General features: G+C 47.1%; 1 protein-coding gene across 3 annotated transcripts; it reads left to right on the top strand.

Annotated features, from left to right (window-relative positions):
• Nucleotides 1–6,592: 6,592 nt before the first annotated feature.
• ZNF592 (zinc finger protein 592) lies at nucleotides 6,593–54,650 on the top strand. Of its 3 annotated transcripts, XM_043489638.1 has the most exons (12): nucleotides 6,593–6,726; nucleotides 21,005–21,113; nucleotides 25,781–25,864; nucleotides 26,259–26,385; nucleotides 32,772–35,034; nucleotides 43,433–43,611; nucleotides 50,008–50,184; nucleotides 50,470–50,629; nucleotides 50,740–51,027; nucleotides 51,240–51,352; nucleotides 51,980–52,115; nucleotides 53,323–54,650. In XM_043489638.1, the coding sequence occupies exons 5-12, from the start codon at nucleotides 32,791–32,793 to the stop codon at nucleotides 53,821–53,823; spliced, it is 3,798 nt and encodes a 1,265-aa protein (XP_043345573.1). In that variant the 5' UTR covers nucleotides 6,593–6,726; nucleotides 21,005–21,113; nucleotides 25,781–25,864; nucleotides 26,259–26,385; nucleotides 32,772–32,790; the 3' UTR covers nucleotides 53,824–54,650. The 3 variants fall into 3 exon arrangements, with proteins under 3 accessions (XP_043345573.1, XP_043345572.1, XP_043345574.1); XM_043489637.1 differs by lacking the exon at nucleotides 26,259–26,385; XM_043489639.1 differs by lacking the exons at nucleotides 25,781–25,864; nucleotides 26,259–26,385.
• The last annotated feature ends 214 nt before the right edge of the window (nucleotides 54,651–54,864 follow it).

Genomic DNA, 54,864 nt, shown 5'->3' with positions numbered 1-54,864 from the left:
TTTTTTTTTTTTTTTGTGGTCATGGATGCCTTTCAACACTGCTTTCTTGGTCTTGGCTTTGGCTTTGGGAGGGGCAAGGATTTCCTTCTTTGCCTTCAGTGCAAAAGTGAAAAAGTGAAAAAGAGGGGGGACTTTTTATGAAGGAAAAGTTTCTAGGAGTGGTACTGATGAGTCAAAAGAGTCACATACTCTATTAAGGCTCTTCAGAAGTATTGTCAAAAAAAAAAGAAAGAAAAAGGAAAAAAAAGAAGTACTGTCAAATTGTTTTTTAAGAGGATTATACAAATTCCCATTGCTACAGCTTTCTCTGAATGGGCCAATTGCATCATCTTATTAGCAATGGAAAATACATAAGGTAGGTATGTGTGTGTGTGTATACATGCGTGCATGCTAAGTCACTTCAGTCGTGTCCAACTCTTTGGGACCCCCTGGACTGTAACTTGCCAGGCTCCTCTGTCCATGGGATGCTCCAGGCAAGAACACTAGAGTGGGTTGCCATGCCCTTCTCCAGGGGATCTTCCCGACCAAGGGATCGAAACTATCTCCTGCATTTCAGGAAGATTCTTTACATCTGAGCCAGCAGGGAAGCCCTATATACATACTAGTGTAGTAGGTGTATTGCTATGTGGATTTCTATAATAGCCATACCAATCCTAAGATAGTTAAAGCTATTTTTTAGCTAAATGGGAATGGAGGGACAGTGATTTTGAGGGGACTGAGAGAGAAGGTAAAGGGATTTGCTCCTTAATATTCTTCCGTCTCTACCCTGCCTCTTCATCCTGTTTACATACCAGTTTCTTCTTCAGTGAGCTGTGCTTCTTCAGGGCCTAGTATAGTGCCTCAGACTGTCCTGAATATCAATAAACATTTATAAAATGTATACATGATGGGAGGAGAAGGTTAAGATATACACACCCAGAGTTGGTTATACTAGTAAAATGAGCATTCAGTAGTTTTAATGAACTCGCTGGAATCAACACTTTCCATTCCCTCCAAGTAAATATACTGACTACTTTCCATGCCTGCTGAATGCTTTGGACAAGTGAGTCTACATCTGGAATATATATATATGTGTGTGTATACACACATATATATATATATACATCTTCCTACCAGTTTTGTTAGATACCTAACAAGAGTCTGTTGTGGTTGGTCCCAAAACTGCTTATGACAGCTGTTTGCCAGAGTTTAACTGATTTAATTAAAATTACATAAACTGATAAGACATAAGCCTGAAAGAGAAGGAGCTATTTCTATGAAATGTCAGTTGAATGCTTTGGAAATATTAGCTAAAGACCACATGAAAATTACTGGCAAACCATACTTGGGAGGCAGAAATATAAAGGAATTTTTTTTTTTTTAAAGAAGGAGTCTCTATTTATATTGCTTTGGAGGAAATTTTAAGTCCTCAGTCAATTTTATTTTTTAAATTATTCTGTTTTATTTCATCTGTGCCGAACAGCATTCTGGATCTTAGTTCCCCAACCAAGGAATGAACCCATGCTCCCTGCAGTGGTAGCATGGAGTCCTTACCACTGGACTGCCAGGGAAGTCCCTCTCAGTCAACTTAAAAAAAAACCAAATTGGAAAGCATAGAAAATACATCATGGATATTAATTACGTAAGAAAGACAACTTAAGAATTCTAATTGCCACTTGCTCAAATAAAAGGTTTGCCCTCACACCAAAAGATTGACAAGTGGGTGTTCCTTACAGGTTTGAAGTGAAAATGAAATGTTAAGGTTTGTATTTGCCACATTAATATACTTTTCCTATTAACTGACCAACTGTTGGGCCAGATTGATTTGTTTGGGCAGGGACAAATACGTATACCCTATTCCTTTTAATATTTTTTTCCCCATAGGAGGTCAGATAGGGGAGAATTTGTGCTGGTTATTCCAGGAGTGATCTATCTAACTGGTGAATTTGGATCTACCTGCCCTTAGAGATGGGTTGGAAAAGATGCCCTGGAGTAGGAAATGGCAACCTGCTCCAGTATTCTTGCCTGGAAATCCCATGGAGAGCACCTGGTGGGCTACAGTTCATGCAGTTGCAAAGAGATGAACAGGACTGAGCGCAGGCACACCTGTGAACACACAAGGACTTAGAGGGCAATCTTTCCTAATCACATGTGGCTAAAGCTGATAGACCTCTGCAAAGTGGATGTTGGCATTTGGGAGAGACTATTTTAATTCAAAGAATAGTGAAAAACTTTTGGTCATTAACCGGCTCATTCACCAGCACATTTTTCAGCTCAGCTTTATTGGTAATAAAGCTGATATTTTCATCTTTTCTTGGGTTCCAGTCTTCTCAGGGCTGATACTTCCTGTCCCTGTAGCATTCCAACAGTGTTGGGTAAGATGGCTTCTACATTTTGTCACAACCAAGATATATCATTTTCCCTTTTATTTTAGTTTGTGATTGTGTTCATTCAAATAAACAGCTGTCTCCAGTAGTCTGCTGTCAGTAGCCTAGTCTTGTTTAAAGTTTAGTCTGTATCTGAAGCTAGACAATGAGAAAGCATTTATGATTTCTGAGAAATACTGGTATCAGGAAATATTTACTGAGAAGGGAAAAGAAACCCAAACATGGCTCCTGCCAATCCTTCTAGCCCCTCCTCCACCACATCCTGCGAGAGTGTTGCCTGTCCTGCTGATTTCTGGACTGGTAAACTTAGCAAATTTAAGGTCATAGCCTGTATGGATATTTAAGTGAAAACTGCAAACATAGTGGGGAATATTAGTCTAGCCTTTTCTTAATATCCTTTAAGGCATTTTGGAGCCCTATAATGGGTCTGAAGATCAATAATTAGTATTTAAAAAGAAATAAAAATATAAAATTGAAAATATCAGAAAGAATTGCATACAATAATGGTAATATTTCATGAAATGTTTTGTTTCAGAGGTGTGTGTGTGTCTGTGTGTCTGTGTGTCTGTGTGCATGGACATATATATTCTGGGTTGCGATGTAGAATATATTTCTTATGGAGGGCCACAGTCAAAAAAGAGTGCAAAGGATATTATTCAGCCATAATGAAGAAGAAAATCACACCATTTTTGAAAACATGGATGGATCTTGAGGACATTACGCTAAGTGAAATAAATCAGAGAAACGCACTGTGTGATTTCACTTTTATATGGAATCTAAAAAAAAGAGCCAATCATAGAAAGCTGTAAAAAAAAAATAAAGTTTTTGCTAAGCATTGGTTTTAAAGTGCACATTTCTTCTTTCTTTCATTTTTACTCTCTGCTAATTTGTTCTCTGAAACTGTTGCATTCTGAATAAATTGCAGTAATGAATAACCAGAGAAGCAAGGGCCTCACTCAGAGAAGCAAGTTCTCACTCTGTGAACAGCTGGAATGCAAAAACTGTTGTCCCTACCTCTTCATTCTGAGTCAGTCATATACCCAAACAGCATTAGGGTAGTAGGGCTTTTCAGTGGAAAAGACTCTGATGCTGGGAAAGATTTAAAGCAAAAGGAGAAGGGGGTGGGACAGGATGAGAAGTTTCAGATAGCACCATTGACTCAATGAACATGAATTTGAGCAAACTCTGGGAGACAGTAGAGGACACAGGAGCCTGGCATGCAGCAGGCAATGGGGCAAAGAGTCAGACATGACTTAGCAACTGAACTAGAAGAAGGGCTAAGATCTAGAATCTCATTAAGGAAGAGGATACAGGAACATTTACTTTAAAATTTATCACCTGCACAGTTCAAGCCTCAGGAATTTTCTTCCAGCCATCAAATCACAGTGGGTTCAGCTTGGTATGCAGGATCAAAGCCCTACCTTTCCAAACTGAGTCACCTATATTTCTCCCACGTGAATCTGTGCTCCAAGCAAACTGACCTTTTGGTGTTTGCTGAACTTCTTATTTTGTATCACTGATTGTACTGTTCCTTCTGCATAGGTCAGTCTCCTCAACTAGCCCCTCTTTGTTGCCAAAATCCCAGTTACCCTTCAAAGATCATTTCCAACTTCCTTTCCTGATTTCTAATACATTTCTTTTTAATTTCATAAATATCTGTAAGAAATACCTTTTTATAAAAATGCACTTGAAAATATAATTTTTCCTGATTTCAACTAAATATTAATGTACTAGTGTAAAAAGAAAATACAGAAGTCACACAAGAAAATAAAATTCCAATTAAAAAATCTACACATGATACACATTTATGTACATTTATCTATTACAAGCTGGTATCATATCATTTTATGACATGCTTTTTAATTATATGTATATGCCATGACATTAATCTTTTTCTTCAACACGCTTTTTTTCTGGCTGTACCACAAGGCATGTGGGATCAGGGATGGAACCCCATTGGAAGGTAGAGTTTTAACCACTGGACAGCAGGGAAAGTCTGTTCAACCTGATTTAAAAGATTTGTTTTTGTATTGGAGTATAGTTGATTTACAATATTATATTCAACATGATTTTAATGGCGACAGATGAACTATAATTTAACAATCATGTAACACTGGTCATTTTATTTGTTTTCATGGTGCTGTATTTTGGGGGAATATAAGTGGAATGGTATCCAGGGTATAGAGGATTCCTTGTTTGCTCAGCTGTCAAGAATCCACCTGACAATGCAGGAGGCCTGGGTTTGATCCCTGGTCCCAGAAGATGTCCTGGAGAAGGAAACGGCAACCCACTCTAGTATTCTTGCCTGGAAAATCCCATGGACAGAGGAGCATGGTGGGTTACAGTCCACGGGGTTGCAAAAGAGTCAGACAGGATTTAGCAACTGAACAACAACAATAATGCAGGATACAGAGACAAATTTCCTAAAAAAGCACAGTGGATTATGTTTTGGGAAACAGGAAGCTGGGGCCAGTGATAATTTGGAGAAATTGAAGTCCCCCCATGAATCTTCGGAAATATTGACACATAAGTTGTGTTTCCCACTCTAAGTGTAATAGGGGTTTGAGCCAATTGCACTTAAACTTTAAAGGGCAGTGACCCCTGAAGTATTATGGTTGACTCAGGGGGTCATCCAGGCAGCTGACCCATGGAAACATGCAGGGGTGAGCATGTATGCCACCTCACCTCATAATATTTCTGTCTCTGTGTAGGGTCTAAATCTAGTAGGAAGAGATGTGCCTCTTCTCAGATTTCTTCCTCCCTCCCTCTTCCCCAGCCCTATTTCTTTTCTGAGATAACCCACCATTAATTATCCTATCTTTTATCTTTTAGTCTCCCCTCTCAGCTCCTTTGAGAGCTCTTCCTCAAATTGAAAAGAAATCACCTCTCCTTTACCTTTAAATTTTTTTTCTCCAGCTTTATTGAGGTATAATTAACAAATAAATACACATATTTAAAGTATGCAATGTGATGATTTATATACGTATGTGTACACGGAAATGATTACCACAATCAAGTTATTTAACCTGTCGATCATCTCAGGTATTTACCTTTCATACACTTGCGTGTGGGGAGAACACAAGATGATTAGGAAATTTCCAGTGTTAACCACAGTTACTACCCCTGGAGCCATAGGCCCAGTACCTACCCCCAGCCCTCCCCCTTCCTCCCCTCCCTCCCCCTGCCAAATTTCTGGATTCATCACCCTTTACTGCCTTCATTGCTCCACCACCGCTCTGCCTACCCAGTGCTCAACTCAGCTAAGAGCCTGGCCCAGAGCAGGCCTTGGCTGAGCTAGTTCCACCCCTCGAGCAAATCGGCGTCTCTTTTCCTCATTCTTCTGAGGACATTTCTCCATTGGCAGTGGGTGCTCAGTGCCAGGTACAGACTCCGTGCTCTCCCCTCCCCACCTGGCTGCCACCTTTAGCGCCGCCCGTTCCCGGGTCCTCCGAGTTCTTGGAAGGTCCTTCCTGGCCCTCTGCCCGCCTGTTCCAAGTTCTCACCTCGCACAGTCAGAGCTTCCCCAGTAACTCGGAGGATCTCAGTCTACCCCTGGGAGGCAGCCGTCGCCAGGCCTCCAACTCGGTTCGCCGCGGGTCTCACGGTCATGTCACAGCGCCCCTGCACCTCCAGGCCCGCGTGCAAGCCCCCAGATGCAGCGATGACCGAGCATTTAGGGCGCACCTACTAAGCGCAGGCCCACGCCGCCTCTGCTTCCTTTCAGCTAACAGCCTCCTAGGCCCCACTACGAGCCGGATTTTGAAGGAAGAGGACGCCGTCCCGGCTCCAGAGGCGCTCTGTCCGCAGGGGCGAGGCACCGCGTAGGCAGTTCGTGGCCCTCTAGTGGGGGACCTCGGCCCAGACCCCAGGCCCCCGCCCGGGAGGCGCGTCAGAGGAGCAAGAGGCCCAGGTCGCAAGGGGCGGCCGCCGGACCGGAACCGCACCGGGTGATCGGCTGGGGCAGGCGAGGCCGAGGGTCCGGCCCTGCCCGACGCCGTCCCCGCCCCTCCCCGCCCGCCGCCACCGCCGTCGCCGCCGTCGGGTCGGTGCCGAGCAGTCCGCCTGGGGCGGGAGGCGAGAGGCAAGAGGCGAGAGGCCAGGCCCCAGGCCCGGGCTGCCCCTCAGCCGCATCGCCCTGGGCGGGTGCCCAGGTCCAAGTCGCCTTCCGCCCGGCCGGCCACCCTCCCCCTCCCCGCCCGCGGCCCCAGCCAGGTCCCGCCGCCAGGCAGGCTCCCGCCCCCGCTCCGCCCCCGGAGCCGCAGCCCCGCCCGCCACCGCCGTCGCCATGTTGTGGCTCCCACAGCCGGCGCTGGGGACGCGCGCGGCCGAGCCCGGGGCTTGCAGCCGCCGCCGCCGCCAGGTAAGCGCCCCCCGCGGGCCGGGCCGGGCGGGGCTTGTGGGCCGGGGCCGCCGCCGAGGCCGCCCCAGCCCGAGCCGGGGGCAGAGCGGAGCCGGGACCGAGCCCGCGCCCGCGCCGCGGCCCGGCCCTGCAGCCGGGCGGACCCTGCTCGCCGCCTGAGGCGGCAGCTACTTCCCCCGACCGCCGCCTGGCGGGCCCCGGCCGCCACCCCACCCCGCCCCCGGCGGACGGGCCGCCTGCCCCTTCCGCCGTCCCGACCCGCCGCTACCTCGCCGGGCGGGCACGCTTGCTGTCTGTCCTCCCCGCGCGAGACGGGCGGCCGCCCTTGGCGTCGGCCCGCGGCCCCCCGCCCGGGCACGGATAACGGTGCCACTTTGCCCGGCTGGGGCGCCCTGTCAGCCGGACCATCCCGGCCGCCCGAAGAGCTGGCGCCGTCACGGGGCAGACACTTGGGGGATCGTCCTTTTTTGGCGCCCCTCAGTCCCTGCCCCCACCTCCGCCCAAGTTCTTGTCCCTGGGGGAGGTTTCTTTGGGAGCAGACGGGTATGCCTGCTCCAGAGTTGGGGGGCCCAGGGAGGGTGACCAGGCCTGTTGATCAGGGTGGAGATCGTCTCTCTGCAGGGACTCTTCCTGCCAACCTGGGGGGGAAGACGCTCAATGTGACCCGAGGGCGGACGGGGAGCGTCTGCTGGACAGATGGCCTCCTGGCCTTGGATCAGCGCTTGTGAGGGGGAGGGGTCCGGACGATCTTAGGTATGCCTGCTTCCGAGAACCCTAGAATTATTGGAGCTGCTCAGGGATTTTGAACTTTTCTTTTTTGAGCAGGCCAGAGGTGGCATTAAAAATCCTGGACTGGAGTAAATCCGAGGGCCCACCCAGACCAGCATGGCTGGCACCCAGGACTAGCCTAGGTTAGGACTGGCAGTCAGAGAATGGGACATGGGGGGGGGGGGGTGGGGGAAGATTGTGTTTGGCTCGGGGCTGGCCCACTTGCCTTCAGCTCTGTGTTCTGCAGGGTCTGTTGGGTGCATCTGTTGGTGTGTACAGTGTGGCTGAGGTTACAGAACCTGGACAGATGGATGCCTGACCTGGAAGGTGTGTGGTGGGTTTTCAGGGGTCTGTTGCCTCATCCCAAGTACATTATGCAGTGAAAGAGAAGAGGAAGCAAGGTGCTAGCACACAGATTTTGACCGTTTTCCAGTTGTTCCACTGGTTATGGCTTTGATTCATTCAGTAAAATTTTACTGAGCACTTATTATGTGCCAGCCACTGCACTAGGTGCTGGGAATATAGGGGTAAACCAGAAAGACATGTTTTACCTTGAGTTCATAGACTCAATAATAAACAAATCTTGAAACATCACTCAACAACAGGTATTTTTGTCAACAAATATGTGCTAGGCATTGTTTTAGATGCTGTGAAGAAAACAAAGCAAAAATAACTGTCCTTGTCGAGCTTTAATGTGGGGGGTTGTACAGACAATAAAATAAAATATAAAATAAAAATATATGCTGTTAATAAGTGCTAATGAGAAAAAGAAAACAGGTTATTGGGTTATTGGGTAGAGACTGAATTTATATTTGGGTGGTCTGGAAAGGGCTCCTGAGAAGTTGTCTTTTGAATAAAATGTTGAAGGAAGTGGTGAACTGATCATTTCAAACTGATGAGTACAAGGAGAGAAAGGTGAAGAGCTTAGTGAGAAATAATGGGCCTTGATTTGGGTTGGGGGCTCAGGGACGGTGTCCCTTGAGGAAGTGACATTTAGGCTGAGACCTGAAGGAGGGGTGAGAGTTAACCATGTGTGGAGCAGCACGGAGCTTGGTAAGTTGGAGGAAGTGAAAGAGGCCTGTGTGACTGGAGAGGAGATAAGTGTCTAGAGAGGTGTGTCAGTTCACTGGGGGCCTCTGGGACAGAATGCCTTTCCCTCCAGAGTTTGGATTTACCCCCAGTGTAATTAGGAGCCTTTGAAGGGTTTTAACTGAGTGACATAATGATATTTATATTTACATTTTAAAAGGACTCTGGTCTGGACACAGATAAGCAGGTAAGGGTTGAGTGGCCTCACTACTTGATCTGCTTGGAAAAGCCTCAAGCAGTCCGGGGGGGAGGAGGATCTTTTCTCTTAGAGAGATGATTTTGCCCAGCTTTTAGGAAGGGAAAGAAAAATGAATTAACATTTATGGAGTGCCTGTTAGGTGGGAGAATCAATTTTAGAGACTTTTACAAACATTATCATATTTAACTTAATCTTCTCTGCACTCTAAGAGGAGTTGTCCTGCCCCCTTTACATACAAGCTCAGAGGAGTTAGATGACTTATCCAAAGCTACATTTGTAACACAATCTGTATTCAAACCCAGATCTTCCTGATTCCGGAGCCCTCTGGCTCTGGAGCCAGACTACTGAGTTTGTGTCTTGCTTCTGCCACTTACTAACTGAATGATTTTGACTTATTTAACCCTTCTGGCGCCTCAGTTTCCTGTCTGGAAAAGCCTCAAGCTTTTCTCAGCTTCAATGCAGATAAAAGTACCTACCTCCTAGGGTTGTTCTGATTAAATTAACTTTTAGTACAACATGTTAGTTGCTTTTACTAAAAATTTTTAAACAACCACATTGCCTCCCAGCCCTGTTGTCATTGTGGGTGAGATTAACTATAGGGAGAATTCAGTTCTTGAATATTGTGAGACTCTGTTTTCCTTTAAATAACTTAATGCCAATGTTCCATGTGCTCAGTCCTTCAACACTGAGCTCTTGTGTCAGTCTTGACCCTGCACTGGGGCTTATGGATACAATGTGCGTTCCTTCCCTCAAGCTCAGTGTATCTAGGGGAGGTCAGATAATTAAAATGAGCTACAATGTACTTAACAAATTCTCAAAAATCCCTGTATTTAGAGAGCTACAGTTAAGACGGGTAAGAACTAAATGCCCAAGGAGAAGTAGGGAAGGCTTTAGGGCCAGGGTGACTTCTGAACTGGGCTTTGGAGGAAGAACAGTGTTACCATGTTAAGACTGGGTAAAGGACATTCTATGTAGAGGGAGTTATACGTGAAAGCACGGAGCCGTGAGAGGCTTGGTTTGTCCAGGGATGAGGCTGGTAAGCCGAGCTGGGCTTGTGAAAGGCAGGTCAGGTTTGAATTTAATTCCGTAAGGCACAGGGACCTATCAGAGACTATTGGATACATCAGATCCGTACCATGATGGGTGCTGCTGATAGAGAGTGGATACAGTTGTCATCCTGGGAGGTGACTTTATTTTGGTGCTATCTTAGGGCTTCAGTATGTGAAGTTTCAGAAACCTGAAACTCAGGTGGTTGTTTTTTTTCTTTTAATATGATTTTTATTTTGTTACTGGCTGTGTTTCATTTTTGTTGCTGCTCAGGCTTTTCTCTCATTGTGGCGAGTGGTGGCTAACTCTCTAGTTGTGGTGTGCGGGCTTCTCATGGCAGTGGCTTCTCTTGTTGCTGAGCTTGGGCTCTAGGGCGTGCGGGCTTCAGTAATTGCAGCACATGGGCTCAGTAGTTGTGGCTCCTGGCCTCTAGAGCACAGGTTCAATAGCTGTGGTGCACAGACTTCAGTTGCACCACATCCACAGCATGTGGGCTCTTCCGGGACCAGGGATCAAACCTGTTGTCTCCTGCATTGACTGGTGGATTCTTCACCACTGAGCCACCAGGGAAGCCCTGAAATTCAGTTTTGTAGGCCACGTAGAGCTGATTGAGATCCAGGGAGACTGACTAACCAAACTTGGAAGAGACTGATGCAAAAAATCAGGGTATTAACTAGCCTTGAAAAATGAAACTGCAGAATGACAGATGTTTCTGTCCTCTGGTCATGGCCCTCCCCACCCCCACCCCCTAACTTCTGGGCAGGGCTCGGACATACTAACAAATTCTTGCTCCTCAATTCCCATTTGTTTATCTCAGGTTCCATGAATACTAACCTTTTTTTGTTAACGTAACCTTGCCCTAAAGCTCTATACAGTGTAGTTAACAATGTTTATTAGTTGATGGAATGAATAATTCTGTATCATTTGAATGGGATCCTGTGTTTGTGAAACTTAAGGAAAAGGAGGAATAACTTTTTTAGAAGTAAAGTATTGCAAAAGGGGCTCCTTAGGATTGGGTTACTGGGGAAGGTATGCAGATACCAAGTGGTATGGGTAATTTTGTGGCCAAGGGATGGTTGTGGACGGGTACCTTGGAAGTTGCTCCGAGAGCAGAGGTCTGTGAACTCTTGAAAGAGGTTGGGTGGGGGTGGGTTGGAGTTGCACCTGAAGGAGAGTTTGGTTTAGGATTTTCATCTTGCCTACACATGGGGGACAGAAAAGAAGGTACTAATTCTTGCCTTCTACTCAGCCTGGTCATGGTGAGCCTTCCTATTGCATGGGAATCTTCATGTGGTTTGAGCTTCATCTTAACACTTCTGCTTCTGCAAAACTGGAAAGAGTGGTGGACCCCCTAGAGTTCTGAATCTGTATTTTTCTACAGTGGAAAACAAAATCCAAATAGACCAACCTAGATTATGGATTAATTATTTTTCTTTTAAAACTCTAAAGGACATTCATGTAGAAAATTTAGGCAATACAGATAGGTATTAAATTTGTATTTAATACAAATTAAATAAAAATGATAAACCCTATAACCTAGATCTACTGTTAGCATTTTAATATTTAGTGTTTTTATTAGATCTTTTTCTCCAGCTCTATCTTTCTGTGTAAGTGGTTTTAACTTTTTTCTTTTCCTACAAAAATAGGAGCATCCCAAATAGGAGAGCGTTCCAAGTGTCGATGTCTGTGAGGTGGAGTAGTGGCGTATGCCCGCTGTCTGTGTGTGTCTCCGTCTGTGGGCATCTGGTCGTGTGCCTGTAGTATGTGTGTGTCTCCGTCTGTGGGCATCTGGTCCAGTGTGCCCACAGGCTGTGTGTGTCTCTGTCTGTGGGCATCTGGTCGTGTGCCCGCAGGCTGTGTGTGTCTCCGTCTGTGGGCATCTGGTCGTGTGCGCGTAGTCTGTGTGTGTCTCCGTCTGTGGGCATCTGGTCGTGTGCCCTCAGGCTGTGTGTGTCTCCGTCTGTGGGCATCTGGTCGTGTGCCCCCAGGCTGTGTGTGTCTCCGTCTGTGGGCATCTGGTCCAGTGTGCCCACAGGCTGTGTGTGTCTCTGTCTGTGGGCATCTGGTCGTGTGCCCGCAGGCTGTGTGTGTCTCCGTCTGTGGGCATCTGGTCGTGTGCCCGCAGGCTGTGTGTGTCTCCGTCTGTGGGCATCTGGTCGTGTGCCCGCAGGCTGTGTGTGTCTCCGTCTGTGGGCATCTGGTCGTGTGCGCGTAGTCTGTGTGTGTCTCCGTCTGTGGGCATCTGGTCGTGTGCGCGTAGTCTGTGTGTGTCTCCGTCTGTGGGCATCTGGTCGTGTGCGCGTAGTCTGTGTGTGTCTCCGTCTGTGGGCATCTGGTCGTGTGCCCTCAGGCTGTGTGTGTCTCCGTCTGTGGGCATCTGGTCGTGTGCCCCCAGGCTGTGTGTGTCTCCGTCTGTGGGCATCTGGTCCAGTGTGCCCACAGGCTGTGTGTGTCTCTGTCTGTGGGCATCTGGTCGTGTGCCCGCAGGCTGTGTGTGTCTCCGTCTGTGGGCATCTGGTCGTGTGCCCGCAGGCTGTGTGTGTCTCCGTCTGTGGGCATCTGGTCATGTGCCCGCAGGCTGTGTGTGTCTCCGTCTGTGGGCATCTGGTCGTGTGCCCGCAGGCTGTGTGTGTCTCTGTCTGTGGGCATCTGGTCCAGTATTCTCCCGCTTCATGCTTTAGGAGTGGAAGAGGGGATGTCCATTAGTTTTTTTTTTTTAATTCTGAGAAATGTTTTTAGGGATAAAAGTGTTACTTCAGCCAACCATTCATTTTTTTTTTTTTCCCAACCATTCATTTTTATTTGACAGTGGGAAGTGTTTATGTGTGTGTTGAAATGACACATCTGATCCTTTTTATGACTGAAAGAAAATCACCTTCTGAGTTCGGTGTCACCTCAGAGTCATTCCTCAAATGCATCAGCGCTTGGAGAACAGCTGTCCTCTATTGGTTGGGTGACTCTGGGTAAAGTCACATTTACCCAGATTCTCCATTTCAGATTCTGAAGGTGCTGTATCAAGAGGCATGGTGTCTGTCCCCCTTCCTGTCATTGACATGCTCCAGGGGATGTGCTGGAGCTCTGCATACATGCTCTGTTTACATGATCGATTGTAGAAAGACTGCTGCCATGTTGAGTGAAAAAAGGGGTATGTCTGCTGAACAGATGAGCTCCTGGCCTCGAGTCAGTATGCATGTGGGATGAGGGGTCTGTATGACTTTGTTATGTCCATTTGTGAGCTCCAGGAATATTGGAGACCCATGAGATTTTTTCCAGTATTTCAGTGGTAGCATTAATAGTCTTCTGCAAAAAACGAAATCCACAGGCTTATCCAGGAAGGCAAGAGCAACACCCTAGGTTTAATTCAGAATGGGTTCACTTCTCTGCAGAACAGAGCTTACTCTAAGATTTTACCACTGAGTGGTGGAATTGGAGTGGTTTTTACTCTTTTCTTTATATTTTTGCCTATCATTTGAATTTTCTATGAGCTTGTATGTCATCTTTACAAAAAGAAAACAACCAGTAAACCTGTTTTTAATTTTAGAGACATTGAATGCCCTAAAGCAAAAACTCTTAACTGCTCAGAACTGCGTTCCTCTAGAAGAGGTATGGTGTTGAACCAGGCCACCCCTCTTTGGCTGCTGCCTTTGTTAGACGTGCAGTAAAGACATGTTCTCCCCAGCAGTGAATTAGGCTAGGACCTCTGATGGGAATGGTTCCTTGATTCAGGGAGCCAGGGCTGCACCCATCTGGGAGGAGCTGACAAGTAGAATGAATTTTTTGGAGGAGAAGGGAGTCCAGAATGGGTAATGAGCAGCTGTTCAGATTCTTCTGGGGCTTGGCCCAGCTGAGGCTCGGGTCTGTGTGGACAGGGGCTGCTCTCTGCCTTGCCTTGTTAGACAGACTCTCCGGACCTGAACTGAACTGGCTGGGGTTGTAAAAACTGCTTCACTGCCTGAGACTTCATTAAAGCTATATATCTTCAGGCCCTTAAAAATATTAGGTGTATGATTAATACTACTGTTGGTTAGAATGTCCTTGGTTAGAGTGCTTGCTTGTATTTAAAATCCTCTGGAGCCTTTTTGCCACTGTGCCATCATTGATCAGTTATCTACAGTTGCTTTTGTAAGGCCCACCCTGGGCCCAGCCCAGACAGAGCTGGATGCTCCATGGAGCATAAAAGTATCATGTGAGATGAACTTTGCCCTCAAGGAGTTTCCCCACTGAAAGCAATTAGAGAACAATTTGCTTCCAGGCCAGACGTGTCTTAAGAGGGATTTTGTTTCTGAGGGTGGTGGTTACTTTCACACCAGTCACCCCTCTGAGATGGCTGGAGTTACCTCTGGGGAACATTCCCTGGTACCCAAAATGGATTCAGTGGCTATTTGGGAGGAAGGAGGTGGTGGCAATGATGTAATCTCATTCTTCGTGACCCCATTTGTCTCCCTTTGACATTGCTTTTCTAAGCGCCTATACCCTTAGAAGGCAGCCACCTACCCATATTCCCAGTAAGCCCCAGTGCCTATCATTCCACCATTCCCCTGAGTCTGAAGATGTCTGCATTTCCCCTTAGAGTCCCCTTTTAAAATATTTACACCCTGTGGGAGAGGTCAGTCTCTCAACAGTTCATCACTAAACAGTAGCTTTAATTACCAGGAGTTAATTAAGTCAATGGGGAGAGAGACTGGGACCCAGGCAGGCACTTGGGGGCAAGAGTGTCCAAAGGGACATGTTCCGTGTGACAGGAGAGGAGTATGGGCAGCACAAGAAACTTCCGTGAACGTTAGTTGCTGTGGGCATGTGCTGCTAATGCTGGGGCCACCCTAGTGGTCCTGCTGCCTGGGCGTAGGGTGTAGAACGGCCTCACACTGGTACAGGGGACTTTAGGTGGAGGTGGAATTTGGGCTCAGTCGTAAAGGACTTCGCTGATGGATGGCTCAGCAGGTAGAGGATCCGCCTGCAGTGCAGGAAATGCAGGAGACACAGGAGACACCGGTTCCATCCCTGGGTTGAGAAGATCCCCTGGAGAAGGAAATGGCAACCCACTCCAGTATTCTTGCCTGGGAAATCCCATGGACAGAGAAGCCTGGCAGGCTACAGTCCTGGGGTTGGAAAGAGTTGGATATGACTGAGCACACACACAACAAGGACCTACTGTATAGCAGAGGAAACTATGCAATACTCTGTAATGGCCTATATGGGAAAAGAATCTAAAAAAGAGTGGATATGTGTGTGTGTTCAGACGGTAAAAACATCTGCCTACAATGCGGGAGACCCGGGTTCAATCCCTGGGTTGGGAAGATCCCCTGGAGAAGGAAATGGCAACCCACTCCAGTATTCTTGCCTGGAAAATCCCATGGATGGAGGAGCCTGGCAGGCTACAGTCCATGGGGTAGCAAAAAAGTCAGACACAACTGAGCGACTTCACTTCGCTATGTGTGTGTGTGGTGTTTGTTGTTCAGTCGCCTAGTCATGTCTGACTCTTTGCAACCCCATGGACTGTAGCAAGTCAGGCCTCCCTGTCCCTCACCATCTCCCGGAGTTTGCCCAAGTTCATGTTCATTGCATTGGTGATGCCGTCCATCCATCTCATCCTCTGATGCCCTCTTTTCCTTTCCATTCTAGTATTCTTGTCTAGAGAATCCCATGGACAGGGGAGCCTGGCAGGCTACTGTCCGAAGGGTTGCAAAGAGTCAACCATGACTGAGCGACTTAGCATGCATGCATACTCAGTTTAGAAGATTTTGAAACATTCAGGAAAACAAGTCCCTCATAATTTTACTTCCTGATAGATGGCAGAGGGGCGTGATCTTTTTACAGTGAAAGTCAGGGCAGGTCGCTCCCCTACCCCATGTCCTCTCCCAGCCTTCCATCTGAAAGTGAACATCAGTCCTCACAGTGGCCCTTCATTATCTGCTTCCCATCTCCATCTCCTGTCACAGCCCCTGCTCTGGTTCAGGTTCTTTGCATGCACCAAACACTTTCCTGCTTCAGGGCTTTCTACTTGCTCTTTCTTCTGCCCAAAACCTCTTCGCTGTATTCACGTGGCTTGCTCTCTCAGTTGCTTCAGAATTGAGAATGTAGTCATTCCAATTTCTGACTTCAGTTGAATTCCTGTTGAGAAAGGCTGTATGACTACCTGACATATGAATTTGCTTTTTTCTAGTGGAATGTCATCATTGTGTTAGGAGGGACTTTGTTCTGTGGTGTCCTCAGTGGCTAGAATAAGGCCTGGTATGTAGTAGGTGCTCAACTAATGTTATTGATTGAATGAATGAGCATTGATGCATGTGTGTGTGTGTGTGTGTGTGTGTGTGTGTGTGGTGGAAATCAAGAGGGAAAGGGCGGTGGGACTAGAGGCCGGGAGGAGGGGGGAAATTCCCCGGTGGGCCTATGGTTAGGACTCTGCTTTCACTGCTGAGGGCCAAGGCTCAATATCTGGTTGGGGAATTAAGATCCCACAAGCTGTGTAGCAAGGCCAAAAGTATCCAAATAACAAACAAACAGCATAATAGAAGCTGGGGGTGGGGGGGAATGGGTGTGGGTGGTGTGGACAGTGAGGACGCTTTTGGCAGGAATGGAAATTGGAGACGTGGTCTGTTCCAGTCTCTACAATCTGGTTTCTTACCGGTGCTGTTGAAGGTGAAGGCAGTGATTTGGTTCTTTGAGGCAGGTGAAGAAGCAGCTGTTGAAATGCAAAGTCGGGAGACTTGGTCAATGCTTAGGTTAGGTTACGGAGGTTCTCAAAAGCCTGGCATTGGGGTTGCAGCTGATGTGATGGGCCACAGGAAACTATTGTAGATTTTTGAACAGAGTGGATGACTGATAAAAATGGTGTTTGGGGGAAGACTGGTCTTAAAGAGACACATAGGATGACTGTGGGGAGAGACCAGAGCTGGCGAGGAGAGAGGTTGGCAAGGACTAGGATGGAGGCAGGAAGCAGCACCGAGGACCTCAGTGAGACCTGGGAATGGCGGGATCCTCCCCAGCTGCTTGCTGTGAGGCCTTGACTAAAGCTTCTGTGCTCCCAGCCTGGTAGAGCTTATTGTCCGTGATTTCGGATGAGTTTTGGAAGCAGGTAGGGATAAGTGGGTGCAGGGAAAGAGATGGGTCCCCCTCAGGTGTGTTCATTTGACGGCTCATTCTGTGCAGAGCAGGCAGTCGTATCCTGCGCTGGGCCTGCATGTTGCCAACTCACCCCGGATGGGAGCCTGCCTGTCCTCTCTGGTCTGCTGGAGACTTCCCTGTGGGAAAAGGGCTGTGAGTGTGCTCAGGTTTTCTTCTGAACCTGCACGGATACCAGGGCAGTATCTGAAATCCATCCGTCTGGCTAACTTCTTTCCACTGTATTTTCTGTCTCCATAGTTTTGTCTGTTCCTCAGAACAAGTTGTCCCTGACTCACAGGCCCATCTGGACTGGGTTAATTGACTGGAAATCCTTATTTCTAAATGGTCTCTGTTTCATTAGGGTTTTAGCCTGTTTTTAAAAAGGCTTCGGCTAAGATGAGATGAGTGGAGAAGTGATTTCTGCACAATCAGCTCCTTGATGATCTTTTGGTACAAATCATGTTTTGAGATTGGTGTTTCTAAGGTATTAATTCCTAGAATCAATATTTGGGTGTCTGCTTTGTGCCAGGCATGATAGGTACTGGGACGGTAACACAGAAGAAAATAAACAAAAGTCTTAACTTTGATGGAGCTCGTGATCTAGTGTGTGAAGGCTTACAGGTAATAAGGAAAACAAAGTTTGAGAGGTGGTGAAAAGTATTATGGAGAAAAACAAAGCAGGGATGGAGGACAGAGAGGTTTGGTGGGAAGGCAGGTTTTCTGCTTGAAGTAGGGACATCTCCGTGATAAAGGACATATGAGTAGAGCTCTGAAGGAGTGAGAGAAAGAGCCGTGAGGGAGGAGCAATTAGTGGAGAGGAAAAACTGGAGAGAGGACGGGGAAGGTACTGGAGAGGGGGCTGGGGTGGTCCCACTGGGCTTGTAGATTCTTGTGGGGGCCTGCACCTTAGCTCTGGGTGAGATGGGAGGCCCGGGTTGGCTGTGCAGAACCATGATAGACTTTGCCGTCCTTTCTGAAAGGTTCGCTGCAGCTGCTGGGGATTGATGCCGTGGGGCCTCTGCAGGGGCTCTCAGCTTAGAGAGGGACAGTTCAGTTCAGTTGCTCAGTCGTGTTCGACTCTTTGCGACCCCATGAGCTGCAGCATGCCAGGCCTCCCTGTCCATCACCGACTCCCGGAGTCCACCCAAACTCACGTCCATTGAGTCGGTGGTGCCATCCAACCACCTCATCCTCTGTCGTCCCCTTCTCCTGCTGCCTTCAATCTTGCCCAGCATCAGGGTCTTTTCAAATGAGTCAGCTCTTCACATCAGGTGGCCAAAGTATTGGAGTTTCAGCTTTTAACATCAGACCTTCCAATGAATACCCAGGACTGATCTCCTTTAGGATGGACTGGTTGGATCTCCTTGCAGTCCAAGCAAACCAAAGTCTAAATCATCTGGGAGACTTTGCCAGGCAAGCTGCTGGGGCCATCCCAGACCACAGGGTCGGCTGGAACATGGGTGTGATTTCCAGGACTCACTCAGTGCCAGCTCTGTGGCTCTCCAGCCAGCCTCAGGTTCCTGGGATGCTCTTTTCTCCCGTGGAGTCAGTCTCCAGGTGGACCCAGAAGTCTGCATTATTAACAAGATTTCAGGGTGATTTTTGAGGCCAGAGGTCCCCAGAGTATACTTTGGTCTAAAGACCGTGGTTCACAACCCCAGACACTATCAGTCCTTTGCATTGTTTTCTAAAAAATGCTTGGCCCCACTCTTAAAGAGTCTGATTTAGTTGGTCTGAGGTGGGGTTAGGTATTAACAGTGCTCCCTGGGTGTTTCTCATGTGCTTCTAGGACCAGAATCACTGGTCTAAGGGTTAATAAGCTTAATGCTGGGTGTTGGATGGGAAGATTTGGATGGTAACTGTGAGTTGGAGACTTCAGGTGCTCTGGGAAGCTTAGGCAGGGCTAGTGGCCTTGCTAGGGATAATAGGAATCTTCTACAGTAATAAAATTCTTTTCAGTTTATGTCCTTTATCTCATTTGATTATCTCACCTCTCTGGGCCTTCATTTCCTTGCTTGTAGAGTTAGCAGCTTAAATTTAATGGCTTTCTAGAATCTCCTGGGCTCTGACAGTTTTAATCTTTCTGGTGTTGGAAGAACTTCTAATCTAGAACAGTGTTTGAGTATATTGTTTTCTAACCTCAGTCTTACAACACCCTGAGGTGTGTCATAATTATGGCAATGGCTGTAGTGAGTGTCTCAATACCAGTTGAAAGAAAATGTGTGCCATATACAATAGCACCTTGGGAAGATGAGGCGGTTGGGTACCTGCAGTGTGAAGTCAGACCTCTTGGTTCAGAGTCCCTGGGTGGAAGGGCCCTCTGGTCCTTGGAGGCACCTGGGAGCCTGAGCTTGAGTCTTGATTTCTGCCACTCAACTGAGAGTTCCCTGTGAAGTGGCAGTAGTGTTTTATAAATGGTGAAGCTCCTATAAATCTACGTGTGTGTCGGATGTAGGTGACCCGAGAGAACCAGCCAGCCTGGGTCATTGGAACCTAATGCTCAGGTTTGCCACCTCTGTGTGCAGCCAGGCTGTTACTGGGCAGCAGAGATGGTCTGAATAACTCGGAAAACTCCAGTGTTGGCAGGAACTGAGGGTACCCTGGGATAAAGAATCAGTCACTGTCATTGGAGTACCTTGGAACTAACTCATTTTGGGCATCAGATCTAAGACATCACCTACCCCATCCCCTGGCCTCGGACTTTATCCTCATGTGGAAGCATGGTTTCTACTTGTTTATATTTTGAAAACATAAGATCCAAATAAGAAAAGAAAAATCAAGTTTTCTGTGTTTCCCTTCTGTTGAATTGGGATAATGAGTTTCCTTCCATTCCCTTATAAATTTTTCTACTAATAGTGTCTGTATCTCTATTTAGAATCCAATCAAATGCTAATCTATCAAAGTTAAGACAAAAATGAAGCCAAGCGAGGGAATGCAGAATTAGAGTGAGAGTGAGCAGAATTAGAAATGAGACTTTTTGTTCTGTCACTTGTGTGTGCATGCACCTGAGGGTTTCTCTACATGGGCCTGTTACATTGGAATCTTGGGGGGCTGTGGCCATTTCCAAGGTTCCCGAGTCAGTTCCATTGTTCAGGTATAGTTGAGGACCACTTAGCTAAAACAAAGAAGGGTCTGCCAGCTTTTCCCACATCTTCCCTCTTGTCCTCACCCCCTGCTTGGTGCTTGTCCCTTCCCTGTCTCTCCCGTACCTGAGACTCTTCCCAGCCTGCCTGCCCCCAGATGCCTTGCACATTTCTTGGCCCTCTGCTTCTGTGGCCCTCCTGAGCACTGGAGGGTGAGCTGTGATGAGGGGTAACCAGCCTTCACATGTCCTGTCTCTGTCCCCTGCACGTGTCTCCAGGAAGCCTGATGTTTAGGGATTCAGTTGTCTGCAGGGGCACTCTGAAAAATTATGAGGTGAACCTTACTGGCCACTGAGATTGGTGGCAAAATACCTAACAAACACATGTATTTGATATGTTTAAGGCAGTGTAAGAGTTTTATGAATATTACCTCATTTAACTCCTGTAATTCCCATTTTACATATGGGAAAACTGAGACACAGAGGTGAAGAAACCTGCCCGAGGTCACATGGCCAGTAAGTAGCAGAACTGGGATTTGAATCCAGGCAGTCTAGACTCTGGGCCACCGCACTGTGATGAGCCAAGAGGAGAGGATCTGGGGCTGTTGTTCCTGTTGTTGTTCAGTTGCCCAGTCATGTCTGGTTCTGGGAGTCCTGTGGACTGTGGCCCTCCAGGCTCCTCTGTCCATGGGATTTCCCAGACAAGAATACTGGAGTGGGTTGCCTTCTCCAGTGGAATCATCCCACCCCAGGGGTCGAAGCTGCATCTCCGTTGTCTCCTGCATTAGCAGGTGGATTCTTTATCACTGGGCTACCTGGGAAGTCTTTCTGGGACTGGGGGAGGTTTTATCTTGGGTTACATTTGAGCATGCTTTGAACTACATTTGGAGATTTTTCTCAGGGTCTGACCTACACTTTATTATTATTATTAACTTTAATGTTTGCCCTTCAGGCCTATTAAAAGACATTTTATTTTTCTTCTTTCCTAGGTGGTGTTTGGAAACTAGACCATGTGCCTAGGTAGAAGCTGTTCTTTTCTCCACAGCTCTGCACCCCCAGCAACACCTACCACGCCCTTGTTTTGAGAGCCTCACTGAGGTATGATGTCTAGGTCCACCTGAGCTGACCTTGAAGAGCTGAAAGTCTGGACACAGTGATTTTTTTTTTTTTTTTTTTCATGTTCCTTGGTAGCTGCTATTATTTTAAAAAATTGTGGTAAAATATACATAAGAAAATTGACCATTTAAACCACTTTTAACAGGGATCCTAGAATTTTTTGAGTGTTTTCATTATTATTTTTATTGAAGTATAGTTGACTTAAACCATTTTAACCATTTAAAAATGTACATTCAGTGGCATTAAGGACATCTACATAACCATCACCACCATCCATCTCTAGAACCTATCCATCATCCCAAACTGAAGCTCTGTACCATTAGATAATGATCCCTGATACTTTCCTCCCCTTATCCCCTGATAACCACTGTTCTACTTTTTGTTTCTATGAATCTGACTACTCTAGGTACTTCTTATTAAGTGGAATCATGCCATGTTTGTCTTTTTGTATCTGGCTCATTTCATTTAGCATATTGTCTTTAAGGTTCACCCATGTTTTAGCCTGTATCATAATTTCAGTCCTTTTTATGACTGAGTAATGCTCCCTTTTATATTTATATCACATTTGTTGACCCATTCATCCATTGATGGGTCCTTGGGTTTTTGTTTTGTTTTTTTTTTTAGTTCTACCAGTTTATTGCTACCAACCCACCTCCCTCCACCCTCATGCACACGTGCTCAGTCATGTAACTCCATGGACTGCAACCCACCAGGCTCCTCTGTCCATGGACTTTTCCAGGCAAGAATACTGGAGTGGGGTCCTTGGGTTATTTTGTCTTTTGTTTTTTCCCACCTTTTGGACATAGTGAATCATGTTGCTATGGACATAGATTTACAAATACTTCTTTGAGGCCCCTTTCAGTTCTTTTGGCTGTATGCCTAGAAGTAGAAGTCTTAGATCCACTTGTTTGTGTACTTGTAGCCACTGTGGAGAACAGCACATTCCCACCACCAATTCATAAGGACCCTAATTTCTTCACCACTTTCTCATCAACACTTGCTGTTTTCTGTTTTTGTTTTGCTTGTTTTTTGATAATAGCCATCCTAATGGGTATGACCTTGGAGGTTGGCTAGTTGCACCTGTAGAGTCCACTCTCCAAGAGTCTGGTCCCTAGTATGTTGAAATGTGCATACACCGAGAAAGTAACATAATAAACCCCCATGTATTCCTCACAGCAGGTCTAGCGGTTATCAGTTCGTGGCCAGTCTTGTCTCATTATCTGCGCCCCTCCCTCTTCCTCCTGCCCTGTGTTTGTTTTGAGGCAAATCCCAAATGTCACATCATTTTATTTGTGAACATTTTACAGATAATATCTTTAAAAGATAAGCACTTTTAATATTCCATTTTGTCTCACGGTGGAAGGGCACACAGAGATGTCCTCTTGAGCACATTATTCCCTGTCATTCCCGTGGCTCACCAGAGACATATGTAGTGGTCACACCTGTGGACACCTGGATGTCAAGTCCATTGCCATGCCAGGCTGTTGCTGAAAAGCTGCCTCGGCTGGGGCCCTGTGTCCCTGCAGGAGGCTAGCTGCCTGGGATCTGAGCAGCCATGTGGAAGAGCCCACCCAGATCTCTTTTAGGAGAAGGAGAGAAGAGAGCGGAGGAAGAGGGTGAGGGAGAGAGGGGGAAGAGAGAAGGGGACAGAGGGATGGGGAGGGAGAGAGGAGGGGAAGAGAGAAGAGGATGGAGGGATGGAGGAGGGAGAGAGGAGGGGAAGAGAGAAGGGGACAGAGGGGGGCGTGAAGGAAGGAGAGGGGGAAGACAGAAGGGGGCAGAGGGTTGGAGAGGGGTGTGGAGGAGGGAGAGAAGAGGGGAGGAGAGGAGGGGACGGAGGGATGGAGGGAGCGTGGAGGAGGAAGAGAGGAGGGGATGGAGGGATGGGGGGCGTGGAGGAGGGAGTCGGGGATGGGAGAGGGAGAGGAAGGAGAAGAGTATATGTTTGTGTGTGAAGCTGTGAGGACAAGAAATGGGGAGTGAGAGCAGAGCAGTTGGGAGAGGCAGCCTTGATCAGGCCTTTGACTCTCCGACTCCCGAACTCTGTAGTGAGCTAGGGAGCTGCAGAGACACCCCAAGACTAACAGCACATTTGCCCCTCACCCCAACCCTTAAATCTGGGAACTCTGTTTGCCCATGGTGGATGAGATTGGTGACACACGCAGAGCTGCCGTGGGTACCAGAGGAGACCTTTTGTTCCGGGAGTGAGTGCTCGATTCCCAGTAGGTCTGAGGCTTCTTGTCCAAGTTTGGGGGTCTGTGCTATCAAGAGATGATGCTTTTACAAAGTTCAGTGGGTGGGGACTCCTCAGGATGGCGTGTGGACAGCAGGAGCCCTGTCTTCCTTTTTACTCAGTCCCTGGGTCCTGTTCCCTTATAATAAAGTGGCTTCTCATAGTACTTGCTCCTGCTGGGATCTGTTTCAAGTAATGAAAGGAAAGGGGGCACTGGTTACAATGTATCTATTTTTATCTTGGTTCTTACTTCTGCTTCAACTTTGTTGCCTACACCTAGTTTCCACTTGTATCATTGCTGGTGGTTGTACAGTCCTTTATAACCTTGCTTCCTTTCAGTTCTATCCTCCTTTCTTTCTATCTTTTCTAAGAATCTGACAGCTTTATGGAGATGTAATTCACATCACATACAATTCCCCCATGTAAAGTGCATGAATTCAATGATTTTTGGTGTAATCACAGAGTTGTATCCTGTTTTCTTAACATTCCAGACCACCCCATGGCCTCATCGTCTCAGAGCTAGTCTTCCCCCTCTGCGGGCATCACACTGATCCCATCCTCAAGACAGATGACCTTATTGTGGGGACAGTGGCCAGTAGGCACTTTCCACCAATAAAATATTTAACTTAAACAGTCCCACAGAGGCCTCCAATTCATAGACAAGTGCTGCTTCAGACAGACCCTTCCCACTGGCAAGGCTCCATCACCACTCAGTTTCTCTCTACTTATAATAGATTTTTAAAAGCTAAACACAAACAACATAGCAAATTTGCCAGCTGTTTGACTGGTAATAAATCTGCTTAGGAATCTGTACTGTCCTTGAACAATCTTAGTTCTGGACAGATAAGCCTGTTGCATCATTACCCCTTTCTAACCGGGGTTACCGTCTAGCAAACGGAGTAGAGCCTGTAAATGCACAACAGAGAGGTGAGCAATTATGTAATGTCAGATGGTCTAAGGGCCATGATGAAAAACAAACCAGACTGAAGGGACAGAAATTGATGGTGAGGGTGGGGATTGGTAGCTTATGCATAGTGGTCACTGAAGGCTCCTCACAAAGTGATGTTTGAATAAAGACCTGAAGGGAGAGAAGAGTGAGTTCACAGAAATCTGAGGGGAGGAACATCCCAAGCAGAGGAATAGTAAATGCAGAGACTCAGAGCAGGAGTTTGCCTTGCATGGTTGAGGAACTGTTAGATTATCCTGGGCATGTAGGCTAGGATGAAGACTGGACTTTACTCTGCATGAAATGGGACGATGTGGAAGGGTTTTGAGGAGAGGAGGAACATGATCTGGTGGGTGTTTTAAAAGCAGCACTCTGGCTACTGTGTTGAAAATGAGTAGTAGAGGCAAGGGGGCTTCCCTGGTGGCTCTGGTAAAGAATCCACCTGCCAATGCAGAAGACATGGGTTCGATCCCTGGGCTGGGAAGATCCCCTGGAGAAGGGCACGGCAATCCACTCCAGTACTCTTGCCTGGAGAATCCCATGGACAGAGGAGCCTGGCGGGCTGCAGTCCGTGGGGTCGCAAAGGGTTGGACACGACTTATGGCTGAACAACAACAACAGTAGAGTCAAGGAGACCAGGCAGGCAGGCTTTTGTGGGAATCCAGGAAAGAGGAGAAGATGATTGGAGGTGCTGAGAAATGGTTGGATTTTTGAAGGTAGAGTTGATGGAATTTGCTTATGGATTTAGATGAAGGTTATGAGGGGAAAGAGAGGATTTGAGGATGCAGAGGTTTGGCCGAAGCATCTGGAAGGCTTGAGTTGGCATTTACTGAGTGAGAAAGAAGGTAGGAGGAAATCAAGAGTTAGATTTTGGCCACGTTAGGTTGGAGGTGCCTCTCCAGGTAGAAAGCTGAGTCTAGAATTGAGAGATACCAATTAACTAATGATGTGAGTGCCTCCTGAGGGGCTTATGAAGAAGCAGAAGGTTCTGAAGTAGCTGAAATAAAGGTAGGCGGTGATGCCATAAGTGAAACAGACAGGAGCACAAGGGAGTGTGGGGTGACTTCTGACAGGGACAGTCAGAGAAAGTCCGCCTCCCTCCCTGGTCTAGGAGGCCCGTGTCTCCTTGATGAGCATTTGGGGGCGCCCACAGGTATGTGGCTGCGGGGTGTTTTCAGTGGGTTGTAGCGGGGAAGGCACTCAACAACAGGGTCTGGGCCTTCCCTTTGTGTCCTCGGTACCTGCAGAAGTTTTGGCCTTGCATCATTATGAGATGGGTGAACCTGTTCTTTCTGAGCCTCAGTTCTTCGAGAATAAAACGAACAGGTTATACTAGCTCAGAGCCCTGGAATCAACTGGGAAGCTTTAAAAACCAATGCAGGGATCTGTCCCAGGCCCAATGAATCAGAGTTGCCACAGTGGAACCTGGGATTCTCTTGTGAAGTCACTCCCTGTGTTATTCTTTTGCAGCGGGTCCATCAGCGGTCTGCAGACAGGTATTCCGAAGTCCCTGGACCAGGTCATTCCTGAGGTCCACTTCAGCTCTAACATCCTGTGAGTCTTGTCAGAATGCTTGCACTGCAGTTCTCTTCCTGGGAAATGTAATTTTTGGTTGGGGGTGGAAGGGCCTAGAGAGGGAGAAAGGTAGGGACACCTTGGGCAGGGCAGGCAGGGACAGGTGTGTCGGCCAGGGTCTGAAGGGCCTCGGGAAAAGGTTCTGGGAGGGGTGGGGCCAGTGACAGCGCGCATGCCACCGGGGCCAGGTGGAGGCAGAGGACATGGTCCCAGCCCCCGGGCAGCGCTGCCGCAGAGTGAGGGAAGGGCGGGCTCTTGGGAAAAGGCGTCCAGGAGGAGGAGCCCTGCAGCATGAGCTCTGGGGTGAGGGCGGTTTTGGATCAGGTTTATGCTGGGGTCCAGTGAGGGGGACAGCTTGAGCTCTGACCCACAGGCCCAAGAAAGTTGGAAAGAAGCACTAGTGACTGAAAGGTACCCTGGGCAGTGGCTGGAGAGGTGGACACAGAGAAGATGGGAATGGATTCTGCCTGCTGGGGAAGATTTTGAGCTCTGTTCTGAAGGTGATGGGATTTTGAGATGGGATCAGATAAGTATTTTATAGCAGTCATCCTGGCAAAGACCGGTCAGAGACAAATGGAACACTTTCTCATTTTTGCGTGGGTCCACTGGGGCACTGTTTTCTTGTATGCAGCTGAGACTCTCTCTGGCTGTTGAAATGAAATGCCTCATGAAATGAAGCACTGGCCAGTGACCAACTCAGAACGTCCATGACTTGGGGTCACTTAGATCTGTAAGGAGGCCTCAGGTGTGTATTGAGGAGGGCAATAGTGTATGTGTGGTAGAGAGTCTGCCTGTCTTCTTTAGGATTCAAGTTTTACATAGAAATCTGATAGTTTTAATTTGTAGCCTAGCCTGTTCAGTTTCTCAGAGGTCCTTCAAGTTAGTTTAATTTTACATATTAAGCCAAGACTTTCCCAAGATCCTCACACAGTTAACTGGTGAAGGGTAGTAGTTCTTCCTGTTTGCTTTGATCCAGCTAAAGTTTCACTGAGCTCCCATCTCTAGCCCCATAGCAGCAATGTCTTTTTCTGATGTTTCTGAACGTCCAGACTGATGTTGCTGCAGGTCATGGGAGCAGCAGCTTGCTCGATCACTCTCATTCTCTCTTTTGTCCAGCTTCCATCTTGGTTCAGAAGTTCTCCCACCTGGGAACCAACTCAAGTGCTTTCCTAGTATCTGCTAAGTAATCTTTTTCTTCCTCTGTGCTTTTATACAGATTGAGTTATTTTTTGCTCTTTTATCCCCTGGGATGCTCCTTCTAAATTAAAAAGGTGAGGGTAACTTCTATTTATTCACTTTTAAACCTTTAACTGTTAATAACAATAATTGAACATAGATGATGTCAATATTTACACCACATTTGATCATGTGGTGGAGCAGTGTAAAGAGGTCACCTGCAGGTTGTGAAACCACATATCTTCATCCTTCCTTGTAGTCTTCATCCAGCAGGCAGTGGCAGATGCAAAGAAACTTGTCTTTGTGGTCTCACGGCCAAGTGTTCCCTAAATCATGTGGTCTTTCACTTTCATTGTTCTATAAATCTGTGATATTATTTGTTGCCTTGTCTCATTAGACAGATTGTACTGAATAAAGATCAGACTTTTCTTAGATTTGGAGGGCCTCTCCCCCACTTGATGTCCTATTATTGAACTCTCATTAATCTGTTGTTTCTGAACTTAACACTGTTAAGAAAGACAGGCCACCAAGTTTTCAGTTTCTTAGAGCCATTAAAAATTTTTTTCCTAGATTTGAGTCAATGTGGATGTTACCACATTTATGTATTTTTCCTTTAGCAATTTCAGTATATTTTCTGACTAAGGGATTATGTTGTTGTGGACCTATATCTTTATTTACTTCAGACTTCAAAAATGCAGCCTTCTACTCTCCAGTGTTTGAGGTTTGGTGAATAAACCTATATTTCAGTTATGCTCCCCCTTACCCCTAAACCGTCATCTCTAGAATAAAATAGAGCTCTGATTTTTAGGTTCTCATTAGAAAGCTCTTCCGTCTACTCAATCTCATTTCTCGGGACATTTTGCAATTCTGGTACATCTTTCTTAAGATGTGGGGAGCCAAAACTGCACAGCACATCTTGCTGTGGACACGGAGTGGTTCTGAATAAGGGTGGGATCACAAGTTTTATTTTGTTTCCACTGTCCTTTCTGATACAGTCCAGTATTTTCTGGGCTTTCAGTGAAGAGACATGCAACACGGTATCTTAAGAGAACAGTCTAAACTGATGCTTCTTTATTGAACAGTTTAGCTCAGAACCCATTATTCTAAAAGTGTAATTGGAATTGCTTTTCCTTAAGTGTTCCTTCACGTTTGCCTTCACTGAGGCTTCTTTGCCATAATTTTGCCTATTCATACAGCCCCCTGAGAACTTGTCTTTTAATTTTGCATTTTGATTTCTGGAACAGCTTTTAGGCATTTGCAATCTTGAAGGTTTCATTTGATTGCTTCAACAAATATTTATTGAGTGCCTAATGGAAAATGCAGTGGTGAACAAGAGAGATAAACCTCTTCCCTTGTGAATCTAACAGCCTAATGTATTTTCTGCTAGATTATTGGTTCCCAAAGCATTTTAAATATGATACCTCCTTTTCAAATTAATTTTTTCAGGGACTCTTATTCAGTAGTGGGTTTGTTTTTTGTTTTTTAATTTTTTTCCTAGCTAATTTTTGGCTGTGCTGGGTCTTTGTTGCTGTGCAGGTTTTCTCTTGTTGTGGTGAGTGGGGGCTGCTCTCTAGTTGCAGTGGCTCTTCTTGTTCCAGAGCACAGGCTCTAGGCACATGGCCTTCTGTAGTTGCCGCACATGGGCTCAGTGGTTGTGGCTCCTGGACCCTGGAGCTCAGGCTCAGCAGTGGTGGTGTACTGGAGGCTTAGTTGCCCTACAGCTTGTGGACTCTTCTGGACCAGGGATCAAACCTGATTCTTATCTACTGCACCACCAGGGAAGTCCCAGTAGTGGTGTTTTTAATGGCTCGTCACTGGAAGCACATTTGTGGATATGAAGTTGGGTGCCCTATGGGTTGGAAACTACCATTCTAGGCAGTTTATGAAAGCATCAAGTTCTAGTCCAGAACTAGTCAGTGGTTTAAAAAAAAATGCCGTTGTTCATGATTTCCTATAAGCAACAATCAGATAAAGACAGACATACACATAGTTTTTTGGGTTTTCTGGTAGAATTTGGGCATTAGAAATTCTGCCTACTAGTTTTGCCATAATTATATTGTTTTTATCCTTTCAAAGAATTCTACTAGGTTAATCAGGCCTGGTGAGGGCCCTTTCAAAATCAAGGTGTTCCCTCCCTCTCATCTAGTTGATGTTTACCTAACAGTTTGGCAGAATGTCCTAGGCAGCAGGTAGACCCTGTAAGAAAACCGGGAATTTATATTCACTTTATTTATTTATTTTTTTAGTTTCCAGATCTTCCCTGAATAAAAAGTTATCCTGAGAGGATACAATGTCAGTCTGCCAGTTCTGAAGTTGTTCTTCACTCTCAAGGGGACTTGTATGCATCATGGCATATTTCTACCATCTCACCTCGCAGGGAGATTGGCTCTCAGCCTAGGCCCCGGAGCCCCGGGGAACCTGCCTTGCCTGCTGATTGGCCGCTCTAGATCACTGGGCTAGCTCACCAGGCCTGCATCTGGCTTGTTCAGACGCTTTAGGGTGAGCCCTACTGAATGCTCTGTGGGGTGGGCCGTGGGTCCTAGGCTGGTATTTGTGGCCCTGGGGCAGGGGCCATCACCCTGGGTCCTGCCCCCAGGTAAGGCAGGCAGGCAGGCAGGCAGGCAAGGCAGGCAGGCAGGCAGGCAGGCAGGCAGGCAGGCAGGCAGGCAGGCAGGCAGGCAGGCAGGCAGGCAAGGCAGGCAGGCAGGCAAGGCAGGCAGGCAAGGCAGGGAGGCGGGAGGGCAGCCTTTTGTGGTCTGCTCTTTCCAACTTCGACTGCTTGCAAGTTTGCAGACATTGGTGTGTGCTGACACTTACTGTTTTGACTACAACTTTAATCTTAATTGGGCTTCCCTGGTGGCTCAGAGGTTAAAGCGCCTGCCTGCAATGCAGGAGACCTGGGTTCGATCCCTGGGTCGGGAAGATTCCCTGGAGAAGGAAATGGCAACCCACTCCAGTATTCTTGCCTGGAGAATCCCATGGACAGAGGAGCCTGGTGGGCTACAGTCCATGGGGTCGCAAAGAGTCAGACATGACTGATCGACTTCACTTTCACTTTTTTCACTTTTTTTAATCTTAGTTAAGTTACTTAACCAATTTTCTAGCTGGCAGTCCCTTGCTGAGTCATGCTAGATATACTTTAAGAGTTTTATAGTAATGATTTTTGGAGCCCTCTGTAAGAAATTCCTCAAATTTTTTGGCCTGCCTAATTTCTTCTTCTTTTCATATGTTAAAAATATAATGTAATACAATTACTTAAGTAATAAAATTTGAAATAAATAGTTTGAATAAATAATTTTAAAGTGTAGATAAAAACGAAAGAAAATTTCATTTGTTGAGATATTTTTAACATTTTAGACTATTGCTCTCCCCTTTTTCATAAAAGCTATATTAAAATTTTTGGTTTGTTTTAAATAGAGACCCACTATACCATTTCTTAGTTCTGATTTTCCTAGCAAAAGATAGCTTTTGCTTTGACCTCTGACCATTCTCAGCCCACTCCTGAGGTTTCTCTGTGTGGAGAACAGGACTTCCACATAGGATCTCTCTGCCTCAGAGGTAAAGCTGGTGGGCTCCTCACTAATCCTTGAACCACCCCACCGACTGCCACCACGCCTTTCCCACATGCTTTTCCCAGCCCCTTAAAAAGACCAGTCTGTTCAACCCTTCTCCCTCAACCATTTTTTCCTAGACAGAAGAGGAGCCCCGGGGAGTTGAAGGTAAAGCAAATACCACACAGGTGTCTCCTTACATTTGGCGTTGGCCTGCATAGTAGCTCACTTGGTACCAGGAGCCGGTGCTCCCACCACACCTAGTGTCTTCCCCTCACTTATGGGCTCCAACACTTCGGTCCCACGAGACAATCACTTGTTATCCAGAAAGTTTTAACATCTCTTTTTAGTGATTCTGCCAGCTCATATTCTGTTAAGATAATTGGGGTTTCACTTTGTTATTATCTGCCATGATTAGACATTTTCTCAATTGGGGGGAGTCTGTTTCCTGTTCTATGAGAACTCTTTAAGAAGGCAGGTGTGTTTTGTTGGGGCTTGGTGGGATGGGACAAGAAACCAAGCCTGCAAGCCTGTTGATCCCATGGGGTGGCAATAGATATACCTATGCTGACTGGTCCCCTGTGATTCTGTTTCTTTTTTGTTTTTTTCCTGTATGTTTTCCCTTTTTTTAATTATAAAAGGAGTCTATTAGCACACACAAAAAAGTTGTGAAAAATAACCCACCAGTAATCCCACTACCCTGCACAAATCACTTTTTCCTTTCAATCTTGGCTCAAATGCATGCTCAGTTTTACATTGTTATAGTTTGACAATGTTTTTGTATTTACCTTTTCTTAACACTGTAGTGATTTTCCATGTTGCTACCTAGGTTTCATAATTGGAGTCTTTAATGACTACATAATAGTCTATTAACCATTCCTTGTCCATGGACATTGAGATTTCTTTGTGTGTCTGTGTGTGTTTCCTTTTGGTGGTGTTTTAATAATACCATACACTTTTGCATATAACTTGTGGGTGAATTTTTGTTCTTAGAACAAATTTCTGGCATTGGGGTTCCTGGGCCCAGGGATTCGCCCCTTATCTGGTTCTGCGCAGCCACTGTTCTGCTTTATGAAAGAGCTGTGTTGGTCAGCGTTCACAAAGGCTTTCAGTACCAACGTGCTGTAGGAGACACTTAAGCATGTCAGGCTCTGGGATGCTACAGCAGATGCAGGATTTATGGGCTGAACCAGATGAGGTGGGGTTTCCCTTCCTCTTCTCAGCAGGTTTGAACCAGCCAGCTCCACATTTCAACTAAATGTGAATGCCTTAGTAATTTCTTAATGGAAGGCCTCAGGTTTCCTCCTTTGCAATAGTTTTGTAGCTTTTCTTCTCCAAAGCATGAAGAAATCAGGTAGATTTTCTTTTCTTTGTGTATTAAAGTAAAATTGAGGGCTTTAAAACTGTTCCCTGGTCAGCTTGATAACTGTGTGCTTCTTTGAGAGTCACCCAGTCCCTCAGATTTAGTGATCCACTCACCAACCAGTAATGAATTTGGGGTGAAAATTAAGGAATCAAGCAGAGACTGACTAGAGAAAAAAAAAACTTGGGGATGATATAGTTTGCTAGAGTTTATTGATGAGATAGCTTAAATCCTGGCAATAGTAAATCATTTTGAATTTGATTGAATTCATGCAGCAAAAAACCAAGTTATACAAAGTTAATGATCAATTACTAAGAGTAAATTAGCAGAAATTATAGCCAAGTCTCATATATGAACCAGAAGTTTTCTAAAGAACGGAGGTACTGGTGCTAAGCCAGGTTGTTGTTTTTTTTTTTTAAGGACTGAGTAATTTTTTGCTTATGCTTATGCTTGTGGAATGATGATATTCCCTGAGAAATTGAGGAAGTATCATGTGAATGCACCCTCTTTTCGGTTATGTAGCCAGCCAGGAGTTTCCCAGTTTGATGTTTAGAGCCCACCAGGCAGGCATGTCACGATGTACTAACTTTTCTCTCCACTCCCCCGCCCAGCATCTCCAGCATTTTGGAAACCTACTGGGGTAGAACTCGGGGGTGTGGCTTTCCACAGTGCAGGGGTTGGTGTGTAGGTGTGCTGGCTGCATGCGTGTTAGTGAGTGGGTTATGCGATGAAGATGATGCTGGATTGAGCCTGGTGGGATCCGGCCATCACTGATTCTGTTCTGTTTCTGTTCTAGCCCTTGTCTGCATCCAGCCATGGGGGATATGAAGACTCCAGACTTTGACGACCTTCTGGCTGCCTTTGACATCCCAGACCCCACTAGCCTTGATGCCAAGGAGGCCATCCAGACCCCCAGTGAGGAGAATGAAAGCCCCCTCAAACCCCCAGGGTTGTGTGTGGATGAGAACGTGTCCTTGTCTCACTCAGGCTCAGCCTCGGATGTGCCGGCTGTGAGTGTCATCGTCAAGAATACCAGCCGCCAGGAGTCGTTTGAGGCGGAGAAAGACCACATTGCCCCCAGCCTCCTGCATAATGGGTTCCGGGGCTCTGACCTGCCTGCAGACCCCCACAGTCTAGGCCACAACTGTGGGAAGTTTGACTCCACATTCATGAATGGAGATAGTACCAGGGGTTTCCCCGGCAAGCTGGAGGCCTCCAAATCAGAGCCGTTACCAACTTTTAACCAGTTTAGTCCAATCTCCAGCCCAGAGCCCGAGGATGCCATCAAAGACAATGGGTTTGGGATGAAGCCCAAGCACTCTGACAGTTACTTCCCTCCCCCTACTGGGTGTGGGTCTGTGGGGGGCCCTGTCCTGGAGGCTCTCACGAAGTTTCCAGTCCCAGAGCTGCATATGTTTGATCACTTTTGTAAGAAAGAACCCAAGCCTGAGCCCCTGCCCCTTGGCAGTCCGCACGAGCACGAGCGAGGTGGGCAGAAAGCGTTGGAGGTGCACAAGGAACTAGATGCCAGTCGATTCTTCGGGGACGCCCTGGACTTCAGTAGCCATCCCGGCAACAGTATTGGAGAGCCCAAGGGGCTGGCCTCAGAGCTCTGCTCCGGCTCGGCAGTCCCCCCCAGGCAGCGCCTCAAGCCAGCTCATTCCAAGCTGTCCTCCTGTGTTGCGGCCTTGGTGGCCCTGCAGGCTAAACGAGTGGCCAGTGTCGCCAAGGAGGATCAGCCCAGCCACACGAAGGATCCCTCAGGGCCCGCAAAGGAGGGCTCCAAAGGCAGCCCCAAGATGCCCAAGTCACCAAAGAGTCCCCGGAGCCCCCTGGAGGCCACCCGAAAGAGCATCAAGCCCTCCGACAGCCCTCGGAGCATCTGTAGTGACAGCAGCAGCAAGGGCTCCCCCTCTGTGGCTGCCAGCTCCCCACCAGCAATCCCCAAAGTCAGGATCAAAACCATTAAGACGTCTTCAGGGGAAATCAAGCGGACGGTCACGAGGATCCTGCCAGACCCTGACGACCCCAGTAAGTCCCCTGTTGGTTCACCGTTAGGAAGTGCCACCACCGAGGCCCTGAGTGAGGCACCGGAGGACGAGGCCACCACCCTGTCCGGAGTGGAGCACTTTGCTGAGGTGGGAGCACATCCCGGGAGCCCCCAGAGTGACCGGAAAGGGGAGGAGTGCACGGCGAAAGCCAGCGAGCCTTCGCCTTCCTGCTGCAGCTCTGGGGCCCGGGGTCCAAAGGGGGCTGCCTCGGGCACGCAGGCGGGCAGAAAGCCGCAGCAGAGCCCAGCGCCGCCAGCCTCCACCCCCGCCCCTGCCAACCTCCTACCCAAGGCCGTGCACCTGGCCAACCTGAACCTGGTCCCCCACAGTGTGGCAGCATCAGTGACGGCCAAGTCCTCCGCGCAGAGGCGGAGTCAGCCTCAGCCCACACAGATGTCAGTGCCCCTGGTCCACCAGGTGAAGAAGGCCGCCCCGCTGGTCGTGGAGGTCTTCAACAAGGTCCTCCACAGCTCCAACCCCGTGCCCCTCTACGCGCCCAACCTCAGCCCGCCTGCGGATAGCAGGATCCACGTGCCAGCCAGTGGCTACTGCTGCCTGGAGTGCGGGGATGCGTTCGCCTTAGAGAAGAGCCTGAGCCAGCACTATGGCCGGCGGAGCGTCCACATCGAGGTGCTGTGCACGCTGTGCTCCCAGACGCTGCTCTTCTTCAACAAGTGCAGCCTGCTCCGGCATGCCCGCGACCACAAGAGCAAGGGGCTCGTCATGCAGTGCTCTCAGCTGCTTGTGAAGCCCATTTCTGCGGACCAGATGTTCGTGTCCACCTCCGGGAACTCCACGGCGCCAGCCACCGCGGCGTCTCCCTCCCCCTCCCAGCCCGGCCCGGCTTCAAGCAATGCCAGCACCCCACTCCCCGCCTTGCCACTCTACCCGGACCCCGTGAGGCTCATCCGGCACAGTATCAAGTGCCTGGAGTGTCACAAGCAGATGCGTGACTACATGGCGATGGCCGCACACTTCCAGAGGACGACTGAGGAGACCGAGGGGCTGGTGAGCAGGGCCATCTCCCATCTCTGGGGCGGTTGTCAGGCCCCGGGTTCACGCAGTCCTGTACCTGGGGTCATTGATCTAGGGCGGTGGGGGCATTGGAAGAGCCCTGGGGGAGGAACCTGCTTTGCTGGCTAGCCACCCACCCGGATGTGTAGTGCTTGGGATTTCCTGAGAAAGCGTCCTGCCCGCAGCTGAGGGGTGGCCCTGATGGACTAAGGTGTGTATCTCTGGACGCTCCGCTCCCACTCCAGTGGCTGAGGGCCTGTTGCCCAGCTAGGGCTGGGTCTCTGGCTGCTGTCAGTGTAGCCCTTGCATGTGCCCAGAGAACTCAGGGGCAGGGGTAGGTGCGTCCCTGCCCGGCGCCTCAGGCTGTGTGTCTGAGAACCATGCCTTCACCAGGTTGTTGTGCCCGCAGTGGACAGAGCTGGTTTCTGCAGAACCCCTTTGGGGAAGCCCTAGCAGGGCCAACAGGAGGATGGATGTGGAAGGAGGGAGAGTGGACTGCCATGTGGGCCCCAGGCAAAGGCTTCGGGGCCTCCTCCTCTCATCTCTGTCCTTACCACTGAGAAAGCTTCTGCCCTTATCTCTCGTCCGATTCCTGGTTATGCTTGATGAGATCCTGATGAGTGTGTGTGTTTGTGCTTGATGTGTGTGTGCACATGATGAAATCCGTGTGTGTGTGTGTGTGTGTGTGTGTGTGTGTGTGTGTCTTTAGGCCCTCCATGCTGAGAGCACCCTTTGGCACCCCATGTGTCACTCGTGTCCATATCAGCAAGGTTGTCTGCAGAAGCAGGCCTCCCAAAGGCTCTCATTTTCCTTCTCCAGGTGTCTCTCTTCGTGGCTTAGCCATGCCCACCCCCTCACCAAGCTTCCTTAAGCCAGGGCCGCAGTGGACCATGCACCTGTTGGTGCCTTGATGAGCTCTGCATTTGTCTTCTGAGTGGCCCCTGTGTGCACGGAGGCTCTGTGTTGAGAGCAGGGATGCCCGTGCGAGGAAGACCACAGCTCCTTCAAGAGCTCAGGATGGCTCAGCAAGGGCAGGGCTCCCCACCCAGACCGCTGGAGTGTGGAGCAGGCTAAGACTGGGGTTAAAACACGCTGGTGAGCAGTTGTGTAGAGTTCCTTGGAGGGACTGACTCATCATGGTTCCAGGTATAGGGAAGGTGCCTGTGCTGTGGACGTGACGTTTGAGTTGGCTCTGCCAGGGTGAGTTTGGGGGGGCGGGGACAGGTATGGAAAGTGTAGAGTGGCCAGAGGAACAGGGAGTGGTTAGGAATGAGGGGGTCCAGCCTTGGGGGTCCAGGGCTAGAGGCCAGAGGTGGAGTTCAGTGGGCAGCCCCCAGGAGGGGCCCGCTTGGGGCCACAAGGCTGTTGCCACTCATCTTTACCTTCTCAGTTTCAGTTTGCATTTCTTCCTGATTAGTCAGGTGGCATGTGGGCCCCCCAGGACGTTTCCTCTGGGGCTGTACCAGCATGGTTGCCTTGGACAGGAGTGGGTCTTCTGGGTCTTGTGGTCAGAACCTTTGCCAGTGGAGGTCTGATGCCTGGGCCCGTGGTTGCTTTCCCCCCACTGTTAATCATCTGCTCTTTAAAATCTGAGCAGGCTGAAGTCTGGGTGTAGGATCCCAGGCGGGCATCCTTCTCATCCTGCATCTTCTCTGTGTCATTCCCTTCTAGTGGGAGCTGCATAAGAGGGGTCCCCAGGCCCCAGGCTGGGCTCCACTCTAGGGAGGGGCTGCAGGGCAGCCCAGAGTCTTCCCAGAGTCTGAACCCCTCCCTCTGCAGTGGCTGGAGGGGTCCTCCCTTACATTCCAGGCCAGTTTGTTGGGCAGGTGTCAAAAAGGTTCTTATTCTTAAGCTTTTGTTTAACTATAACGTTACTGTCACAGCTAACCAAATTAGTAACAATTCCTTAATAGTATCTTATATTAAAAGTCTGTATTCAAGTTTTCCCTTTGGGTCGAAATTGTCTTTTTACAGCTGAGCTTATTGTGAATCACAAGCCAAATGTGAACCACGTGTTGTGTTTGTTTGTTCCAGCTTTTAAATATTTCTCAATCTAGAGCAGTACCTCTTCCTACTCCACCCAACAACTACACTACCCCCACCACACACACCCCCCCCCCCAATTTTTCACATCATCACTTTATTGAAGAAACTGGGTCATGTGTCCTAAGGATTTTCCAGTACTGTTCTGGGTTTAACTGATTGCTTCCTGAGGCTTTTTCAGGATAATTTAGTTTGGCTGATTGCTTCCCCAGACAATAAAATTGTTGTTCTATACCCAATATTTTATCTATAGACTAGAAGTTAGAAGTGACGACTTGATTAGATTCAGATTCAGTCTTGAGGAGTGGGAATACTGTGTTCTTCATAATTCGTTACTTCAGGGAGGCTCAGGGTTCTTGACTGTCTCAGTTTTAATGATGCTAAACTTCATCAGTGAGTTTAGGCTAGTGATGTTCTGATCCTTTTCTTAGAAAGTTCCCTATCTTTTTACCATTAATAATTGCTGCTTGAGTCAGTGATTTTATTGGCAGTTGTGAGAGGGTGTGGTAAATTTTATTATTCTCATTTATCAGCTGGAATTCCATGTAAAATATTTTCCCCTCTTCCTTTGAGGGCTGTTAGGTTACCCTGAAATGTAGTTAATGTTGGAAAATTGGATAAATTTGTTTCCCTCAGTTAATAGTTTTCACAGTAGTGAATGGATGCCCCAGCAATCCTAAATGGTGTTTTAAGAGTCCCTCCTCTAATAGTTTTAGAAGTTGTGATAAAATACACATAATATAAAGTTTTAAGTGTACAGTTTAGTGGGGTTAAGAGGGTTCACATTGTTGTGCAATCAGTTTCCAGAACTCTTCATTTTGCAAAACTGAAACTCCTAAACCCATTAAATACAAGTCCCTATTCTCCCTACTCCGTCCCCCTGGTAACCACCATGCTACCTCCTATTTCTATGAATTTGACTAGAATAAGCAAATTTCTAGAAAATGGAATCATACAGTGTTTGTCTTTTTCTGAAGGACTCATTTAATTTAGTATAATATCTTTAAGATTCATACATGTTCCAGCATTTGACAAATTTCCTTTTTTTTTGAGACTGAATAATATTCTGTTGTTGTATATACCACCTTTTGTTTATCCACTCATTCATTAATGGACACTGTTGCCTCTAGTTGTAAAATGAATAATGCCACTCTGAGCATGGTATGTGCACATGTGCTAAGTCTATTTAGTCGTGTCTGACTCTTTATGACGCTAGGGAATGTAGCCTGCCAGGCTCCTCTGTCCATTAGGTTCTCCAGGCAAGAATACTGGAGCAGATTGCCATGCCCTCCTCCAGGGGATCTTCCTGACCCAGGGACTGAACCCGCATCTTTCAGGTCTCCTGCATTGACAGGCGGTTTCTTTACCACTAGTGCACCTGGGAAGACCAAACATGGTATCCAAATATCTTTTCAGTTCTTTTTTTGTGTGATCAAATATTTCATTTTATTGAATTATTGTTGCTGTACAAAAAGGTTATACTCCATTTATAGTTACTGTAAAATATTGGCTATATTCCCTGTACTGTATAATATCAATTCCTTTCGGTATATATCCAGAAGTGGAATTGCTGGATCATATGGTAATTCTATTTAAAATTTTTCAGGGAACCCCCATACTGTTTTTTCCTATAGGGACTGTACTATTTTATTTTCCCACCAATAGTGCATCTGTTTTGTTTTTTTTTTTTCCATCATAGCCACCCTATTGGTATGAGATGACCTCCTCTATTATTTAGTGTTAGTGTTATAATAAGCTCATTGGTTTCTATATATTTATTATGTTTATATGTTCAATCATTCTTGTTTTTTCTTTTCCATTATGGTTTGTTACAGGATATTGAATATAATTCCCTGTGGTATACAGTAGGACCTTGTTGTTTATCCTTTCTCTGTATTTAATAGTTTGCATCTGCTAATCTCAAGCTCCCAGTGCCTCCCTCCCTCAGCCCTTCTCCCCTTTGGCAACCACAAACCTATTCTCTGTGTCTGTGAGTCTGTTTCTGTTTTGTAAATAAAGTTCAATTGTATCATATTTTAGATTCCACATATTAAGTGATACCATACGGTATTTGTCTCTTTTCTGACTTACTTCATTTAGTATGATAATCTCTAGGCCCATCCATATTGCTGCAAATGGCTTTGTTTCATTTTCTTTGGCTGAGTAGTATTTCTGCCTCTGTGTGTGTGTGTGTGTGTGTGTGTGTGTGTATACACATACATACCACGTCTTCTTTACCCCATTCTTCTTTTACCCCGTTCATCTGTCTGGGGACATTTAGGTTGCTTCCATGACTTTGCTGTTGTAAATAGCACTGCTGTGAACATTGGGGTGCATGTATCTTTTTTAATTGTAAGTTTTTTCCTGATATATGCCCAGGAGTGGTAATTGCTGGATCTAATGGTAACTCTATTTTGAACTTTTTGAGGAACCTCCATACTGTTTTTCATAGTGGCTGCACCAATTTACATTCCCACCAACAGTATAGGAGAGTGCCTTTTTTTCCACATCCTCTCCAACACTTATTATTTGTAGACTTTTTAATGATGGCCGTTCTGGCTGGTGTGTGGTGGTACCTTGTAGTTACGATTTGCATTTTTCTAGTTATTAGTGTTGTTGAGCATCTTGTGCCTGTTGGCCACCTGTATGTCTTATTTGGAAAAATGTCTGTTTAGATCTTCTGCCTGTTTTTTGATTGGGTTTCTTTTGTTGTTGTTGTTATTGAGTTGTATGAGCTGTTTTTTTTTTTTTCTTTTTTTTAAATTTATTTATTTATTTTTTTATTAGTTGGAGGCTAATTACTTCACAACATTTCAGTGGGTTTTGTCATACATTGATATGAATCAGCCATAGATTTACACGTATTCCCCATCCCGATCCCCCCTCCCTGAGCTGTTTATATATCTCAAAAATTAAGCCCTTGTTGGTTGCCCTGTTTGCGAGTATTTTCTCCCAGTCCATAGGTTGTCTTTGTTTTGATTATGGTTCCTATTGCTGTGCGAAAGCTTGCAAGTATGATTAGGTCCCGTTTGTTTATTTTTGCTTTTATTTCTATTGCCATAGGAGACTGACCTAAGAAAACATTGGTATAATTTATGTCAGAGAATGTTTTGCTTATGTTCTCTTCTAGGAGTTATTGTCTCATATTTAAGACTTTAAGCCATTTTGAGTTTATTTTTGTGTGTAGTGTGAGGGTGTGTCCTAACCTCATTGATTTACATGCAGCTGGCCAATTTTACCAGCCTGCTTGCTGAGGAGACTGTCTTTTCTCCATTGTATAGTCTCGCCTCATTTGTCAAAGATTAATTGACTGTAGATGTGTGGATTTATTTCCAGGCTCTCTGTTCTGTTCCATTGGTCCATGTGTCTGTTTCTCTACCAGTACCACACTGTTCTGATTATTCTAGCTTAGTAGTATTGTCTAAAGTCTGGAGGGTTAAACCTCCTGCTTTGTTCCTTTTCCTCAGGGTTGCTTGGGCAATTCTGAGTCTTTTATGGTGCCATATAAATTTTAGGATTATTTGCTTCAGTTGTGTGAAAAATGTCCTGATAAGGATTGCATTAAATCTGTAGATTGCTTTGGGTAGTATGACGATTTTAACAATATTAATTCTTCCAATCCAAGAGTCTTTCCATTTCTTTGAATCATCTTCACTTTCCTTTATCAATGTTTATAGTTCTCAGCATGTAAGTCTCCTTCACCATCTTGGTCAGGTTTAGTCCTAAGTTTTATTTTTGATGTGATTTTGGAAGGGATTTTTGTCTGAGTATTGCTTCCTCCACTTTCTTGTCATTTCCGTTTGCGTGAAATGTCTTTTTTCCGTCCCCCTACTTTCAATCTTGGCATGCCCTTCACTCTGAAGTGGGTCTCTTGTAGACAGCATGTTGTAGACTCCTGTTTTTTTAATCCACTCTCATATTTTGATTGGAGCATTTAGTCCATTGACATTTAAGGCAATTACTGATTGATAAGTATTTATTACCACTTTAAACCTTTGTTTTTTCAGTTGATTTTTTTCTTCTTTGTTCCTTTCTTTTGTTTTTCCTTTTGTGGTTTGATGGTTTTCTTCTGTATTGTGCATGTGTGTCCTTTTGTTTTTTTTGTCAGTCTATTGTATGTCTTTGCTTTGTGATTCACTCTTCTCCATGCTCAATTATGCCATTTTGGTCGGGCGGTGGGGTCCCATCAGGCTGGTTCCCGTATTCCTGTGTTCCTTTCACATGAACTCATTAAACCTTGAGACGCTTCCCTACTTTGAGCCACAGCAAGATTTGGGCGTGTTTCTTGTGCTAAACCTAGAATCGGTCAATTTTTCAAGAGGCCATGATGGTTTTTTTTTAAAGTGAGAAATGATATTTAGAGGCTACATTCTGGGCACCAGATATGCTTATTCTGCTGAATATGTTTCTAGGCCTTTTTAGTGGCCAGAACTAAGAAATACAAAGTTTTAAAATAAGGAAAGGGAGATCTTGAGTTTATACTGGTACTGAAATGTAAGATTATACTTAAAAAAAAAATTTTTTTTAATCTTATTATTTTTGGCTGTGCTGGATCTTTGTTGCTGCACGGGCTTTTCTCTAGTTTCGGTGAGTGGGGACTTCTCACTGCAGTGACTTCTCTTGTCATGGAGTGCAGGCTCGAGGGCGCCAGTGGTTGCAGCTCCCAGGTGCGGTGCACAGTTACGGTGCATGGACTTGGTTGCTCTGTGGCATGTGGGATCTTCCCAGGTCAGGGATCAAACCTGTCTCTCCTGCACTGGCAGACAGATTCTTTACTACTAAGCCAGCAGGGGAGGCCAAGATCATACTTTTTATGTAACTGATTTTATACTGAAAATCTTGGTTCCTAAAATTTTCCTACTATACACACACACATACATACATATACACATATATACACACAGATTTCAAAATGCTAAGACCAATATTAATTCTTTTTTTTTCCCAATATTAATTCTAACCTTAGGACACCACATAAAGTTGAGTGTGTATTTGCAGTTAGTTCTTCATGTCCTTAGAATATATCATATTCAGGATGTATAAGTCAAAATACTGTGCTGTAAAAGTCACAGAGAATAATTTTTTTTTACCAACTCAGTGGCCTGTCTTGTTTCATCTGTGTTCTTATCCCCTCTCCCTCAGTGTATTATTTTTAAACAAATCCCAGCATTATAGTATCTATTGCAGTATATATATCTAAAAGAAAAAGTTTTTTGCTTAAAAAAAACCCATAGATATAATATCATCACACCTCAAAATTAATAATAATTCCTTATAATCAAATCTTAATATCAAGTGTCAAATGTCTCAAGTTAGGTTTAAAATATCCAGCTATCTCATTTCTTTTTACACTTGGCTTGCTTGGATCAGGATCCAAATAAGGGCTATCAATTTGCAGTTGTTGAAAATGTCTTTTAAGTCTCTTTTAATCTGTAAATTCCTCTTCCTCAATCTTTTTTTTTTCTTTTTTTGCCTTGGCATTTCTTTTGTTGAAAAAGCTGGATTGTTTGTGCTGTAAGGGCCCTACATTCTGGATATCACTGCTTAAAACAGATCTTTTCCTGGCCTCCCTAACAGTTTATCAGTCTGAGCACTCCTGAGCCCAGGTCAGTGGCTCCCTTGTTACTAAGCAGGGCCACTCCAGACATAGGCCCCCGCTCAGCCTCTCGCTCTCCCCTCTGGGCTTCTGCACTCTCCCTGTCTGAGAGCTTCTGTGAGTCGGCCTGGAGGACTTGTCAGCCTCTGGTTCTTTCCTGGGTCTGAGAACAAGGAAGCCGATAGCTGTTCTGTGCTTTTCTGTGGATGGATGTGGGCAGTTGTGGCTCCAGGCACTGCTCCCCCACCCCAGAGTGGGCAGACAGACAGCATACGGAAACTCGGTCTGCATGGAGGCTTCTGAGTGTTAACCATGGGGGCTCAGGTCTGCTCTGGGAGTCTCTGAGCCAGCTTACCGAAGGTGTTGAGTCGGAACCTGCTGAGCCAGGGCAGAGGCCCCGGTAGGCCTGGCAGTGTAGCAAGATTTTAGAATGCAAGAAGTGCCTTGGGCCTCCGGAAAGGGAAAGCTGGTCCTCTGCTGAGCAAGGGGAGAGCAGGATCACAGCCCGACGTGTAGGACTGATTTTGGGGAAAATAGGGTTAGGTCTGCCTTTGATTAATAAGGTGAGAGGCAAAGCTAGAGTGGGCATCAGTGTCATCACTGCGTGAGGCCTGGGGGTGTCACCAGTGTCCTAGGGGAGTTGGGAGAGAGAACGGTTGGGGGTGGTGGCCCTTCTGATCAGGGTCCTAGGAAAGCCAGGCAGCCCTGGTTGAGAGCTCCTGCCTGAACTGCTCTCTCCATGTTCTTTCCTAGACCTGCCAGGTGTGCCAGATGCTGCTGCCCAACCAGTGCAGCTTCTGCGCCCACCAGCGGATCCACGCCCACAAGTCCCCCTACTGTTGTCCGGAGTGCGGGGCCCTCTGCCGCTCTGCCTACTTCCAGACCCACGTAAAGGAGAACTGCCTGCACTATGCCCGCAAGGTGGGCTACAGGTGGGTGCTGTCCTGGGCTTGCCCAGTGGCTGCTGCTTTTTCTGGACCATAGCTCGTTTCAGACTGGAGTTTGGGGAGTTCCCTAGTGGTCTAGTAGTTAGGGTTGGCTACTTCCGTTGCCGTGGCCCAGGTTTAATCCCTGGCTGGGGAACTGAGATCCCATAAGCCACATATTTTGGCATAGCCAAACTATTAGAGGAATTTTGAGTTTTGGTCTTATGAGCCCTGGGCTCTAGCTTAATAAGACAAGAATGTTGATTGGTATGTGGACAGACATTTTTACTTTGTAGGGAACCAGAAAAGCAGGGAGAAGAACAAGGAGTTAAAAAGTTAAACATTGGGGGAAAACAAAAAGCTTTGGGACCTTCCTGGCCATTCAGTGGTTAAGACTCTGAGCTTCTACTTCAGGGGGCACAGGTTTGATCCCTGGTTGGGAAACTAAGATCCCACATGCTGTGAGTGGCACAGTGTGGCCAAAAGATAAAAAAAAGAGAAGAGCTTTAAAGAGGAAGGTATTGGGGAGATTAGTCTATACCTAACATTCACTTTGTCAGTTTGATTTTTTTTTTTAAAGGTATATAAATTTGCTCAGAAAGTTATCATGCTTGGCATATTAATTTTAAAGTACTATTTCAATAATAAATTTGCACATTTTGGTACCTTCAAATCTTCTCAATTTCTGAACAAATGACAAGCTGCCAAAGTCAAAGAACTTTTATCTTTGTGTTGATTAGTTTTTGTCAGTTTGTGAGAAGTAAGACCTGAGAATGGAAAAAATGATCAGCTTCATGGTAAAACCAAGAAAACTCTGTTTTAAACTGATCTATCTCTATGGTGTTAAACGGATATAAGCAAGAAGTCATTTTCAAAGAAAAGATCAAAATGAGGGTGAACGCTCCTTCTAAAACTCATTGATCTGTAATTTTACATTGACCCAATCAGGTCTCCTTTACGTGTTTACTTGCTTGGGAGTTTCTACAGCTTATGTTTTCTGATCATTTTTGCTTCAGAAATTTAATTTTGCCCAAATTTATTAAGGTTTTCTTCTCTTTGGTATTAAATTTTGATTTAGTTCATTTAATGGGCTTCCCAGATGGCCCAATGGTAAAGAATATGCCTGCCAATGCAGGCGACTCAAGAGACACAGGTGTAGTAATCCCTGGGTCAGGAGGATCCCCTGGAGAAGGGAATGGCAACCCACTCCAGTATTCTTGCTTGTGGAAACCCATTTTCCCTTGCCTGGGAAACTGCCAGGGGAGACTGGCGGCCTATAGTCCACGGGGCTGCAAAGAGTCGGACAGGACTGAGCAACTGAGCACAGTTCATTTAATAAACTTTTTTTGAGTTCTTATTGTTGCTTTAGCCTTGTGCCAAACACTCAAGACACAAAGATGGTTAAAACCCATCTCCTGCGCTCAAGGGGGCTTCAATCCGATGGCTTTCAAACATGCATGCAGGTACTTATGATTCAGAGTGGCTAAGTCCTATATTTGAGGAATGGTCAGGAAAGCTTCATAGAGAAGATAGGAGGAGATTTTTAGGTAGAAGAAAGGAGGCGAGCCTATCTGGCAAGAGCAAAGGCAGGGGTGCCAGCACCCACAGAAAACTCTTAGGAAGGATAAACATGGTGTGGGTCACAATGAACTGGAGGAAGGGTGAGCAATGAGACAAGGGGGTTGGTAGGGGCCAGGCTGCACAAGACCTTGTATTCCTTGGCAGGCATCTGGACTTTTTCCTGGGGATAGTGAGGAGCGATGGAAAGATTTGCAGCAGGGGAGTGATCCAGCCAGATCTGTGTTTTAGAAAGATCATTCTGGAAAGCTGATACGTGTATTAGAGGTGAGAGACTAGAGACTGGTTGTGTGACAATTCTGATGAGACACCGAGGGATCCAGCTAAGGCATGGCTGTGAGGATAGAGAGAAGGAAAACCTGAGAGAGATTTGGAAAGGAGAAGCATTAGGGCTTGAGGATGGCTTATGTACCAGGGTGAGGGATGGGGAGTGGTTAGTGATCACTTCCAGGTTTCTCTCTTGGGATAACCATTTCCAAATGTAGACCTATTTCTTTTACGTGTTAGAGAGAATGGAGACGCTAACATATATGGGAAGAAAACAACCCAGAGATGGGGTTATACAGAGCCCTTGCCACCATGTTGCAAAGAGCATGGCTTGGCAGCATTCTAGGCTACATTTTAAAACTGAACACCTGAATGAGTGCTTTTTGCAGTATTCATAACACTTGAAAATATCTTTCTAATTTTGACGTAAGTGTATGCTGCTTGTTTCAAGATCTAATTGAATCCATAGCAATCAATACTTTAGCTTTTGTACTTGAATTTTTAGAAAAAAATATTGATTTATTTGGCTGCATTGTGGGTTTAGTTGCCCCATAGCATGTGGGATCTTCCCCGCCCAGGGATCAAACCCGTGTCCCTTGCATTGGAAGGCAGATTCTTAACCACTGTACCACCAAGGAAGTCCCTGTATTTGAATCTTGAATTCAAGAAATTTTCAGTAACGCAGATGGATTAATAGTATTTTTTGTACTTTAATTATATATTTTACCTTCTTCTATAAGAGTAAAAAGCAATGTAATGTCTCAAAAGTAGTTTATCAAGCCTTTTTGTAAGAAAGGTCAGACAAAATGATGCAGCTAGGATTACTGAAGATACTGACATTAATGTTTTCAGTGATCTGTGGTTGAATTCAGAAGATATGCACACTGACATAGTATTCGTTGTACTTAAGATCTTCAGCTATTAATGTATTTTTTGTAATAGCTTTTATTCAGACGTAATTCATGTACCATCCTATTCACCTATTTAAAGAGTCCTATTCATTGCTTTTTACTATATTCACAAAATTTTACAATCAGTCACAATGATCAATGTTAGAGTATTTTCATCACCCATAAAGAAAGAAACTCTATATTTGTAGTCCTTCCATTCCAAGAGAACAACAACTTTCTGTCACATAGATGTGCCTCCTTTGGATGTTTCATTTAGATGAAATCATATATAGTCTTAGCATAATAGTTTCAAGATTCATCCATATTGTAACAAATAATAGTTATTCACTCCTTTTTTGGGTTTTATGAATAATGCTGCTAATGAACATTCATGTGTAAGTAATTAGGTAACAATGTTTTCAGTCCTTTGGGATATATACCTGGGAGTAAAATAGCTGAGTCAAATTGAGGAACTGCCACATTGTCTTTCAAAGTAGCTACACCACATTTATATTCCGACCAGGGGTGGATGAGAGTTTTGTCTTCTTTACATCGCTGCCAATATTTGTTACTGTCTGACTTTTGATTATAGTTATTGTGGGTGTAAAGTGATACCTCATGATGGTTTTGATTTGTATTTCCCTGGTGGATAATGATGTCAAGCATATCAAGCATATAAATTTATTGGCCATTTGTATATTTTCTTTAGAGAAATATCTATGCAGATCCTTTGCCCATTTAAAAACCATGTTATTTGTATTTTTGTTGTTGAACTGTAAGGGTTCTTTATATATTCAGGTTACAAGTCTTTTGTCAGATATATGATTTGCAAGTATTTTCTCCCATTCTCTGGATAGTAATCATTTTTAATAAATGCTAAGAGTACCTATGTTCCATTTCAATAAGCTCTACTATAGAGTTTTATATTAATAATATTTTTATTTATTTAAAAATTGTATCTTTCGGCTGTGCTGGATCTTTGTTGCTTTGCATAGGCTTTCTCTACTTTCGATAGCTTCTCTTGTTGCAGAGCACAGGCTCTAGGTGTGTGGGCTTCAGTAGTTGTGGCGCACAGGCTTAGTTGCTGTGTGGCAGGTGGAATATTCTCAGACCAGAAGTGGAACCCATGTCACCTACACTGGCAGACAAATTCTTACCCACTGGGCTGCCAAGGAAGTCCTGACAATGTAATATTTTTAGGATTTTGTAAATTATTCTGCTTTTTGTTGATAATTTGGAGAGTGACCAATGGTGTCATAAGGAAGCAAGTTTAGACTACTTAATAATATGTTACCCCATATATCACTCAGTCATGTCCAACTCTTTGCGACCCCATGGACTGTAGCCCACCAGGCTCCTCCATCCATGGGATTCTCCAGGCAAGAATACTGGAGTGGGTTGCCATTTCCCCTTCCAGGGGATCTTCCCAACCCAAGGATTGAACTCCGGTCTCCCACATTGCAGGCAGACGCTTTAACCTCTGAGCCACCAGGGAAGCCTTATTTGTAATTATTGACAAAGCTAAATATTTTACTGCTCTTTATCTTTTCTAAGTGAAAGTCACTCTCTCATGTCCAGCTCTTTGCAACCCCGTGGCCTCTACAGTCCATGGAATTCTCCAGGCCAGAATACTGGAGTACATAGGCTTTCCCTTCTCCAGGGGATCTTCCCAACCCAGGGATTGAACCCAGGTCTCTTGCATTGCAGGCAGATTCTTTACCAGCTGAGCCATCAGGGAAGCCCTATCTTTTCTAAAGCTTTATATATTTGACAGCATATGGTTCTATAATTGTCTATTTTCTCTTAAAAACACAGTTGGTAAAGAGTTGTGTCGTGGGGTTAGATTTCTTTTCTACACAGCTTTTCATTAGTTTGCAAACCCTGTTTGATTCAGTCCTTCACTGAGACCACTCGGCTCGTGTTCTTTTTCCCCTTTATAGTCTTACTTTCCATGAGGTTTCCGCCAAGAATGTCTTCTGGGTAAATTAAATGGATTTTCACTTGTGCTTATGTTGCTCCTGTAGGACTTTGGTCAAACTGCACAAATAAAACCACTTAGATTCTTTACACATGTCAGGTGTATTTGGCTACTTTGAATAAATTTGGAAATGTGTGGATTTTTTTCTCCCCTCATAATTACTTGTGGTGTGGATATGCTTCTGTGTGTTAGGAGCTGGTCACTATTTTGTTTGGCAGGAGAGAAAAGAAAATACAATTTAAATGTAAGTAGTTTGTGTGGAATCTCTAACACATTCACATTTAGTAATGAATGCTTGTTGGCCTTAGTTGCGAACAGACTTTGGGTTCTGTGCACTTTTCCTCATTGCTGATTAAGTTTGTAAAAGGTGATTTTGTCTCCCCCTCTCCCCCTGCCCTGCCCTAAACATACACAAAAGAATGAAAAACAAAAAGGATTGGTCAGGATTCTGTGATGAGTCATGTGGATTGCAAAAATGGGCTAATATGTTGAAATGAATGCTAATATTTGGAGTCAAAGAATTCTTAAGTGAAGACATATCCTTTCTTTCAGTAAATTGACACCCTCTCTTCTAGATTACGGGGATGCCAAGGTTACAGGAGCAAGCTTTATTGCAACAGACAGAAAATAACAGTTACCTCAAGAGCTGGGAGCAAGGAGGGTGTTCTCTCATGTAGGGAGACCTGTCTGTGTTTTCAGGCGGGAAGAAAGACTGAACACATGAGAGAGTCTAGGAACCGGAATAGATGAAGGTTAGCTTAGAGGAACATAATTTTCTGATGTTGAAGAAAGGAAACACAGTATTTATAGAGAGATATTTTGAAGTTGAAAGAAGAGTTCCACATGACCTCAATGTCAGAGAAATGGTTTAAGACAATTCCTATATTATAAAAATGATATAGTCACTAAACAAAACTCAGAAAGTACAAATCAGTAGGGGAAAAGAGAAATAAAAATGTTATCCATAGTCCCACTGAGGAGAACTTAGAACACTGATGAGCTGCAGAGTCCAGAATGGTATCAGGCACATGTGCCTATTGAGAGCTTGAAGTGTAGCCAGGGCAACTGGACGTTTTATTTTATTGATTGAAATTTAAATAGTCACATGGACAGTGCTGTATGAAACACTTCCGTCATCACAGCAAGTTCCACAGTGCTGTTCTAGAGCACTTCTTGGGCTTTGAGGGCTGTTTGTTTTAATGTGGTTGTCATGGTGGGTGTAGCACCTCCTCGGTGTACATTTTATTAAGTGAACATCCCTGCCTGTTCCGTGCCTGCATGTGGGGAGGCACAGGCTTTCTGCAGTCTCCTTCTAAAACTCATCCTGGACTCCTGCAATTGGATCACACTTAAATGGGTGCTATTAATGTCATTTTTGAACCATACTCCCCTTTCTCCACTCCCACCAGCTCTATGGTTAGGCTCAATCAAGTTTTTAGCTTGCAGAAGAATATTCTCTGGCCTGTGAGGGGAGGGCTTTCTTTCCCCTCCTTGACCAGGAGGGTCTTGGGCTTGGGAGGCCCCGGTGACTGCATTGTGCCTGGCGGCAGCAAGCAAACTTTCAAGACTAAATGCATAAGGGAGGGGTAGGTCCCTGAGATGGCTCTCTTCCTGTCCTCTATCCCTGCTCTTCTAACACCACTTCTTGGTCTGACATACCTGTTCCCTGGCCCCACCTCTGTCATCCAGGTGCATCCACTGTGGGGTTGTCCACTTGACCTTGGCCTTGCTGAAAAGCCACATCCAGGAGCGGCACTGCCAGGTCTTCCACAAATGTGCGTTCTGCCCCATGGCCTTCAAGACTGCCAGGAGCACCGCGGACCACAGCGCCACCCAGCATCCCACCCAGCCCCACAGACCCTCCCAGTGAGTGTGGCTCCGGGGCCTGCAGGCCTGTGGGAGCAGAGCAGATCAGCGTGGGGCCCAATGGGAGGTGTTGGATGGACTGGGAAGCCCAGGTTAGTGGCAGAGAGTGGCTAGAGGCCCGGAGTGCTTCGGAGATGTCTGAGACCGGGGAGTGTCCACGTTGGCTCAGAGTATTGCTTTTCCCAACCTGAGTCTGGTTCGGAGAGATCATACGTGCAGTGGAGGGGCCTGTGGTTCTGCCGGCTGGGCCTTGGTCACCTCATGCCCTGGGGCTTGTCGTGGCAGGCTCATTTATAAGTGCTCCTGTGAAATGGTCTTCAACAAGAAGAGGCACATCCAGCAGCACTTTTACCAGAACGCCAACACGGCGCAGGTGGGCGTCTTCAAGTGCCCTGAGTGCCCGCTCCTGTTCCTGCAGAAGCCGGAGCTGATGCAGCATGTCAAGGTGGGGCCCCTCGGGGAGGGGGCTGGGGAGACGGGCATGTCCTCAGGCCAGGTGCCTAGCCCTGCATCCCCTGCCCCCAACCAGTCAGTAATCGCTCCCTCTGTCCCCAGAGCACCCATGGTGTGCCCCGCAACGTGGATGAGCTGTCCAGCCTCCAGTCCTCAACAGACTCGTCTTCAAGCCGCCCTGGCCCTCGAGTGCCTGCTGAGCCCCCAGCCCCCAGTGTGACTGCTCGGGGCAGTGCCCTGCCCTCCAGCCGCTGGGGCAGGCCTGAGGCCCACCGCAGGGCTGAGGCTAGGCCCCGGCTGAGGAACACTGGCTGGACCTGCCAGGAGTGCCAGGAGTGGGTTCCTGATCGGGAGAGCTACGTGTCCCACATGAAAAAGAGCCACGGTCGGGTAAGTGCGGCACATGCAGGTCCGTCTGTCCTACGAGATCAGAGCCTCTGCCACGGCATGACCCCCTGTGGTTCCTGGTGCCATGGGCATGGTGGGCGATGCAGATCCTGAGTTCTTGGGGCATCCTTCTTTCTGCCTGCCTCCTCTGAGAAGAAAGATGCACCCAGAAGTGTCTTAGGGTTCTGATGCCTTGCATCCTGTGGTCCCCATAGACGTTGAAGCGGTACCCATGTCGGCAGTGTGAACAGTCCTTTCACACCCCCAACAGCCTGCGCAAACACATCCGCAACAACCACGACACAGTGAAGAAAGTCTACACTTGTGGGTGAGTCCCTGGAGGTGGGAGTCAAGGGGCTGAAATTCATCCAGACCACTGTGGTACCCCTAGGGCTTTTCTCAGCTGTGAGATCAGGGCTCAGAGGCAAGAGACAAGCCAGTTTCTATTGGGAAGTGCTGTGGCTAGGTTAGGAAGAGGGTGTTCCAGAGCCTGGTGGCTCTGGAGGTCTCCCCCTTCCCAACTCCTAAGCCCAGGCCACCCTGTCCGGCGGTGGTGGAGGGCCCTGAGGTTGGAGAGGAATGGGTGCGATGTGAGCAGGTGCCCTGTCAGCCGTGAGACTTCAGCACCATCTCTCCGAGCTTTTGGACAGAACAGGCTGCTGTCAGGCTGGCCGCTGGGCCCACACTTGGGTCTCTGGACACTGATACCAGAGAGAGGAGAGTCAGGTCACAGCTTAGGGCCAATACAGATACTCTGACTTCCTGTCGTCTTCTGCCTTGGCTGGCTTGTACTGGTTGGATTTCCCAGTGCCACCCTGCCAGCCCGAGGACCACCCTGCCTACCCCAGACTATCTCCCCTGGAGCCAGAGGCAGCTTCACCTCAGACTGCCTGCTTGGCCCCCCAGACCCCGGGGCCAATCATCTTACACGGCCGCTCTGGCTGCGCTTCTGCAGGTATTGCACAGAGGATAGCCCCAGCTTTCCTCGGCCCTCCCTTCTGGAGAGCCACATCAGCCTTATGCACGGTATCAGAAATCCTGATTTGAGCCAGACGTCCAAAGCCAGACCTTCGGGTGGACATTCCCCTCAGGTGAGTGTGGGGCCCCTGCCCGCCGGAGCAGCTTGCCTGGTGAGGCTGGACCTGGAGGGGTGCTGGGCAGGTTACCAGAGCCCACATGTCCTTGTGGCCGGGGAGCAGCCAGCAGTGACAGCAACCTCCATGCGGGTCACTCTCTAGCCTTGTGTGACCTGCCTGGGGACCGCACACAAAGAAAGGAGCAGGGATCCCCGAGGTGGCCCAGTGACCTTTTCTCGCCGCCGTTTCCGTCACCGTGACCCCGTCTCTCGGGTGTCCTGTGCCCTGTGGACACTGGATCGCGTCCACCTACCTCCTGCCTCTGCCTCTCTGCGGTCCTGGGAGGTGGGGTGGGTAGGCCTGACTGTTGGGAGAGGATGCAATGCTTCACTGAGTCACACCCCCATCCCCACCCCCACCCCACCCCCTAGTTCCAGAGGAGCCAGACCTAGAATCCCACTACCCCGGACCCTCTGACCTCACCCCTGTTTCATGCCCTGTACCCATTTCTGGTCAGCTTCTGGGGCAGCCTCGTGTCCCTCTTCCCAGTGGACTCCCCCTACTCCATGGTGGGGGTGGCTCCTCATAGGGGCAGGCATGCCTGGGAAACCCAGAGAGCTGCCTAGCTTTTCAGGGGGCTCTTTACTGGCTATTCGGAGAAGGGCCCTGGTCTGCAAAGGCCCTTTCACACACAGCAGGTAGGGTGTCAACTGACGCTTCGGCAACAACTGTCTATGATTAAGATGCACACCTTCTTTTCTCTGCACATGCGTACACCCTTTGATCTAGCAATTCCACTTCTGAGATTTATCTGTCAGATAGCTTTGGCCTAGGGGATAAAGAAATCTGTCAATATATGTTGTAAAGTGAAAAAAAGCAGGGTGAAGAAAAGTGTGCATGCAATGCTGTCATCTTGTAAAAGGTGGTGGTTGTATTTCTGTGCGTGACTGGAACATCTTTCGGCGGTACCTCAGAACCTGTGTTGTCTGGGGAGCCAGGGAGGGGGAACTTCATCTCTTCTGTACCTTTTCCACGTCTTTGGAATGTTGTGCTACATGGATGTGTCCATTAAAACAAGCAAAAGAAGCAAACCACACCTAGACCAGAACTTAGGGCTGGGCTGAGTCCGGCCTGGGTGATGATTCTGCAAGTCCTTGGACTGCGTTGCCCATGCTGGGGGCTCATGTCCTGGGCTTCCAGGCTCACATCGTTTCTCCTTCAGGTGAACCATCTGAAAAGACCAGTCAGCGGAGCGGGGGCTGCTCCTGACACCAGCAGTGGCACGCCAGTCTCTTCCACCAAAAGGCACAAGTCGCTTTTCCAGTGTGCGAAATGTAGCTTTGCCACGGACTCAGGGCTGGAGTTCCAGAGCCACATACCTCAGCACCAGAAGGACAGCTCCACAGCCCAGTGTCTCCTCTGTGGCCTGTGCTACACCTCTGCTGGCTCCCTCAGCCGCCACCTCTTCATCGTCCACAAGGTGAGAGACCAGGAGGAGGAAGAGGCAGAGGCGGCGGAGCCAGAGGAGGGCTCTGGGGAGGAGGTGCCCATGGAGACCAGGGAGAACGGACTGGAAGAAGGTGCCGAGGAGCCTCTGGTGGGCGACTCCGAGACGGGGAGATCACTGGGCCTGGCCCAGGACGAGGACGGGGCCCAAGACGCTTCCAGTCGACCACAGACCTCTCAGGACCGGGACAGCCTCACACCGTCCCCGCAGGTGTGACCGGAGGCCCTGCGGTGCATGGGCGGGGTGGCGCCATGGTGTCCTCCGCCTGCTGTGTGGACAGTGGGAAAGAACAGGCCCCGCCCGGCGTGAGTGTGTCTGGCTGTGTCCTGGAGCAGTGTCTGCCCTGAGCTGCGGGGGGCTGGGTGGCCCCCAGCCCTGGGAGATGCGGGGTCGCCCAGGACCCTCACAGCTCCGAATCTGCTTCTGTTATTTATGGCTTTGTGCTGCTTCTCGGTACCCCAACTCTCGTCTGTGTCCTTCTAACCCCGACGCTGTCACCTCTGCTCAAGGCCCTTCAGCAGCCGCGCTCTTCTGGGAGGTCCCCTTACTCTGCCTTCAGCCCAGGCCTCCCTGCAGCAGCTTGCTTCACAATACCAGAGCCTGAGACAGGGGAGGAGGGTGCTGGCGTGTCCCCCCTCTGAGAGAGCGCGCCCCGCCCGGCTTGCAGAGGGCTCTCGGTCCCCATGCCCTTCCTCTCTGTCTTCTCTGATTCCTTCCCTGCAAACAGTCCTGAGGATGCATTGTTGTGCGGGCTCATCCTGTCTGTGTGGGCGGGAAAAGCTTCTGTTCGGAAGCTGGGCGCAGAGAGGCAGGACCCCCCTCCTTCCCCCACCGCCCCCTTGAAGGAGCTGTGCGTCCTTGTTCTGCTGCTGTTCTGCCTTTCCTGATGAGCGGGGTTCGAGGCACACAGACATGGGGATATTTGTACTCTTGCTCCTGTGCCATTAGAGAGGCCGCTGCCCCAGCAGCCAGCCCCTCCTCCTCTCGGCTACACTCATGTTGCTCAGACTATATTTCAAATAAAAGAAAACCTTCTTACCATGCAGGTAGGCTCTTGTATTCCTGTTCAGGTGAGCCTGACCCTACCCTCCTCCTCCTCAGACTTCCCTCGCTGGCCCATCTCTGTGAGAGAATGGCGTTTCCTGCTGTCCAAGAAGGAAGGTCCTATCTAGATTCTGCAGCTGTGGTTAGGAAACCAGGAGCTCAGGGCTTCTGAAGGGGTGAAGGGAGGGTCGTAATGCCAGTCAGGAGTCACAT

This window comes from Cervus canadensis, chromosome 17, assembly GCF_019320065.1.
Source record: "Cervus canadensis isolate Bull #8, Minnesota chromosome 17, ASM1932006v1, whole genome shotgun sequence".
NCBI lineage: Eukaryota > Metazoa > Chordata > Mammalia > Artiodactyla > Cervidae > Cervus > Cervus canadensis.
The sequence above is the reverse complement of the archived record's forward strand: the minus strand, read 5'-3'. Positions and strand labels throughout refer to the sequence as shown.

Coding starts and splice junctions, on each gene's coding strand:
- ZNF592 (XM_043489639.1), top strand. CDS start 32,791: ATGGGGGATATGAAGACTCCAGACTTTGACGACCTTCTGGCTGCCTTT. Junction 35,035..43,432: donor CTGAGGAGACCGAGGGGCTG/GTGAGCAGGGCC, acceptor GTTCTTTCCTAG/ACCTGCCAGGTGTGCCAGAT. Junction 51,028..51,239: donor TGAAAAAGAGCCACGGTCGG/GTAAGTGCGGCA, acceptor TGGTCCCCATAG/ACGTTGAAGCGGTACCCATG.